Here is a 72,089-nt window from a genome sequence, read left to right as displayed (position 1 = left end):
ATACATCAAAAGGAACGTACACCATGACCAAGTGGGATTCATCCCAGGGATGCAAGGATGGCACAAGATTCGAAAATCCATCAACATCTTCCACCACATCAACAAAAAGAAAGACAGAAACCACATGATCATCTCCATAGATGCTGAAAAAGCATTTGATAAAATTCAACATCCATTCATGATAAAAACTCTCAACAAAATGGGTATAGAGGGCAAGTACCTCAACATAATAAAGGCCATATATGATAAACCCACAGCTAACATCATACTGAACAGCGAGAAGCTGAAAAATTTTCCTCTGAGATCGGGAACAAGACAGGGATGCCCACTATCCCCACTGTTATTCAACATAGTACTGAAGGTCCTAGCCACAGCAATCAGACAAAACAAAGAAATACAAGGACTCTAGATTGGTAAAGAAGAAGTTAAACTGTCACTATTTGCAGATGACATGATATTGTACATAAAAAACCCTATAGACTCCACTCTGAAACTACTAGAGCTAATATTGGAATTCAGCAAATGTGCAGGATACAAAATTAACACTCAGAAATCTGTGACTTTCCTATACACTAACAATAAACTAACAGAAAGAGAAATCAGGAAGACAATCCCCTTCACAATAGCATCAAAAAGAATAAAATACCTAGGAATAAACCTAACCAAGGAAGTGAAAGACCTATACCCTGAAAACTATAAGACACTCAAGAGAAATTAAAGAAGTCACTAACAAATGGAAACTCATCCCATGCTCTTGGCTAGGAAGAATTAATAAAATCAAAATGGCCATCCTGCCCAAAGCAATATACCAATTCGATGCAATCCCTATCAAATTACCAACAGCTTTCTTCAATGAACTGAAACAAATAGTTCAAAAATTCATATTTAAACACCAAAGACCCCGAATAGCTAAAGCAATCCTGAGAAGGAAGAATGAAGCAGGGCAGATATCACTCCTCAACTTCAAGTTCTACTACAAAGCCACAGTAATCAAGACAATTTGGTACTGGCACTAGAACATAGCCACAGACCAATGGAACCGAATAGAGATTCCAAACATTAACCCAAACATATATGGTCAATTAATATTCGATAAAGGGGACATGGATATACAATGGGGAAATGACAGTCTCTTCAACAGATGGAGCTGGCAAAACTGGACAGCTACATGTAAGAGAATGAAACTGGATCACTGTCTAACCCCATACACAAAAGTAAATTCAAAATGGATCAAAAACTTGAATGTAAGTCATGAAACCATAAAACTCTTAGAAAAAAACATAGGCAAAAATCTCTTAGACATAAACATGAGTGACCTCTTCTTGAACATATCTCCCTGGGCAAGGGAATCAAATGCAAAAATGAACAAATGAGAATATATCAAGCTGAAAAGCTTCTGTACAGCAAATGAAACCATCAATAGAACAAAAAGGTATCCTACAGTATGGGAGAATATATTTGATAATGACAGATCCGATAAAGGGTTGACATCCAAAATATATAAAGAGCTCACACACCTCAATGAACAAAAAGCAAATAATCCAATTAAAAAATGGGCAGAGGAGCTGAACAGACAGTTCTCTAAAGATATTCAGATGGCCAACAGACACATGAAAAGATGCTCCACATGGCTTGTCATCAGAGAAATGCAAATTAAACCCACAATGAGATATCACCTCACACCAGTAAGGATGACTACCATACGAAAGACAAACAACAACAAATGTTGGCGAAGTTGTGGAGAAAGGGAAACCCTCCTACACTGCTGGTGGGAATGTAAATTAGTTCAACCATTATGGAAAGCAGTATGGAGGTTCCTCAAAATGCTCAAAATAGAAATACCATTTGACCCAGGAATTCCACTTCTAGGAATTTACCCTAAGAATGCAGCACTCCAGTTTGAAAAAGACAGATGCACCCCTATGTTTATCGCTGCACTATTTACAATAGCCAAGATATGGAAGCAACCTAACTGTCCATCAGTAGATGAATGGATAAAGAAGATATGGTACATATACACAATGGAATATTATGCAGCCATAAGAAAAAAACAAATCCTACCATTCACAACAACATGGATGGAGCTAGAGGGTATTATGCTCGGTGAAGTTAGCCAGGCAGAGAAAGACAAGTACCAAATGATTTCACTCATATGTGGAGTATAAAAACAAAGAAAAACTGAAGGAACAAAACAGCAGCAGAATCACAGAACCTAAGAATGGACTAATAGTTACCAAAGGGAAAGGGACTGGGGAGGACGGGTGGGAAGGGAGGGATAAGGGAGGGAAAGAAAGGGGGCATTATGATTAGAATGTATAATGTTGGGGGAGCCACGAGGAGGGCTGTGCAACACAGAAAAGACAAGTAGTGATTTTACAGCATCTTACTATGTTGATGGACAGTGACTGTGAATGGGGATATGGGGGGGACTTGGTGAATGGGGGAGCCTAGTAAACATAATGTCCTTCATGTAATTGTAAGTTAATGATACCAAAATAAAAAATATATATATATATTTTTCTTCTCTCTTTACCTACTGCCTCATATTATATTTATTTAGCAATAGTAAAAATACCCCAGTCAATGAGCATTCCTTGCTTCCAGTCCATAGGCATTTTGTTTTAATTCCATAATTTACATGCAAATACACAAGTACTCATTTTCACTTTCTACACAGACAACACAAACTCTGTCACTATATTTTTAACATAAAGATTTTTGTAAAAACAGCAAAAAATAACCAAAAAAGCACTACCATGGACAATTTAATTTTATTGTCCATATAACTGGATTTTTAATTTTAAACACTTCTGGTGTCAGAACATACACACATGTATACATATATGTGTGCATATATATTATGAATATAATGTATTCTATCTACCTAATGTAAAGTAATTTATTCAATCTTGCTCCTGCAAATGGGACTTGGTTTATATATAATTCTATGAAAAATATTGTGACATAGGTAAAGTTATACATACCTCATTCATCACAGCCAGATGTATTTTTTAAATTAAATTTAGGATTAAGGACATTTGACTCTAAGTAAAGGCGATTTTGGCCTTCTTACGTAGCTGGAAGCCTGATAACATCTAACTATAATCACATATTATCATATTTAATATATTAGCACATGTCCAGAGTTCTCTCTGACATCCTTACAATATGAACCAGAATTTGAAACCAAGGGGTAACAAGAAAACTTGTATGATCTGTTAACATAATCGCATTGAACACAAAGAAATTGTTCACAATAGATTCCCCTAATTACAGTGAAAGGAAACAAATTTGCCTGAAAAGATAACTCAATTAAATGCTCCATTAGAATGTTAAAGTGTGTTTGTGTTAAAGTGACATTTGAAAATTCACAAGTGTAATGAGCCACAGACTCTAGATTTCATAGAGAACTGCGACCATTCATGTCCACCTTCTAAACCAAGGCAGGATCCCCCACTGACTGAGGGCAGAAGGGTTACCACCTTGGTAGGTCAGAAGTAATTTGCTTTACTTACATCAGGTATATGCAGGTAGGTTCTTCTTATGAAACCTCACCTGGATTAACAAGAAACATGGGTTTTGCAGCTCTTTTTTTATGTGTTTGTATTTTTGATGGTTATGGAGTTTCTCTTTGTTTTACAAAGCTAGAACACCCTCATACAAAATTAAATGAAATTAATGTATGTTTTAATTTTTGGAAAAGAGGTTGTAGTGATAATATGTTAAAATCATGAATGCATAGCTGTACCTCATGTGATGATCCTAATACTAAAGAACTAACTATCCTCCTGTGACGTCTACTGTTGAGGCAAATCTCTAAACACCTAAGAAATGGCCCATGATTGCCCATCAGGTCATCTCGAGTACATGATCTTTGTGTAACTAAGGGCTTCAGGACCCCTCTCTGCTCCCTGGTGGGTATTTGCAGGAGGCAGAGTCAGACTTGCTCACCTCATTCTGATTCCTTTCCATCCTCCCCTTTCCCTCAGGTGCCGCCCTGCCTCCAAGGATGCCAGGTCTCCTCAGCCTGCACCCTGTTTAGGCAGGAGCCAATTTTACCTTCTATGCATGGGAGCCGCTCTGGAGCAAAGACTCAAATCCATGTGCCCATTAAATCTGTGCATGGGTGGAAAAACATTGCTGAAAAATCAGATAATCTAAATAACCTACCCATATGTTCTTGTGTTCATGGACAGTGGCTTTGTTTAACTATGGGGGAAACACGCTTCAGGTAGACGTTAAAACATTATAGACAAACAAGTGATGAAAAAAAATCCATATCCGCATTGCTTTCCTGGTGTCACAGGTGCCAGTACACAATACTAATTAATCACTTGTCTACTTATAAACTCTTTCCTTCAGAGAATGGCTGTCCAGTTCTGAGGCCTGGGCTGTGATCACATGAGGCCTAAACATGACGCTGAGGCCAAGGAACATGAGGATTCCCATGTCTTCTTGTGCAGTAAAGAAAACAGCAGTGCCTCGGGCTTAAGGCATTTCTATTCTTTAAGCAAGGAAGCACTTTTTAGTAACATGAAGTATAATTATTTAGTGATAAATTCTATGAAATATGTGTTCTTTAGTAATTATACAAAAATATCTTGAAACCATGGATTTAAGGATCTGATAGAGATTTAAAAGTTAATAACAATATCCTGCAATTGTCTACAATCTGACAGTACATAGCCTTTGTGTTCAGAAAATTCTTTGAAGTCACGTACATATTTTATGATTTTAAATAAACACGTTAAATTTTGAAACAAAACATCGCTGCACACAGTACCCTTACCAAATTAAAAACACAATGAGCATTTCAGAGAAGTCTATAACCCTAACAAAAATAGATGTGTAATATGATAGTTTTCTGTGCTTTTAAAAATCTTTACAGTAGTGAAATCATTTAGTTTGTATCCTTTAGTCTGGATTCTCTTGCTCTGTGTCATGGATGTGAGATTCCTCCGTGCTGTTCCTTGTGGTGATAGTTCATTCATTCTCTGCTGTGTAGGAGCCCAATGAACAAACCCCACACATTATGGTCAGGTTCCAGTAATGCTACTGTGTATGTGATCACTTTTGTGGAAGCTTTGGGTACACATATTACTCATTTCTGTTGGGGATAATGAGGAAGGGGAATATATGCCAGCTCTCAGAGAGACTCTGACATGGTTTTTGAAAGATGAATGTCAGGTCTGACTCCTTCCTCAATGTTGAAAGCTATAATTGTTCCACATGCACCCCAATACATGATATAACTTTGTAAATATTTATCATTATAGATGCTGTCGTGTGAGTCATGGTGCAGCATGGAGGTTATAATTTTTATTTACCTGAAAACTAACAAAGTTGTACAATTATTTCTGTGAAGAGTCTATTAAAGTCTAAAAGCCAGTTGGGAGGAGTTGTGTTTAAAGTATTTGTTCTCCATCATATGCAATCTCTAGCTGTTTTCATTATTGCTGTTTCTGGTGAAATCTGTCAGAGACACAATGGAATTCTTTTGCATGAAGATGAAGCCACTCTCTTGTGTTGTTGTTTGGTTTTTATAAATCCTATAGTGAGGATAGGTATACACAAAGCATTAGATCATTGATATGGACAGACTGTGATGACTGGAAAGGACTTTAGGGATAACCTAGGGCGGGACCTCTTTTACGAAGAGGTGCTGGGGTCTGGCGAGTATCAGACAGGAAATGAAATGGAGTCACTCAGGTCCAGGGGTTATAACATGGAGCAAGGAGGCCATTAAGGATGGGGCCTTCCCCACACTCTGACCAGGTAGATCCCTGAAATTTTGATCTGGGACAAACCAGAAGTATTCCAAGGGCGGCCCAGGACATGTGCAACTTCCTGCAGTAACAAACATCTACCCGGTCATAGCCGAGCAACAGCTTCTCTTCAGCCAGTTTTAGTTTTCTGCCACCAGCTCCAGTCAAAATTCTTTGTAAATGACATGCGCAACATGCCCTTCTGTCTTTAAATCCCACTGACTACCTTACCTGAATGGGGCATAATTTGGGTTGCCACCTGATTCTTACTCCCAGAAATGCATTTTGAGACCACAGATAAATGCTTTTGTTTGATTTCAATTATGACTCTTTCCTCAGATGACAAGAGAGGGAGTGATTTCTTCAAAACCACAGGGATTCAGAGCTGCACTGGGTGCCTGGGTCATAGCGTTTTCCTGGAGAGGAGCTTCCAGAGAGATTTCACCTCACTGCCTGTGCGTCTTGCACAGGGCCTCCCACTGCTGGGTCGCTGAGCTTCGGCACTGCTGCAGCCTCACCGGTGTCGTCACGCACCCTACACCAGTATGCCTCCGCGTGTTCACTGCTCTGTGCATGCACCCAAATCTACCACCATAGCCATTTGTTTCTTTAGGGATTTCAGTACCAAGGCTGAAGGAAAGGTGTCCGGGCACGGAAACGTGCCTACTACCTCAACGACTGCACACAGCCACTGATAATATTATATCTGGACAGTAGTGTTTCCCAATAGTCCTGGTGGGTGTGTGAGAATGCTATGATGAGGACATGAAGCGAATGGCAGGGAATGGTGAGGATTAAAGTGGATGAGCAAGAATAGATCAAAGATCCTGATACAATATTTTCCCTGATTTTGTAGAATTCCATCACGGAAGAGTTAGTTCAGACCATATACATGATGTTCCTATTAATCAGTGAATCCTATGACACATACCAGTAAATTATTTTTCAACATCGAATGCAACATTCAGGGAGATTAAATTACAATTATTCAAACTGGTGTATTGTATCATTAGACTTACAATTATTGAGCTAAGGAACCTAGTTTACTCAGACCAAATTTCCTTCTCACTAGTTTGCACTTATTCGATGTGATTAAAGGAATCATTATGCATGTCAAATCAATCTTTACCAGGTATTACTGTCATATGTTACATGGAAGGAAGATGGCATGTTTATAACTTTGGAACACTGCAAACACAATGAGCCTCTGACTGTTTGGACTTAAACAAACTACAGTTTTTTCCAATATGTTCATGCACATAAGAATGATTACCAAGAAATATGCCTGAATTCAGAAAATATGGTACAGCTAGAAACCCTTCAAGCTGTTGATCCAAAGAAATATTTCTCATAGATTTTAATCCCACTACCATATTATCCCATTGTCTGTCATAGGTCATGCAAATGCCCCCTTGAAAACTAGAGCAGCCTCTTACGGTTTACTATCATTCTGAAATGCCTTCACAAAAGAACATTTGCAATCACTTAAGGGGTGAATTTCTAATGTGCAATGAAAATGCCATTGAAATGTGAGTTCGGGCATCAGTGTTTTTATTTATTCTTATTTATTTATTTACTATGGGTATATTTCTAGGTGTTATGATGGATCATTTATACAGGGATACTAGTGCATAGGAAGGATATATATACAAACATAATTTAAGGCACTCAAACCTTTCTGATTTAATAAACCCATTGCTCATGAAGAAATATTGTACCTTGGGAGAATAAGTTGAATTATCATCTCAGAAATGTGGGGAGTTCTGGCAGTGAAAGATCGCTGGGGCTTACCCGTGAATAAGGAAAGCAGGTAGAAAAAGACTCTCTTCGAAAACAGCAAAGTGGACATATGACCACACTTCATACATTGGGTGGAGGTTCAGATCAAAAGTCGCTGCTTCCTACGCTCAACTTAGGCACAGTGATACGTAATAGAAAGTATCTAGAAGATGTATTGGTGAGACTACAGGAACCTCTATCAAAGGGCCTGAACTTCAGATCTCAGAACCTTTAAATAACACTTTTGGCTGGAATAACTTGTTTCACACGGAACATAATTTAGTGCTGACCATGTTTTTCAGGGCGCCTTTCACATCCTTATTTCTCAAGCTATAGATCAGCGGATTCAGCATAGGGATGACAACAGTGTAGAAAAGAGATGCCACTTTGTCCGTGTCCATGGAGTAACTGGTACTGGGTCGGAAATACATGAACAGCAGTGTGCCGTGGAATATGGCCACAGCGGTTAAGTGGGAGGCACACGTAGAGAAGGCTTTGAGTCTGCCCTCTGCTGACTTCATTCTCAGGATGGTAGTTAGGATGAAGATGTAAGAGAGTAGAACAGTAATGTTGCTAGCCCCACAACAAAGGTACTAGAAATGAACAACAGTATCTCATTGATGGAGGTGTCTGAGGAAGAGAGGGCTAGCAAGGGTGGGATGTCACAGAAAAAGTGGTTGATGATGTTGGAGTTGCAGAATGGCAATCGAAATGTACAACAGGTGTGGATTGCTGAGTCGACCAACCCTGCCATATACACAAAGGCCACGAGCTGGATACAGAGTCTCCTGGGCATGGCCACTGTATAAAGAAGTGGGTTGCAAATGGCTGCGTAACGGTCATAAGCCATGATCGCCAACAGGAGACATTCCACATCTCCAAAGATCCCCCAAAAATACATCTGAATGGCACATAAAGTTTGTGGTATCCTCTTCTGCTCAGATAAGAAATCAGCCAGCATCTTGGGAGAGACAGTGGAGGAGTAGCAGACATCACAGAAGGACAGATTGCTCAGGAAATAGTACATGGGCGAGTGGAGTCTGGGGTCCACCTTGACCAGCAGGATCATCCCTAGATTGGCAACCATGGTTATGCCATAAACCAGCAGGAAGAGCACAAAGAGCCCCTGCTGTACGTCCTGTCTGCCAGAGAGGCCCCGGAATATGAAGTCAGTGACCCCAGTGCAGTTGTCAGCAGCCATCGCTCGCGTCCAGAAATCCCTGGCTGTGAAAGATGGAAAGGGAAGGGCTGGATTTATACCATCATACTATCTTAATAGTAAGACTGCTGCTCCTTTCAATTTTTCCAAATTAGGAAAATAGGTAATGCCAGGACTGTTCATGTAAACTGACTCACCTGCAACTGTATCCCAAGAAATTTTTATTGGTAAAATGATAACAAAACAATTACAGCAACTAATTGTATGGAATTGCATAGAGGTGTAGCATTCTCATCCAAATTAAATCATACTATTTCCACACCAATCTATTTAGTTTGGTTCTTCTGCCTGGTATTAAGATCTCATATTAAGAAATTGATGTCGTCAGAGTTGAGACAAAAATTTCACAATTAGTATGAACATAAAAATGTGTAAATGCTTGTTTTTAAAAAAATTTTAGTAGACATATTTTCATATCCTATGATAGAGACACACAATTCAGTAAAGGTGCAGGTAGTTAATCTACTTCCTTGCTTTTGCCTTATCATCCAAAATAGTGGAGCATGCAAAGCTATGGCAGGTTCATGGGTCCAACAAGCACCTTTCACTCTGAAACTCCTCAGCGTCTATCCAGCCTCAACAAACAAAATACAGAGATAGTCTGTAATTTGGTACCCAGTGCAGCACAGAGGTGGCGGTTGCTGGATAACAAGGTGGATGGGGCTCCATGAGTGATCTGCTAACCGTGCTCCCCTGTGGCAGGTGCTGTTGCTCAGGGGAGAATAGGAAGGATGTTTGGGACATAATCATACAGATGCTGCCAGCACGGGTAAGAGAGGCAAGCACAGGAGTATGGATGAGTGCGTGAGTCTCTCTGCCTGAATCTATAAGAAATCCACATGAACTAGTCACCAACAGTGCATGCATAGGACTCCTCATAAAAGTATTCTTATGTCCATAGGCTCATAACCTCAGAGAGATGGATGACTCAACTTTGCCCCCATCTTAATAATGTAGAAAATGTAATATCTATTATTGTTTTCTTTTAACCCTGTTTGTTATGAATATCTCTGTAATCTGCCTCCTTTGGCTCTGAAAGGGTTGCTGGTCCATGTTGGCAACTGAATTTTTATGTTCCACTGTTGTATTTTACCCAGACTAGCTATGTTCAACATAATACTGCCCATGACCTTCCCTATTCTGTGAGAATAAAAGGAAAGTGGAGTTGAGGGTAGATGAAGAACAGATAAAGAATATCTGAATAATAATCAAGTGATCAATGTACCAGTGTGCAAACTCATGGCTTAAATTACTTTAAATATCTGTTCTGTAGATTCATATTTAAAAAAAGCTTCCCTTAACAAATGGAAATATTTTTAAGAGTATTTAAAAGTGCAGGTAGCATAATGAAACCAGTAAAAAAACATCTAACCTTCTCCATAATCCATGTGTGCAAAGTATTGTAAGCCCTGCCATCTCTCTCTCTATATATATAAAATATAACAAAAAAAATTATTAAGTCATTCAAATAAAAGTGTGTCTAATAATCCATAATGTCCTTAAATTTTATAATATGCTTTATTCAGAAAAGAATAACAAACTAAGGAAATTAAAGTATAAATGGATAAAACAAGAAAAATATTAGTACCTGACACGGAACTACTGACTCTTTTGCTGTGCACAGTGCTGTCTGCAGAGGGCTCCGTCCTGCTCCTGACTGACCTACGTCATATAACCATGTCTGTGTCTGGTCCCTGGTTGTTGAACACTGTGTCTCTCAGGAATAAGCAACAGATATGTCATGTTGTTTATCATCTGCAATTTCAGGCAGGTAGGGTGACTGAGAAAGAAATACAGACCTTTTAAAAAATGTTTTTCTTCTCTCTCTACCTACTGCCTCATATTATATTTATTTAGCAATAGTAAAAACAACCCAGTCAATGAGCATTCCTTGCTTCCAGTCCATGCATCCTTATATAGGTATTTTGTTTTAATTCCATAATTTACACACAAACACACAAGTATGCACCCTCACATTCTACACAGACATACAACACAAACTGTCTGTCACTATATTCTTAACATAAAGATTTTTGTAAAATCAGCAAAAAGTAACCTAAATAGCACTACCATGGACAACTTAATTTTATTGTCCATATAATTGAATTTTTAATTTTAAACACTTCTGGTACCAGAACATACACACATATATACATATATGTGTACATTTGTATTATAAATGTAGGCAATGTATTCTTCTCTAATGTAAAGTAATTTATTCAATCTTGCTCCTGCAAATGGGACTTGGTTTATATATAATTATACGAAAAATATTTTGATATAGATAAAATTTTACATAACTCATTCACCATAGTCAGATGTATTTTTAAAATTAATTTTAAGATTAAGGACATTTGACTTTAAATAAAGGCGATTTTGGCTTTCTTACATAGCTGGATGCTTGATAGCATCTAACTATAATCACATATTATCATATTTAATGTATTAGCACATGTCCTGAGTTCTGACATCCTTACAGTATGAACCAGAATTTGAAACCAAGAGGTAACAAGAAAACTTGTAAAATCTGTTGTCATAATCGCATTGAACTCAAAGAAATTGTTCACAATAGATTCCCCTAATTACAGTGAAAGGAAACAAATTTGTCTGAAAAGATAACTCACTTAAATGCTCCATAAGTGTGTCTGTGTTAAAGTGACATTTGAAAATTCACAAGTGTAATGAGCCACAGACTCTAGATTTCATAGAGAACTGCGACCATTCATGTCCACCTTCTAAACCAAGGCAGGATCCCCCACTGACTGAGGGCGGAAGGGTTACCACCTTGGCAGGTCAGAAGTAATTTGTTTTATTTACATCAGGTATATGCAGGTAGGTTCTTCTTATGAAACCTCACCTGGATTAACAAGAAACATGGGTTTTGCAGCTCTTTTTTTATGTGTTTGTATTTTTGATGGTTATGGAGTTTCTCTTTGTTTTACAAAGCTAGAACACCCTCATACAAAATTAAATGAAATTAATGTATGTTTTAATTTTTGGAAAAGAGGTTGTAGTGATAATATGTTAAAATCATGAATGCATAGCTGTACCTCATGTGATGATCCTAATACTAAAGAACTAACTATTCTCCTGTGACATCTACTGTTGAGGCAAATCTCTAAACATCTAAGAAATGGCCCATGATTGCCCATCAGGTCATCTCAAGTACATGATCTTTGTGTACCTAAGGGCTTCAGGACCCCTCTCTGCTCCCTGGTGGATATTTTCAGGAGGCAGAGTCAGCCTTGCTCACCTCATTCTGATTCCTCTCCATCCTCCCTTTTCCCTCAGGTGCCTCCCTGCCTCCAGGGATGCCAGATCTCCTCAGCCTGCACCCTGTTTAGGCAGGAGCCGATTTTACCTTCTAAGTATGGCTGTCCCTGTAGAGCATGGATTCAAATCTTGCTGCACATTATGTCTGTGCATGGGTAGCAATATATTCTGAAAATTGAATATTCAGAATTATTTACCCAGAGGTTTGTGTGTTAACAGACAATAGTTTTGTTTAACTATGGAGGGAAACATTTAACATCGTTTTTAAGACATTATATATACAATAAATGAGAAAAAAATATGTATCTGCTTGGCTTTCCTGCTGTCCCTGGGGCCCCTGAACATAACACTACACAGGCAATAATCTACTTATTGTTTTAAGAACTCCTACCTTCAGAACACAGCTGTCTGGCCCTGAAGCGTGGGATATTATCACTTAAAACAACATGTGATATTGATATCAAGGAAAATGAGGTTTATAAAGTCTGCTTATGGCAGGAATCAAGAACAGCAGAGCCTCAGGGCTCAAACATTCCTGTTCTACAATCAAGGAAGCACTTTTTAGTAACATAAAGTTTTATCATTTAATGAAATATCCTATGAAATTTGTATGATTTATTGATTTTACAAAACATCTTGAAAACCTACTGATGTAAGAATCTGCAATAGTTTTAAAATGAATAATGTAATCCTGCAATTGTCTACAGTCTGATAATAAATAGTCTTTGAGTTTTTAGAAAATCCTTTGAAGGAGTATACATATATGCATGATTTAAAAAAAGCAAGTGAATGTTTGGAAGCACATCACCTAGTTCCCTGATCACATAACAGAGCACAATAAGCATCTCAGAGAGGTCTGTAAGCCCAAACGGAAATAGATGTCCCATGGGATAGTTTTGTGTGCTTTTAAAAATCTTTATAGAGGTGAAATCATTCAGTTTGTACCCTTCAGTCTGGATTCTGTCGCTCAGTGTGATGTGTGTGAGATTCCTCTGTGCTATTCCATGTGGTGATCGTTCCTTTATTCTCTGCTGTGTAGCAGCCTAATGAACAAATCCCACACGTTATTGTTAGGTTCCAGTAATGCTATGTGATCACTTCTGTAGAAGCTTGGGGTATACGTGCTGCTCATTTCTTTTGGGTATAAAACTAGGAATGGGAATTCATGCCAGCTATCGTAGATACTGTCACATAGTTTTTGAGGGATGAATGTTAATTCTGACTTCTACTTCAGTGATTAAAAGCTATAGTTGTTCTACATCCGCACAACACCTGATATTACTATTGTGCATATTCTTTATTTATCTACTCTTTAGGTGAGTCACAGTGTAGCACTGAGGTTTCATTTTTACTTACCTGTGCAATAATAAAGTTGTATAATGATTTCTGTGAAAAGTCTATTAAAGTCTGAAGAGTGAATGGGGGGAGCTGTGTTTAAAAGTATTGAATTTCATTAATACACTTTTCTCTATTTCCATTCTTCGACATACATTTATTGAACTTAAGATACCTCATTTATTGCCCTGAAATTTCCTTCTCATAGTTTGCACTCACTAGACCTGACTCAAAGGGCCAGTATGCGGCTCAAATTAATCTTGATATTACTATCATTTTATATCATTACATGACATTACTATCTTTCCCTGTGGAAAGAAGGGGGCATGCTTACACTTCTGAATTGTGTCCACCTACTGATCCTCTGAATGTTTGCACTTCAGTACATTTGAATTTTTTCTGAGATGTTGCTGCTCATGAGAAAGATTCACACAAGAATATGGGTGATTTGAGAAAACACAATACAGATAGAAATCCTACAAACTTCTTTTCTAAAGCATCACTCACAATCGGTTTTTTTTCCACCACAGTTTTTCCTCTTATCTGTCACAATGTCACACCAATTCCACCTGGAGAAGCAGAGGAGCCTTTTGGGGGGTTATTTCCATTCTGAAATGCCTTCACACAAGGATGTTTACAATTCTTTCCAGGACATGGAATTCTAATGGATCATGAAGAATGTCACTGAATCTTGTACGGTCCTTCAAATACGTTGACTTATCCGTGTTTTCTCCGCAAGCTGCTTCTATTGCCTTGGTATCAAAACCTTAAGCAGAGTCCGATGAGGCAAAGTCTACCAATGAAGCACCCAGATGAATGCTTTGTACTTCCTAAATAATCAGCATGAATGTCTTTATAAGTTCATTATTTAGTATCCACAACCATTTTAAGAATGATTAAATATACAAGGCACATATCATACCCTTATAATGTTATTGGGTAACTTGAATTTGATTGTTTTTTTGTTTGTGCACTAGGAAGCAGGATTGAAACAGTTCCTGAGCAGAGTGCTCACATCTCATATTGGAGGCAACTTTTTAATCACACAGTGAGAGGTAAAGTGATGCCTTGAGGATTGTATTATTCACAAACCACAGCAGAGGTATTTAACCAGGACTTAGAAGGGGGAAGAAGGGAAGAACCACACTGAGTGGAAGTGACTACGCTGAGCATTTCAGCACAAGGGTACACTTTTCCAGGATCCCCCACTGGGTTCTTTAGTCCTTCCTACTTTGGGCTTCATATCCTCTAAGAGGCATCTCCTGCCCATCTAGGACCTCAGTTCCAGACTCACTATCTAGGTGCCTTTCTTCTCCCCTCACTCCAGTGTCTCCATTCACCAGACAGACATGAACCTGAAATTCAAAGAATCTTTTCCTCTCCACTTAGGATTTAGATGTTTTGCCTGACCTTAGAATATCATTTCCTATATACTTCAACTGATATGTAGTGTATTATGAATTATCTGTAAGATTAGTGAATGAATGACTCTCATTTCCACATTTTAGGATCCATTAGTATAGGAACTACTGGATCCATTATGAAAAGCACAGCACCTAGAATTACAAGTGCATTCCAAGCATTAATAACTCTTAGAACAATTAAGTTAATACATAAAATGAACATCAAACAAATGAAAATTGGCATAAAAAGATAGAGATTGGAAAGTGTTCCCAAGATAGAGAACACCTTACTTAAATTGAAAACATGCAACAAATTATAGTATATTTAAGAAACTCCAAAATATTGGTATGACATAGACTTAGCACACTATTTATTGTATTCATTGAGGTATCTGAGACCCTTTGTAGTATAATAAATGATTTAAAAAACAAAAGGGTGTCTGTGTGAGTATATATATATATATAAATATATATATATATATATATATATGTATACATACATATACATAAATGTGTAGGAACCAAGGGCTGCCCCAAAATGTGCCACTTTGGCATATTGACTACTTGGAATTAAAAGGACTAAGAAAGCACAAGTAGAAGGGATTTGCTGACCCTCCTCTGCCCCCCTGGCCTTGAAACCAAGAAATAATTCTCCCAGGGGAAAGGTGCCCTCCCTGCACCAGGACACAGGGAGATATTCTTATCAGAAAAGACATTTCAAAGCCAAAGAAGTTGATGTAAACAAACCTTGTTACTTTTTACTAATACAGTAACCCAGTTCAAATGCTGCTGAGAATTCCTTACTAAACAAAGATCCTGAGCCTGTTTGTCCTGTGGAATCCTCACAGATTTGTGCTTCTTTGTCTATGATGCATAAAAGCTGTCTGCATCTGCCATCTGTTTGGGTCTCAATTTCATTGTTGGGATTCTATACATACATAATTAAACCTTTCCTTTTTTTTTTTTCTTTTCTATTGTTAACCTCATGTTAATTTGATTCTTTGACCAGCTAGAAGAAACTTGAAGGGTAGAGGAAAATTCTTCCTCCCCCAAATTACATTTTTAAATACTATATACCTATTTTCTTAAATCCAATCTTTTTTTTTTTTTAGTTTTTCCAGGGCCCCCTTCACATCCTGGTTCCGCAGGCTGTAAATCAGAGGGTTAAGCATGGGAATCACAAGCGTATAGAACAGTGAGGTCATTTTGTCTTGATCTAGGGAGTAGGCAGAGCTTGGCCTGAAATACATGAAGAGCATAGTTCCCTGAAAAATTGCAACAGCAGTTAAGTGGGAGGTGCAGGTGGAGAAAGCTTTGAGCCTCCCCTCAGCAGAGTGTATCTTCAAAACCGATAGGAATATGTAACAATAAGAGACAAGAACTCCTGAAATGGTGCTTAATTCGATGAAGCCAAATATGGTGAATATCATTAGCTCATTGAGCTGTGTATCTGAGCAAGACAGCAATAGGAGGGGTGGGACATCACAGAAGAAATGGTTAATCTCATTTGACCCACAGAAACATAAGCGGAATGCTAGTGTCGTGTGTATGAGAGCATCCGCCATCCCCACCATGTAAACCCCAGCCGTGAGCAGGGAGCACACTGTGCTGGACATGTTGACTGTGTAGAGCAAGGGGTTGCTAATGGCCTTGTACCGGTCAAAGGCCATCACCGCCAGCAGCAGACACTCAGAATCTACAAATATACAGAAGATTAAGAATTGCAAAGCACAGCCAACGATGGGAATTGATTTGTTTTTGGCAAATATGTCCACCAGCATCTTGGGTGCAACTGCTGTGGAATAGCAGAGGTCACAGAAGGAGAGGTGGCTGAGGAAAAAGTACATCGGCGTGTGCAGCTGGGAATCCATTCTAATTATAATGATCATTCCTAGATTTGCCAGAAGATCAATGATATAAACAATTAGAAACATGATGAATAGAGTCACCTTGACCTCAGTGTTATTAGTAATTCCCAAGAAAAAGAATTCAGTCAAGGAAGAGCAATTTCCCTTGTCCATTCTTCTTTGTTCTAAATGTTTCAAAAATGATCAAGAAAATGATAGATCAGGATTTGTTTCCTCTGGATACTCAAAATATATCTGTAAGACAAGACATGAAATTATTAAATTGCCTTCTTTACTTTCTGCAAATAGCTCAAGTGTTAAAGAGGCATTATTGTGTTATGAAAAACTAAAAATGCCTGGGATAGGAAATTGGTAAACTTTGATTTTAAATCTGTATGTCCTTCCTGAGATATGTTACCAGTCTTGGCTTGTTGCCCAATGCCAGATAGTAGATTTGAATAAACTGCAAGTTCATTCTAGATTCAAAACAACAGTTAAGGAGAAAAAGCCAGAAAACACTAGACAATATATGTTTGATAAAAAGGATCACATTTATTGCTTTATAAAAGAAAAGACGTTGAGTGTGTCACTGGCAGTGATATTGCATGTAAGTTAATTAGTGAAAGTTACTATGGTACCATTTTTGGTATATAGTGGCTTTAGTGTTCACTGAAACATGACACAGGACTTGCAGAACTGTTCTCTTACTCATATTAACTGGTTTGCCACAGAATTAGAGCCTATTTGTATGACTGACCTTTGCCAAAGGACAAATCCTTTGAAAGTCAAAGTGATAAAAAGCAGAAACGACAGATTATAGAGCATACATTTTCATATCTTTGAATTTTAAGTTGTCTTTTCCATTAGAATGAAAATAGGATGTGGATAAATAAATGTACCTGATATAATATGATTTTCAGCTTGTATTTATGTAACCACCATGTATATGTTTGTGTGTGTTTGTGTGCATGTTTTAATATATTTCAATATGGGTGATGAGTCTGCTTTTTATTTTTCTAGACTTAAATATTAAGATATGTGGTCCATATGCACATGGATTTCCGTATGTTGTTATTTTTAATGTGTTATCATTATTATTACTTGATAAAATTAGAACAGATCTTATAGTGACATGTATCATATTACTTGCAGAGTGATAAAAAAATTAATGGTTTACATATCAATCTTGATAATAATATAAGTAAATAAAATATTTAATATCCTTATACAAATGATAAATGAAGTCAGTCAAATTCATATAGGTCTAACCAAAAACATCAGTTTGGCCATTAAATTGCAGAATTTATTTAATAAAGTGAGCAGGTATAAAATTATTCACTTACAAAATCCTCAATACTCGACTGCTCATTTTTCCAAAATTTTAAGGGATTTTTCTTCCCTATAGTCTTTAAATTTAGCCAGTTAGAAACTTACCTGAAATGAGCAAGTCTTTGTCTTTATCTCTGGTGCATGAAAAGCAGGCAGGTTGCATTTTATTTCTACCTCGTGACTGCTGGGACTTTAGTCTCTGAAGACTCTGCCTTTAGTTTTCGGTTATGAGAACATGATTAATTCCATTTCTGGCTCTGTATTTCTCCCCTGTGAATGTTACAACTTTAGCAAAGGCTGACCTTCTAACTCTTCACTCTTCTCACCAGTTTGATCTATGTCAGAACTTGACCAGAATTTATTTTAGTGCTATGCTTTAGAACTACCATGAATCTATAGCCTCCTCCAGTAAAACAAGATACCTGATGAAGTTCAAAAAAATCCTCTCCTTAATGACCTTGTACCTTTTTCATTGTTCATCCTGTTTGTAAACAGAGGAAAACTGACTTAAATTGTTGGGATTTAAAATTTAACACTAACATTAACTTGAAAATGAGCACAGGTAGCTCCCCAAAATACTTTGTAACTACTAACAGATGGCAGTTGCTCTTCCTTCTCCCTGTTTTCTGAGTCTCAGGGTCAGAGACAACACAGGATTTTGCAGAACCCAAGTCGTCCTTTCCCTGAATACTGAGGAGGAAATAATAAAAGAAACAAAAAGGAAATTGGTGCAAGAATGCCTGCTTAGGTCCTTGCAAGCTGCTCCTTATGTGTCTGTGGTCACAAACAACACAGAAGCTCTCCCACAATTCCCCCTTTAAAAGCCCTGAGCCACTTGTGCTCCGGAGGATGGTGGCTATTTCAGCCGTGAACCTGCCACTCCCTCATTTGCTGGCAAAATAATAAACTATTTCTTATCTTTCCTCACAACCTTGTCACTGTGTTTTGTGATTTGACTTTGGTGACAAGGACTGGGTTTGAGTAACATACTGAAATTGGGGCTTTCTAATTAAAAGGCAAAGCAGTCATTTCCTGCCCCTGTTAATCACTGTGTTAAAATGCATTACCAAACTCCCTGCTGTCTTTTCTATGACAAAGAAATCGCAAGTTGTTTTGCAGCACCCTTGTGATGCCGGGGTTCTTGTTCCAGGAGTTTGCAAACAGTCAAGATAGAAGAGCGAGTGAGGGGCTTTTATTCAGAGATAAAGTTAGAGGACAGAGTGCCTGGCTCTAGCCAGGGGGACAAGAGAGCCCTGGGGTGGTGGTTGTCTAGGGGTTTTATAGGCTGTTTAGAGACAAAGGGATAGGGATGTACACCTGCTAAGTGGTCCCAGAATGTTTATCTTTGAAGAGACATTAAGTTTCTAATTAGTCTTCCTGGTTATTTACAAGAACTTTACTGCTCTGATTTCCTTCCAGGATAGCAGCTTCCTGGTCTGGGAACATATCAATCAAGACTGCCTGCTTTGCTCCCAAGGTGGGCTGAGTTATTGTCTGTTTGTTAAAGAGTATGTTAAGAAAGTTACATTTTAACAAATTGGGTTTTTAAATGCAATCTTACTTTCAATGGAATCCTTCCTGTTTGTTTTGGACTTGCTTGTTGAACTGCCCATGTGGCAAATCACTTGATTAGGGCTGGAGGAAGAAAAGCAAACCTGGGGAAAGTCAGAAAAACAAGCTGGGCCCCCCAGCAGGCCAGAGCAAATCCCACAGTGGTTTATCTTGCTTTGTTTATTCCAAGGGCCCTCACCCTACTCTAAGCCCATGGTCCCTGTCTCACTTTGATAGAATCAGGACCTGAGTACCACCTTTCAAATAAGCCCACCCCATCTCAGAGAGACCTAGGTTTCATCTTACTTAGGCTACAAGCATTATCCAGAGGATATGTCAGCAAGCCACAAGCCCACTTTCCCCTGACCCTTCCCCTCAAAGAGCCTGCCAAAAAACCTGGCCGTAAAAAGCCTCTTGGCCTGTAAGAGACACCTTCTTTGTTCTGCTGGCCAGAATAGAGGGCTCCCTCTCAATAGAGGGGTCCCTCTCAATACACCTGCTTGGACTGTTGAGTTCACATCTCTTTCACCCTTAGATCCAGCTTCACTCAGAGCAGATGGACCCAGATGGTCCAGCCCACTGACCCTCCCCTGAGCCTGCACAGAAACAATCTGAAGTGACCTTAACTTACTACATTCATTACCCTACTAAAACCTCAACCTCTGGGTGGTTTAGCTGCCATTTTTTGAACACCCAGTGTGAGTAATAACCTGTTCACATGCTCCCAGGTGCAAAAGAAAAGTCCTGCCCCAACTCTGTAAATCTCACCAGTCTCTGCTAAATATGCATAAGCCTCTGCTGAATATGCATAAACCTTCTATAAAGAATCTGTACTCCACTTAAGGTCAGGGAGACAGATTGGAGCCAGGCTCTTATCTCCTTTTCCAGCAATCTTACAATTGCTTCTCAAATGCATATGTGCAAATGGACCCAACTTGGTTCCAAAACACAGTTTCTTCCATTTCTGAACCACCTACTTCACCTCCCCCTTAGTCCTCGCCTGATTCATTTCCCTGAAGTATACGTCAACCACCTTCACATTTTTTTGACTGTGTAATGGTGGATAACTTTTCCTTTTTCCCTTCTAAATTCTTTGCCTGGCCTAATGATTAAACTGATATGACAGACTAACAGGAGAAAAACAAATTTAGTAGTGTATGCAGGGAAGCACCTTAAAAAATATGAGACTCAAACAAGTGACTGAAGCAGGCAGCTTTTAAACCTTTTAGACAAGGAAACAATACATTGATGACAAATTGACGAGACAAAGGAATTTGGACTTGGGGTAGTAAATTTGTGAAGTAACCAGGTTTATTTTGTCAGAGAAAAAAATCCAAAAGGCTAAGAATACACGTTCCTGGACTTAAAGCTTGGGTTATCTAAAGCAAAGGCGTAATTTGTAGTCTGTAGGGCAACCATTGTACTTTGACTAATGATCAGAAAAATACTCAGTACTGCTGATTTTGGTATGTATTAATCTGTACTATGGAACAATTCACATCATGACTTGTATCCTTTGTTAGGAAGCATATATAACCTTGTAAGAAAGCTCTCTTCTCCTGAGGACTTCCTTCTTCCACAGGAATGTGTTTCCTGGACCGCTGTCCTAAACCTGGGTCTCAAATAAAAGCCTAATAACTCTTTTCTGGAGTTCTACCTTAGGATTTTCTTTCTTCGACATTTCATACAGCCATCTGGGTTCTCAATTCCCTGTTTCTTGTGATGAGTGTGCCTTATACCCTCCTGGTGCAGGGAGGGAACCTTTCACATGGGAGATTTACTTCCTATGTTTAGTTAAGCAAAGTGGGGTCAGGCAGGGTCAGGCTGTCCTTCTGTCCTCCTGTTTCTTAAGTAACTTTAATTCAAAATAATTATTATGCCAAAATGGCATATTTTGGGGTGGCATATTCTGCCCTCTTTCAACAGTATAATATCCACTTTATCTCATACATTCTTTATTGAATTAGGTACTTTATCTATTTATATATGTGTCTTTCTACATTCCTGCAATCCTTAGCATAGGAAGTGCATGAATAATGACTCAGTAAATGTGTTATTTTCCTGTTGTTAGACTGGTGGGTGTTCAACAAAGAGTAGAAATAAAAACCTTTGAAGGTTGTTTCTACTAATGTACTTCATATTTACAAGGACAATCTCATTTTAAAAAGTGTGTTGGGGTAATGCTTTAAAAAAAAGACATTCTGTGTATTTCCAAAATAAGTTTTGTGTGCTATTGTTTTTGGTAGTACTTTGAGAATTGGGAGGTAGTGGAAGTGTGAATTGTGCATCTCCCCCCATAACCTCCTTCTTGCATCTTGGTCAACAATGTTGGTCCCTGATTTCACCGGACACCTTCACTGGGGCAGAAAGTTAAAACCTGTCCCCATTATTCTGCCTCATAAAACATCTCTATGCCCCCTTCTACCAATATGCTGTTTAAACACCTCTTCACTCGGCCCTAGAATTGTGATGCTGAAGTATGGAATTAAATATTGACCATTGTGGAGACCTTTCCCAAACAGTTGATATGTTTCTTATGTCATTCAAATTATGTCCATACACATTGTCATGTATTACAAATATTACCTTCAGTTTTTAACACCCATATTGTACAGATCCTGAACTTGAGACCCAGAAATAATCAGTAAACTTCTGGAGTTTCATGTGCATTCAGTTTTGCGTGACTGAGCTTTCTTTTAAGAGTTTCCTGATTACAGTGTAATGGACTTCAGAGCATTATGCTAAGTGACAAAAGTCAAACAGAGAAAGACAAATACTGTGTGATATGGCTCACACGTCTAACCTAAAAGGGCCAAACTCATAGAAACAGAGTGTAGACTGGTGGTTACAAGGGGCTAGAGGGTGGGGCAACTGGGGAGGTGTTGGCCAAAGGGTAAAAATGTGCAATTATAAGGTAAGTTCTGGAGATTTAATGTGCAACATTGCAATTATAATTAAAATACTGTATTATACATTTTAAAGTTGCCAAGTGACTAGATCTTAAATGTTCTCACCACAAAAAAGGGATAATAATTATGTGATGTGATGCAGGTGATACCGTGGTAGTCATATTCCAGTAGATAAATATACCAAATAAATACTGAGTTGCACAATTCCAGGGAGCACAGAGAATAAGTAAAATGGTGCCCCTGAAGATGAGCAACGTGGCAGCCCTGAGAGATACTCTCTGTGTTGGATGTATTTGGAGATTTTTCACATGTGAATCATTTCAGGACACTGACAAGCAAGCATTTCTATATGTTCATTAAATTCTACTCCTGATCATAACATACAAAAATGTATTCCTGCTTACTTTCTACCTTATTGCAGTTAATTCATGCTTTATCAAAAAAAAAGCATTAAATGCAAAATTTATGTCTATACAATAATTTATGTGATGGTAAGCATCAGCCAGTGCATGTATAAATGTGCTCCAGGTGATTTATTTCTTCTGAAGCCTAAGAATGAGGCAAAGACAGAGCCTTCTTTCAGGGTCCTATTAAACTAGACCACACCTTAGGCTAACACCATTAAAATAAAGTATTTGACTTGGAGTAAAGGGCACCTTGGTTATACATTTCAATGGCTTCCCCTTTTTATTGTTTGTGTGATGACGGCAATACAAATACTTAATTTTTTGCTATGTTGAGGTCAAACTCTAAGAAATTGTATTAGTTTACCACCGATCAAACAGAAGGCGTTGAGGTATTTGTGTTACCCAGGCTTTACTCCCATTCTTTACTTCTCTGGTACGTATTTGAAGGAATGGGATTTGTCCTCAGTCACTTTGTTCTGATTCCTTTCCAATTTGATTTTCCTGCCAGGCACTTCTCTGTCTTCAGGGATGACAAAGCTCTTCGGGATGGGCTTTCTAAGCAGGATTGCCTCTGCAGAGCATTTAGTATAACTTTTCTCCACCACTCTCCCTTGAAACCTGAGCCTTAGTGGCTAAGTTATTATTAAAAATTGGATCATTAACCTCCTTAAGGGATTTCTATTTAATTGAACTTGGCTTTCTTACATGATGGAAGAAAATGACTTAGTGGAATTTAAGACATCAGAGACAAGTGAGAAAAAACATCAGTGTCTACATGATTTCTCTGGTGACACTATGATTCTATACATAATACTATCTAGGCAACTGTCTACTGATAAACTCCTTCTTCTGGAAAGTTGTATGGCCCTGAACGTGGGCCATTCTGAGTAAGTTCAGTACATGATAATGGCATCAAGGAACGCCAGGTTCACCAGGTCTCCTGGCTGCTGAAAACAATATCGAGAGTGTTCATTGTATGAACAAAACATCTTTACTTTTTAAACAATTATTATTCATTGGAATTACTTACTGATAGTTATTCATTGAAATATTATACACAAGTTATATCACTTATTTCACAAAAATATACTGGACTTTATTGTATAAATCCTGAATCACTAATCTCTTACCCCCAAAAGGTAAATACTGTCTTGACTTTCATCATGATAGATTAGCTTGGTTTAGCTCTTGTTTTGGACCATACATAAGGTGAAGCCTAGAGCAAATAGTGCTCTATTCAGTGATATATGTGTGCAGCTCATTCATGTTGTCACATGCAATTTCAGTGCATTCTTATTGCTAAATAATACTCTTTGTAAAAATATCATTATTTATCTATTTTAATGTTGATAGGCAGTTGAGATTTTCCTTTTTCTGTTGCCAGTACTGTTAGTGTGAACATTGTAGTACATCTTTGGATAGAGACATAATCTCACTTATCTTGCATATAAAACCAGGCATTGAAAATGTGTGGGCATGCAGGTATGTATAAAATGTAGATTTAGTAAATATCATCACACAGATTTCCAAAGAATTATGTTGAGCCACACTGCTACCATCAGGTTTTCAGTGTGTGGGTGTTCTGGCTGTTCTACCTCCTTACCAATACTTAATGTTGTCTGTCACTTTAATTTCAGCCATTATATAGAGTATGTGATTTCCTTGGTGATTAAGCTGAATATGCAGTTTTATGAAGTGTCTCTTAAAGTGAAAATGCAGAACCGCAGGATAGCTAAACAGATCCTGTGTATTGGTGTTGGGGCTCCTGCATTCCATGCTATCTGTCATTATCTGTCACCATTACCATCCCCATTTTGGGTCAGGTTAACCCAGTGTTATCATTTAGTCCTTTGATATAATACATACATCTCTGGCTACCTGTTATTCTTTTTTAATATCCCCATAGATAGAAGGAGGTTTGTGCATTGAAAGAATCAAATCAATATGGATACAGAATGCGGTAGCTGGAATGTACAATGCAGATTATCCAGTACAAACCCCTCTTTTGACACAATGGAAATAGACCCAAAGAGGAAAAATGACTTATAGAAGGTAAGAGTTTCAGTGAGTTGGAAGTAGATTCAGACCCAATTTTGTTGTTCCTTTTCCAATTCATAGCACATTTCTAGAGAGGATTATCAAGTTAGGTTTAATTTGCTGCCCCTTAAGAAAGAGCCACACACTTACGGAAGCAGTGAGAATCATTTCCACCATTTGTTCCGGGCAGTTTGGAGTTAATTGCTTGTGTCATACTGCGTGTGGTATCATGGGCTACCTTATGTTAAGGGATAACAGTGCCTGGGCAGAAATAAGGAACTGAGATGAATGAGCTGACCCATCACATTGACTCATCACACAGACACTGAGGATGTCTTACTTGGACAGTAATGTTTGCCACCTATTAGTGGTGGGTATACTATGAGACACATGTGAGTCATGGATATACAGAGTGAAGGAAACAGTTAGGATTGAGTTACAAAGGGTAAAATATTTTGATATTAGCTTTCCCTGACTTGCTATGGACAGTAATACCTCGCATGTCATTGGCCCAAGCCCCTAGCTGAATCATGAATTCCCCAGTGTTTCCATTAATTCATCCTCCGTTTTCACAAATTTAGGCAATAGGATCTCACAAATGCTACAACTTAGTTGATTCTATTTTTCAGACATATTTTACTGAGCTTAAAAATACTTCATGTAATAGACTTAACATTTCCTTCTCTTTAGCTCACACTTTAGAATTTGATTTGCCATAGGAGCTAGGATGCAGATCAGTCTGATTTTCCATGCATTACAGTCATCTTATGAGAGAGCAATGTGCCAACTAGATGATAAATTTTATACCTCTGATACTGGCATTCATTTTTCTTGGACTTTAGTCTCATTCAGTCCCAATCTTACCACACTGCTGTTCAAGATAGTACCTAATTCAGAGGTAAAACTCCAAAAGAGCATGGGTTAATTGGGGAGATATTAGGACTAAAGGAATCATTCCCCATTGTTTTTTTTCCCCCACCTCTACACTTCCCCCCATCACATCTCAGAATTCCAGAAAGAATATCACCCTTGACAGCAGAGGAGACTTGTCCTACTTGGGCTCTGCTGTCAATCTGAAATGTTTTCACTCAAACACATTTTACAGTGGCACCTAGATAGTCTTAGGTATTGAATGACTTTTTAGCTGGTGTTATTGTAGCAAACATTTAAGAACTGAATTTTATGTGGTCCTTCAAATACATGTCCTTGTCCCTGTTTACTAAACAAGCCACTTCACTGATTTGATCATTTGTAAACTAGAACAGAACCAATGTGTTAAATATCTTGTAAACACCCAGATCAAAGCTCTTTGGTTAAATTATTTTCCAAATAATTTATTTGTATGTCTTTAAGTTTCCATTTCCTTTAGCATCCATAGCTACTTTATGTACTTAAAGAAGATACCAAAAACTACATTTAAGGCATATACTAGACCCCCTATATACATTGCTTCCCATGAATAAACACTAAATAAAAATTACTTTTGGGGGGAATATCCTTCTTTCTTTACCAAGATGCTATCCTGCACTTGGGCAAATAGTGTACAACTACATAGTCCTTAAGCTCATTGCAGTTAGCTACCCTACATTGAAGATCATGATTTAGGATACCGTCACAGATTCAGCAGTGTTCTGAGGTTGGGTGTGTGTGAACCAGGTTTAGAGAGCACAGGAGGGGAGAAAAGGCCCCTGGAAGAAGTGACAGTGTGAACTGTGGCACTGTATCATAGCCACACTGGTTTTCTTTAAACTGGATGGTAATGGCAGGGTCCTGTCCACCTGAGGGCCTCTCTGATTGCTGATTCATCTGCATAGAATGCTTTCTCTACCCACTTACATCTCTCAGTTAATTTTGACTTATTTTGTGGTACCAGATTGTTTCTATCTTCAGGAAGCACTTTTTAACTTCTGTTTTCTTTTGGGAGGCAAATTAATGCCCAGAGGCAGGGTTTGTTTTTGCTGGCAATTTATTTGACATAGGTTCACTGTGAGAATTTCACAGACCAATAGTATATAAGAAAATGCCTCTTAGTAAGCCAATAAAGAGACAACATAGTCCAACCAATGACTGATGTCCTCACATTATTTTCTGGGCAATGGGACATGTAAGGAATAAAATCTAAATTGAGTTCAAGTATGTGTTGGCACTTGGGAGAGAAGGCTTACCCAATCTAAAGATAGTGTCCAGGTGTCAGAGCAAAAGGAAATGTCCCCTGTTGCTAGAACACCTAGTGTTGACAGACAAAGTGATCTTTGTGGACTGTGGCATGACTTTTGCTGTTGCCAATAAGAGATTCGCCTTTACCACGGAGGGAGCTGATTTCCCCATGGTCTCTGGAGAGCTATTTCTGATCAGCACTGTGAATTCTTGCCCAGACCAAACAATTTCAGATAGTCCTCAAAAATTCTCAGTATTTATAACCAGAAGTCCCTTGTCTTGGTTGCTTGTTCATGTGTTTTTACTGATAAAGTGCAAGTGGGTCCCTCAGAAGCTGAGTTACTGAGTCCTTATCAGTGAGAACAGATGAGATGACACCCCAGCATAAGGTCCTTCATTCTTACATTAAAACAACTTTACTCTAAGCCACATTTTCTTTTTTTTCATAGACAAATGAAAGTGAAATTGTTGCTGGGCAGTCCTGTCTGGTAAAGGGGTGTCTCTCCCTGTATACTAAGTGAAACCTCAACCTGGACTGGGGAGAGAGGGCCCTTGACTCTGACTGGGAAAGAATTCTTGAACAGGTCAAACAAGTGCAGCAAGGAAAAAATTCTTTAATGTGAAAGTAATAGTGAGGGTCTGTATCACAGAGTACCAGGAAGAGGCTTTTGTTTGTGCAGCCATACTGGTGGTGGAGAGCAAGGAAGAACAGAGGCAGAAAAGGGAAGTCCATTGAACTACTGCTCAGCATAGGGCGAATCCCTTGCCAACTTTAAAGCTAGGGCCCCCTGGCATCCAGTGTCCAGTTGGATCTGCCCATCTTGGGAACGATGACCCTGCCACCCCAGGACTGCGGGAGCTGAGGGGCACCGGATGGAGTGAGTGACATGTAGGCTGCTCAAGGATGTTGTAATACAGCCGCAGCCCCTCCAGGTCTCCCAGGCAAGGGGAACGTGCAAGCCTGCTGCTCCTACTCCAGGGTTTCTGCAGCCACTTCCTCACTTATCTGAAACCCAACAGCACAGGGAAAAGGCCTGCACTGAAGACTAGAAAACTGAATGAAATAGCAAAGTGTATAAATACATCATTGTTTATTACAAATAATTTGAATATTATTGAAATAAAATGGTTTCATTAAATGATAATATGCATTGCTATTAAAACTGCAGGCTTACCATGAAATGAAAATCACATTGAAGTGAACCAGGTAGTTAGAAAACACTCAATAGTGCTTAGCAAACTAAATCACTACTCAGATGAAAGATTGAATAAACAAAATTTGGCAAACTAAGAGCCTAAAACCTTTGAAAACTTTCCAGGTTCCTTATAACAATAAGACACAAAAAGTCCAGAAAGAGTAATCAGTTCACGGAGACCAAAAATGATGGATATCATTAGCTCATTGATACGTGTATCTGAACAAGAGAGCAATAGGAGAGGTGGGGCATCGCAGAAGAAATGGTTAATCTCGTTTGACCCACAGAAACATAAGCGGAATATTAATATAGTATTTACTGAAGCATCCATAATTCCCACCATGTAAACCCCAGCCGTGAGCAGGGAGCACACTGTGCTGGACATGTTGACTGTGTAGAGCAAGGGGTTGCTAATGGCCTTGTACCAGTCAAAGGCCATCACCGCCAGCAGCAGACACTCAGAATCTGCAAAGGTACAGAAGATCAAGAATTGCAGAGCACAGCCACAGAAGGAAATGGACTTGTTCTTGGCAATGAAGCCTACTAGCATCCTGGGTCCAACTGCCATAGAATAGCAGAAGTCACTGAAGGAAAGATGACTGAGGAAAAAATACATTGGCATGTGCAGCCTGGAATCCATTCTAATTAAGATGATCATCCCAAGGTTTGCCACAAGAATAATGAAATAAACAATTAGAAACGTGGTAAAGAGTGTCACTTTGATTCCAGGGTTAGTGCTAATTCCCAAGAGAAGGAATTCTTTCAATGAGGAACAATTTACCCCCTCCATTCTCCTTTTTCTTCTAAAATGCTATAGAAATGATCAAGAAATGGTAGATCAAAGTTTCAACTCTTCATGACACTCAGAAAAATACAACCTGCAAGTCAGAAAGGATTTATTTCAGTACATGATATTCTTGTTCTTCAAAAAATAGCCCAAACAAGTTTCACTGTTACGTTATTGACAAAAGTTAGTGTCTGGGATAGGATTTACAGAAAGTTTGGCTCTGGATTTAGACCACCCATCAGGTATGTGGTTGCGTCCATCTTCACTGCCTAATCTCAGCAGTCAATCATGAACTGACAGCTCATCACAGGTCAAATATACTATGAAAGTCACACATAAATTAAGGAAAGCTGGAGTATATAGCCTTTCATTTGAAACATAAATATCCAGTTGAGCACAATAATGATTGGACTTGCTGATTTCCTCAAGAATCATGATTCATTTAAGACTGTGTGTTAAATTCAGACACAATGAACGTATCTCTAATTTTAAGATAATGAACAATATGACGTTACTGTTCTTGGTCTCTATTGTTTTTAGTATTTATTGAGACACGAGACATATTTGAGTAAAATTTACTCTAGAAACATTTTACTGCTTTGCCACATTATTATTACTTACATGTAGGAGTGGTCTGGTGTCAAAAAGCGTGTCTCTTTACCAGGAAAATGAAATGCTAAAAACAGAGGAAAAATAGAATTTAACACATACATTTTCATTTTCATGGAGTTTACACCTGAGTTGTTCATTAGAAATAGAGATGGGAAGAATAATAATAAATATGTTTTAGATACATAAGCTTCTGTTGGTGTTTGCTGGGTCATGCATACACCTATGTCTTTCTGTTGATATATGAGAGTTGAAACATGAGTGATCGCCTGGTTTTTTAAAAGCTGAAGTAAATACAGTATGTGTTTCATATGGGGTTGATTTTACACAGACTAGTATGTGTATTATGATATCTCAATTACTGGTAAATGAAATAGAAAAAAACATCTTAAATTTGCATATCCCCTTTCACAGTGATGAAAATACCCAATGTTTTTCTGCTTAGTTGTGATTAAGATATAAGTAAGTAAAACTGTTCATTAGCTGATCAACGTGAGTCTGATTCACCCAGCTTTTAAGAAATATCATTTCATTGCCATTCAATTGCAGACTTTTAACCAAAGGAAGTAAGTCAAAAATATGTTTTCCAAACATACAGTTTAGAAAATATTTCTAAATATAGTTTTCTAAATATTTGATTCTTCAATTTTTCAAATGTAAGGTTTTTTTCTTCATTCTTTAAATTTAGAGACTCAGAAACCTACCTGTGATGAGCAAGTCTTTCCGTGCTTGCCTCCGGTAGCTGACAATATAGACAGATGACATTTTATTTGTACTTAGTGTCATTTGGGACTTAAGCCTCTAAAGCCTCTGCCCTCACACTTCTGTATTATGCAAACATGTGATTAATTAGATATCTTGTACTGTTTTTTCCCCCATGAATATTGCAATAGTTTCAGGAAAGGCTGAACTTTAAATTCTCATACTTGGACCAAATTGACTATTGCCAGGAAGGTAAAATAATTTTTATAGTATGAGTCATTGCTACTCTGAGTCTATACCATCTTCCTCCTGTCAAATCAGAGACCTAATGAAACTTAAAGAGATAATCTTTTTAATTTTTTATCCATGAATGATCATTTATCCTGCTAAATTTATTAAAGCAATAGATTGATTTAATACAATGATTATTTTATCTCGTTATTTATCCTTTATTATTTTTATACTGAATCTTTTGTTTTTGAAACAAACTCCTCCACCTCCCCACTTACAAATATAACAATTCCTCATCAGTCATACTGAATACTTTTTTTTCATTAATCACATGCCATCTATTCACATGTCATCCAACTGGATTTCAGTCTGGTTGATTAATGATTAATTAATTCAGTCACATCTTCAGGCTCCACGTCTAATTTGAATTATTTTGCTATTTCCGCATATGCAGTGACTTCCTGCCCTGAAGTCTTGAAAGTGACTTTGAAGCTTCAAAGTCATCCACGAGGTATGACACAACTTCTTCCCAACTCCTACTAATGTTAATATTTTGACCTCATCTCATAAATCATGAATGTCTTAATGGCATCTAGAATGGTGAATCTCTTCCAGAAGGTTTTTTATTTTCTGGTCATTATTACCAAAATGTGATGAAGAGACATGAAGTGCGCAATGCTTTTGGAAAAATGGCTCCATTTGACTTGTTCAAAAGAATGCAAAATCTGTGAAGTGCAATAAAATGAAGTGTAAATCACACGAGGTATGCCTGTATATATGGGTATGTTTCCACATATGTATTTCATTAAAGAATTATTTCCCAGTTTTAATGAGCTTTAATTGACACATAACATTGTACACGTATCCTTTAGTGTTCAAAAGTTTGTGCTATGCCACTTTGCTCTTAGCAAAAACCTACATTTGCACCTGTTTGTGCTAACCAAAAGAAATTCAACAGGACTTTATCTTTTATGAAAAAGGTAAGAAACAAAAATATCATTCAGAGCTTGTTTGTTTTGTAGCGAGCCGTTACACAGGCAGTAACCCCTGCACAGCAAGAGTGGCACCACCAAGCTCCTTCCCCACTCAGGAGAGGCTGAGAGATGGGCTTCTCTGCCAGCTTTATCTGCTCTGAGCCCCGGTGTGATAGTGGCAGTTAGTGCTGGCTTCCCTTATAACTGCTTTTCTTTGTTTGCTCTAGTCCTGTAGGTCTTTGGATGAAAGCTCCACTGGTCTTCAGACCTCGGAGATTGGGAGGCCAGTCCCTTTGGTGGGAGTCTTAGAAATTGGGGCACTGTTATGGGGTCCAAACCTCTCATTCCTGTGGAAGAGCTGGGAGCTGGGGATCCCTTCCCAGCTGCATGTCTCTTTGCTGGGGTTGGAGGCGAGGGTGAGCAAAATTGTGTCTGAGCCTTTCCTACTCATTTCATTGTGGATTATTTTCTCATTGCTCAATGTATAGAAGTTGCTCAGCTAGTTGCTTGATTTCTTTCAGTGATAATTGCACCATGTGTAGCTGTTCATTTGGTGTGTCTGTGGGAGGAGGGGAGTGCAGGGACTCCCATATCCCCAGATTTAAAGAATGTCCCTTGACCCTGACAATATTGAATTTGGAAAAAATAATTTGCTGTGAGTCACTGGGGGTGTGTAAGAAGGATGTCACATAGAATAACTAAGAAGGGAAGGGAATGATGAGGAATGAATCAGGCTAGAATACATCAAACCCTTTCTATGTCATGTTCCCTGTTTAGGTAGAATACCAAGAGAGTTACAGGCCATCTGTCCAAGCTGCTATTTGAGTCAAGTGTCCCAAAAAATATTCCCCATAATGTCTTATTATATCTTGCAAATTCAGAGTGAAGAGGCCCAATTTAATTGAATAAATCAATTCTATTTCTAGAATTCCATTTATAGGGCTTAAAATTTTCTTCTCTTTAGTTCACACTGACTAGAACTGATAAAACATCCAATATATGAATTAAATAAGTCTTTAGATTATATATGTAGTATATGGCTGTCCTAAAGGAGAGATGGGTTAATCAGATTATATGTTTACAACTTCTAATTTTTTTATTTAAATAATTATTTTTTATTGAAGGGTAGTTGACGCACAGTATTACATTACATTAGTTTCAAGTGTACAACACAGTGATAAAACATTTATATACATAATTCTAGGTTCCAGCTATCACCCTACCAAGCTGTTAAAATATCTTGACTATATTCCTTATGCTATACATTACATCCCAGTTACTTATTTATTTTACCATTGGAAGTCTGTCCTTTTTTATTTTTTGTTTTATTTATTTATTTATTTATTTATTTATTTTTGGTGAGGGAATCTCTCATATTTATTGATCAAATGGTTGTTAACGACAATAAAATTCTGTATAGGGGAGTCAATGCTCAATGCACAATCATTAATACACCCCAAGCCTAATTTTCGTCAGTCTCCAATATTCTGAGGCATAACAAACAAGTTCTTACATGTAGAACAAATTCTTACATAATGAATAAGTTACATAGTGAACAGTACAAGGGCAGTCATCACAGAAACTTTCGGTTTTGCTCATGCATTATGAACTATAAACAGTCAGTTCAAATATAAATACTCATTTGGTTTTTATACTTGATTTATATGTGGATACCACATTTCTCTCTTTATTATTATTATTTTTAATAAAATGCTGAAGTGGTAGGTAGATACAAGATAAAGGTACAAAACATAGTTTAGTGTTGTAAGAGAGCAAATGTAGATGATCAGGTGTGTGCCTGTAGACTATGTGTTAATCCAAGCTAGACAAGGGCAATAAAACATCCACGGATGCAGAAGATTTCTCTCAGAACAGGGGGGGTGAGGTTCTAAGCCTCACCTCTGTTGATCCCCAATTTCTCACCTGATGGCCCCCCTGCGACTGTGCCTGTCTTAAGTTGTTCCTCCCTTGAGGAATCTTACCCGTCTCTGGCTAACCAGTCATCTTCCGGGGCCATACAGGGAAATGTAAAGTTGGTAAGTGAGAGAGAAGCCTTATTGTTTGAAAAGGTTAGCTTTTTACTTCTTTGCATATTTATGCCCTGTGGCTTCTATGCCCAGCATTTGTCTTGAGGTATCTTTACCACTTGGAAGAATTATGATACTCGGTAAATTTGATATGAGGCACGAATTCTATTTAAGGGTTGTAATTAGGAAGGAAGAAGAAAAGCTATAGAAGTAGCAGGCGGAAGAAAACATGGGAAGATTGATTATTTCTTTGACATATCTTCTTGTAGAGTAACTTCAGCATGTATAGGTTTTAAACTACTAATTAAATTGCGCACACACATTAACATAATAGGAGTATAGTTACATAACCAAAGCATACCTGTAATAAACAGCCATCTCCAGTGAAACCAAGAAAACCAGTTAGGCACCTTAGGCATTTGTGAAAACTTATCTATGATATGGTGGATATTGTCCAACTGAACTTGAACAGTCTGAGAGAAATCAGACAAATTAAAACAACCCATTCCTGGGGAATGTTCACATCCCTTATGTTCTTTTAACAGTAAATTGTCTGTAGTTGTAAGACTTTGGAGCGCTACAATTTGCACTTCTCCTAATTCTTGGTTGAGTTCCAACAGTATAGGTCCAGTCAAATTTGTTGTTTTGCTGTATGCACAGGCCAGCTTAGATATCTCCTTCCTCATTCCCATGGCAGGTCCAGGAACTGGTGGGATGAGTGCATCTACAGCTGTAGCAGTGCGTGGATCGTTGTTGGGGTTTTTTGATGATCATCTTCTGGCATGAGTCTTCCAGAGAGTGCTGATGTTGGAAGTTCTCTTTCATATCGTATCTTAGTTCATTTTCGGGGTAGCACAATTAGGCTTTGATCTTCTGTACAGACGCAAACAGACCCTTTGCCTACACTTTTATATGCCCTTTATACCCTTGTGTAGAACTCATTGGAGGTTACCACACAGGAACTGCCCCTTTTTTTTTTTTTTTTTTTGGTATCACTAATCTACACTTACATGAGGAATATTATGTTTACTAGGTTCTCCCCTATACCAGGTCTCCCCTATAAACCCCTTTACAGTCACTGTCCATCAGCATAGCAAAATGTTGTAGAATCACTACTTGCCTTCTCTGTGTTGTACAGCCCTCCCTTTTCTCCTACCCCCCCATGCATGTTAATCTTAATACCCCCCTACTTCTCCCCGCCCTTATCCCTCCCTACCCACCCATCCTCCCCAGTCCCTTTCCCTTTGGTACCTGTTAGTCCATTCTTGAGTTCTGTGATTCTGCTGCTGTTTTGTTCCTTCAGTTTTTCCTTTGTTCTTATATTCCACAGATGAGTGAAATCATTTGGTATTTCTCTTTCTCCGCTTGGCTTGTTTCACTGAGCATAATACCCTCCAGCTCCATCCATGTTGCTGCAAAAGATTGGATTTGCCCTTTTCTTATGGCTGAGTAGTATTCCATTGTGTATATGTACCACATCTTCTTTATCCATTCATCTATCGATGGACATTTAGGTTGCTTCCAATTCTTGGCTATTGTAAATAGTGCTGCGATAAACATAGGGGTTCATTGATCTTTCTCAAACTTGATTGCTGCATTCTTAGGGTAAATTCCTAGGAGTGCAATTCCTGGGTCAAATGGTAAGTCTGTTTTGAGCATTTTGATGTACCTCCATACTGCTTTCCACAGTGGTTGAACTAACTTACATTCCCACCAGCAGGGTAGGAGGGTTCTCCTTTCTCCACAGCATCGCAAACATTTGTTGTTGTTTGTCTTTTGGATGGCAGCCATCCTTACTGGTGTGAGGTGATACCTCATTGTAGTTTTAATTTGCATTTCTCTGATAATTAGCGATGTGGAGCATCTTTTCATGTGTCTGTTGGCCATCTGTATTTCTTTTTTGGAGAACTGTCTGTTCAGTTCCTCTGCCCATTTTTTAATTGGGTTATTTGTTTTTTGTTTGTTGAGGCGTGTGAGCTCCTTATATATTCTGGACGTCAAGCCTTTATCGGATGTGTCATTTTCAAATATATTCTCCCATACTGTAGGGATCCTTTTTGTTCTATTGATGGTGTCTTTTGCTGTACAGAAGCTTTTCAGCTTAATATAGTCCCACTTACTCATTTTTGCTGTTGTTTTCCTTGCCCGGGGAGATATGTTCAAGAAGAGGTCACTCATGTTTATGTCTAAGAGGTTTTTGCCTATGTTTTCTTCCAAGAGTTTAATGGTTTCCTGGCTTACATTCAGGTCTTTGATCCATTTTGAGTTTACTTTTGTATATGGGGTTAGACAATGGTCCAGTTTCATTCTCCTACATGTAGCTGTCCAGTTTTGCCAGCACCACCTGTTGAAGAGACTGTCATTTCGCCATTGTATGTCCATGGCTCCTTTATCAAATATAAATTCACCATATATGTCTGGGTTAATGTCTGGATTCTCTAGTCTGTTCCATTGGTCTCTGGCTCTGCTCTTGTGCCAGTACCAAACTGTCTTGATTACTATGGCTTTATAGTAGAACTTGAAGTTGGGGAGTGAGATCCCCCCTACTTTATTCTTCTTTCTCAGGATTGCTTTGGCTATTCGGGGTCTTTGGTGTTTCCATATGAATTTTTGAATTATTTGTTCCTCTTCATTGAAGAATGTTGCTGGTAGTTTCATAGGGATTGCATCAAATCTGTATATTGCTTTGGGCATGATGGCCATTTTGATGATATTAATTCTTCCTAGCCACGAGCATGGGATGAGTTTCCATCTGTTAGTGTCCCCTTTAATTTCTCTTAAGAGTGACTTGTAGTTTTCAGAGTATAAGTCTTTCACTTCTTTGGTTAGGTTTATTCCTAGGTATTTTATTTTTTTTGGTGCTATTGTGAATGGAGTTGTTTTCCTGATTTCTCTTTCTGTTGGTTCATTGTTAGTATATAGGAAAGCCACAGATTTCTGTGTGTTGATTTTGTATCCTGCAACTTTGCTGTATTCCGATATCAGTTCTAGTAGTTTTGGGGTGGAGTCTTTAGGGTTTTTTATGTACAGTATCATGTCATCTGCAAACAGTGACAGTTTAACTTCTTCTTTACCAATCTGGATTCCTTGTATTTCTTTATTTTGTCTAATTGCCGTGGCTAGGACCTCCAGTACTATGTTAAATAACAGTGGAGAGAGTGGGCATCCCTGTCTAGTTCCCGATCTCAGAGGAAATGCTTTCAGCTTCTTGCTGTTCAATATAATGTTGGCTGTGGGTTTATCATAGATGGCCTTTATTATGTTGAGGTACTTGCCCTCTATTCCCATTTTGCTGACAGTTTTTAACATGAATGGATGTTGAACTTTGTCAAATGCTTTTTCAGCATCTATGGAGATGATCATGTGGTTTTTGTCTTTGTTTTTGTTGATGTGGTGGATGATGTTGATGGACTTTCGAATGTTGTACCATCCTTGCATCCCTGGGATGAATCCCACTTGGTCATGGTGTATGATCCTTTTGATGTATTTTTGAATTCGGTTTGCTAATATTTTGTTGAGTATTTCTGCATCTACGTTCATCAGGGATATTGGTCTGTAGTTTTCTTTTTTGGTGGTGTCTTTGCCTGGTTTTGGTGTTAGGGTGATGTTAGCTTCATAGAATGAGTTTGGGAGTATCCCCTCCTCTTCTATTTCTTGGAAAACTTTAAGGAGAATGGGTATTATGTCTTCCCTGTATATCTGATAAAATTCCGAGGTAAATCTATCTGGCCCGTGGGTTTTGTTCTTCGGTAGTTTTTTGATTACCGCTTCAATTTCGTTCCTGGTAATTGGTCTGTTGAAATTTTCTGTTTCTTTTTGGGTCAGTCTTGGAAGGTTGTATTTTTCTAGGAAGTTGTCCATTTCTCCTAGGTTTCCCAGCTTGTTAGCATATAGGTTTTCATAGTCGTCTCTAATAATTCTTTGTATTTCTGCGGGGTCCGTCATGATTTTTCCTTTCTTGTTTCTGATACTGTTGATTTGTGTTGACTCTCTTTTCCTCTTAATAAGTCTGGCTAGAGGCTTATCTATTTTGTTTATTTTCTCGAAGAACCAGCTCTTGGTTTCATTGATTTTTGCTATTGTTTTATTCTTCTCAATTTTATTTGTTTCTTCTCTGATCTTTATTATGTCCCTCCTTCTGCTGACCTTAGGCCTCATTTGTTCTTCTTTTTCCAATTTCGATAGTTGTGACATTAGACCGTTCATTTGGGATTGCTCTTCCTTTTTTAAATATGCTTGGATTGTTATATACTTTCCTCTTAAGACTGCTTTTGCTGTGTCCCACAGAAGTTGGGGCTTAGTGTTGTTGTTGTCATTTGTTTCCATATATTGCTGGATCTCCATTTTGATTTGGTCATTGATCCATTGATTATTTAGGAGCGTGTTGTTAAGCCTCCATGTGTTTGTGAGCCTCTTTGCTTTCTTTGTACAGTTTATTTCTAGTTTTATGCCTTTGTGGTCTGAAAAGTTGGTTGGTAGGATTTCAATCTTTTGGAATTTTCTGAGGCTCTTTTTGTGGCCTAGTATGTGGTCTATTCTGGAGAATGTTCCATGTGCACTTGAGAAGAATGTGTATCCTGTTGCTTTTGGATGTAGAGTTCTGTAGATATATATTAGGTCCATCTGTTCTAGTGTGTTGTTCAGTGCTTCCGTGTCCTTACTTATTTTCTGCCCGGTGGATCTATCCTTTGGGGTGAGTGGTGTGTTGAAGTCTCCTAGAATGAATGCATTGCAGTCTATATCCCCCTTTAGTTCTGTTAGTATTTGTTTCACATATGCTGGTGCTCCTGTGTTGGGTGCATATATATTTAGAATGGTTATATCCTCTTGTTTGACTGAGCCCTTTATCATTATGTAGTGTCCTTCTTTATCTCTTGTTACTTTCTTTGTTTTGAAGTCTATTTTGTCTGATATTAGTACTGCCACCCCTGCTTTCTTCTCACTGTTGTTTGCTTGAAATATGTTTTTCCATCCCTTGACTTTTAGTCTGTACATGTCTTTGGGTTTGAGGTGAGTTTCTTGTAAGCAGCATATAGATGGGTCTTGCTTTTTTATCCATTCTGTTACTCTGTGTCTTTTGATTGGTGCATTCAACCCATTAACATTTAGGGTGACTATTGAAAGATATGTACTTATTGCCATTGCAGGCTTTAAATTCGTGGTTACCAAAGGTTCAAGGTTAGCCTCTTTAGTATCTTACTGCCTAACTTAGCTCGCTTATTGAGCTGTTATATACACTGTCTGGAGATTCTTTTCTTCTCTCCCTTTTTGTTCCTCCTCCTCGATTCTTCATATGTTGGGTGTTTTGTGCTGTGCTCTTTCTAGGAGTGCTCCCATCTAGAGCAGTCCCTGTAAGATGTTCTGTAGAGGTGGTTTGTGGAAAGCAAATTCCCTCAGCTTTTGTTTGTCTGGAAATTGTTTAATCTCACCATCATATTTGAATGATAGTCGTGCTGGATACAGTATCCTTGGTTCAAGGCCCTTCTGTTTCATTGTATTAAATATATCATGCCATTCTCTTCTGGCCTGTAGGGTTTCTGTTGAGAAATCTGACGTTAGCCTGATGGGTTTCCCTTTATAGGTGACCTTTTTCTCTCTAGCTGCCTTTAAAACTCTTTCCTTGTCCTTGATCTTTGCCATTTTAATTATTATGTGTCTTGGTGTTGTCCTTCTTGGATCCTTTCTGTTGAGGGTTCTGTGTATTTCCGTGGTCTGTTCGATTACTTCCTCCCCCAGTGTGGGGAAGTTTTCAGCAATTATTTCTTCTAAGATACTTTCCATCTCTTTTCCTCTCTCTTCTTCTTCTGGGCCCCCTATAATACGGATATTGTTCCTTTTGGATTGGTCACACAGTTCTCTTAATATTGTTTCATTCCTGGAGATCCTTTTGTCTCTCTCTCTGTCAGCTTCTATGGGTTCCTGTTCTCTGATTTCAATTCCATCAATGGCCTCTTGCATTCTATCCATTCTGCTTATAAACCCTTCCAGAGTTTGTTTCATTTCTGCGATCTCCTTTCTGGCATCTGTGATCTCCCTCCGGACTTCATCCCATTTCTCTTGCGTATTTCTCTGCATCTCTGTCAGCATGTTAATGATTCTTAGTTTGAATTCTTTTTCAGGAAGACTGGTTAGGTCTGTCTCCTTCTCTGGTGTTGTCTCTGTGATCTTTGTCTGCCTGTAGCTTTGCCTTTTCATGGTGGTAGGAATAGTTTGCAGAGCTGGGACGAGTGACGGCTGGAAGGACTTCCTTTCTTGTTGGTTTGTGGCCCTCCTCTCCTGGGAGAACAGCGACCTCTAGTGGCTTGTGCTGCGCAGCTGCGCGCAGACAGGGTTTCTGCTTCCTGCCCGGCTGCTATGGAGTTAATCTCCACTGTTGCTGTGGGCATGGCCTGGCTCTGGCAGCTACTCCAAAATGGTGGAGTCGCGTTGGAGCAGGAGCTGCTGGGAGGCTATTTATCTCTGTAAGGGGCCTCCCTGCTCCCTTCAGCCCAGGGGTTAGGGTGCCCATAGATCCCCGGATTCCCTACCTCTGGATTAAGTGACCCGCCCTGCCCCTTTAATTCTTCCAAAAAGCACCCGCTAAAACAAAACAACGACCACCAAAAAAAAAAAAAGAAAAAAAAATTAAAAAAAAAAAAAAAAAAGTTTTTAATTAAAAAAAAAAAAAAGGTGGTCGTTCGTTTTTCTTTATTCTCCGGTGCCAGCCTCAGGCCTCTTCTCACCGGTCTTTCTGCTCTGTTTCCGTAGTATTGGGGTCCCTATCCCTTTAAGACTTCCAAAAAGCGCTCACCAAACAAAACAGCAAAAAAGCAAAAAAAAAAAAATTGTCGCGCACTTTTCTTATGTCCTCCGACACCCGGCCTCCAGTGCCCGCTCACTGTTCTTGCTGCCCTGTTTTCCTAGTATCGAGGGCCCTGCACTCTGGCCTGGGTTGCTGGGGCTGGGTGTTCGGCAGCCCTGGGCTCCGTCTCCCTCCCGCTCTGCCTGCTCTTCTCCCGCCGGGAGCTGGGGGGAGGGGCGCTCGGGTCCCGCGGGGCCGGGGCTTGTATCTTACCCCCTTCACGAGGCGCTGGGTTCTCTCAGGTGCGGATGTGGTCTGGATGTTGTCCTGTGTCCTCTGGTCTTTATTCTAGGAAGGGTTGTCTTTGTTGTATTTTCATAGATATATGTTGTTTTGGGAGGAGATTTCCGCTGCTCTACTCACGCCGCCATCTTCCGCCCCTCCTACATCTTCTAATTTTAAACAGCAATCCACTGACACTCTATTTTTCTTGGACAATATATTTCAAACAATGTTTTCTACCACACTGCTGCTCATAAGTAACAGTTCCAAAAGAGTGTGTGTTATTTGAGGAAATACAGTACAGATGGAAACCCTTAAATACTCTTACTGGGGCCCAGGGCAGGACTTCCCCAAATGTGCCACTTTGGCATATTGATGATTTTGAGTTCAAAGTTATTTAAGAAACAGCCATAAAAGAGGAACACCCTGACACCTACCACTTTTGTCCCGAGAAAGCAGGAAATAAATCTCCCCTGTGAAAGCTACTGACCTCACACCAGGAGGCAAAGAGACATCCTTATCATCTGAGATGAAATGCAGAGCCCAGAGCCTAAACAAATAAACTTTACTTTTTATTAATCTATTACCCAGCCCAAAGTCTGCTTAGAATTCCTTATGAATTGAAGCTCCCAAACATAAATTTTCTTTGTCCCGTTCTTCAGATTTATTCTTCTTTGTCTGAGATGTATAAAAACTGCCTCCCTGATCATTTTTTTCAGTCTCAAGTTCATTATTGGAGCTCTGTACACACATAATTAAACTTTGTTTTCTTTTTCTCCTGTTAGTCTGTCTTATGTCAGTCTGGTTCTTAAACTAGCTAGGAAAGACTTGAAGAGTATAGAAATTTTTTTCATTCTGCAACACTTTCAGTAAAAAAGAAAAATTCTTCATAACGTTTTTTTTTCCAACATGATACACTGACAGATCACAGTGCTCCACAAATGTGCCTTTGAAGATCTTGGAGCTGTACTTCCATTCTGAAATGTTTTCACACAAAGGTATTTATAAATGGCAGCTAGAAAATATAAGAAATTCAATTGTTCTTAACTTCTACAATTCTAATCGATAATTAGGAGTGTCCTTGAGTCTTATGACATTTCCACATTATCTAAACAAACTGATTCAATAACTTAATCATTAAAACTAGAGCAGAGACAGATGAGAAACAAATGTGAACAACATACACAGGTGAATGCTCTTTACTTCTAATGCAATTAATGTGTAGTTCTTGATAGATCTAATCTCATAGTATCTACACCATTTTATGCACTTTCTTAAAATTTATTAAACATTATATATATATATATATATATTCAGTACACATTACTTACATGCATATAATTATGTTAATACCTGAAAATAGACATTCAAAAATGTTACCTAGTGTTTTTCATTTGTTATTTATTCAGTTGTTTTCCCACTCTATGTCCCAGACAGTGTGGGGTGCTTTGGATAACAGGGATGGAATGTCTAGTCCTTGACAAAGAATGCTCATAATATCATATTAGAAGTAATAATTTAATAAATAGGTACCATATGGTTAACAATGACATTATCGTGATTGGACTTCAGAAAAAATAGTCACTTTATTAAGGTTCAGACAGCTCTTGTGTCATCCAATGTCTTATAAAAACAGCAACCATGCTATGTGTGTGTCTGTGTAAACAACTATTTAAAACCACCTTCTAGTTTTCAGTTTTTTCAAGGCCTCCTTCACATCCTTGTTCCGCAGGCTGTAAATCAGTGGGTTAAGCATGGGAATCACAAGGGTGTAAAACAGTGAGGTCATTTTGTCTTGATCTAGGGAGTAGGAAGAACTTGGCCTGAAATACATGAAGAGCAGGGTTCCCTGGAAAATCGCAACAGCAGTTAAGTGGGAGGTGCAGGTGGAGAAAGCTTTGAGCCTCCCCTCAGCAGAGTGGATCTTCAAGACGGATAGGATTATGTAACAATAAGAGATAAGAACTCCTGAAATGGAGCTCAGTTCAATTAAACCAAATATGGTGAATATCATTAACTCATTGACCTGTGTATCTGAGCAAGACAGCAATAAAAGAGGTGGAGCATCACAGAAGAAATGGTTAATCTCATTTGACCCACAGAAACATAAGCAGAATGTTACTGTTGTGTACATCAGAGCATCTGCCATTGCCACCATGTAAACCCCAGCTGTGAGGAGGGAGCACACTGTGCTGGACATGTTGACCATATAGAGCAAGGGGTTGCTAATGGCCTTGTACCGATCAAAGGCCATCGCTGTGAGCAATATTGATTCAGAATCTACAAAGATACAGAAGATCAAGAATTGCAGAGCACAGCCAATGATGGGAATCGTTTTGTTCTTGGCAAATATGTCCACCAGCATCTTGGGCCCAACTGCTGTGGAATAGCAGAGGTCACAGAAGGAGAGGTGGCTGAGGAAAAAGTACATTGGTGTGTGCATCCAGGAATCCATTCTAATTAAAATGATCATTCCAAGATTTGCCAAAAGGTTAATAAGATAAACAACAAGAAATGCTGTAAATAGGGCCCCTTTCATCCCAGGGTTATTGGTAATTCCCAAGAAAATAAATTCAGTCACAGAGGAGCAATTATCTCTATCCGTGCTTCTTTCTTCTCACCTAAACTGTTGAGAAAATGATCAAGAAAATGACAGATGCATGCTTAATGATTCCAGACATTCATAAAATATCTGTAAGGCAGCAGCACACAAATTCTTTCTGCAATTTTCTTTTTATACTCAGAATATTACTTAGTCAATAATCACTCTTTAAAGAGGTATATAAAGACAGTAATAAAAATGAGCTGTGACAGGCAGTTGAGAAACAGATCTAAATCTAGATGTCAGTCATGAGGTATGTGACTTTCAAAAGTTCTTCTGTAAGCCTTACCTTCCTTATCTCAGGGAGTAAAATTGGATGAATTTATCTTTCTTTGTATATTCAAAATAGTATGGAAAATACACCAATATGAGAAATGCTAGGCTGTAAGATATAAGACAAAACATTTTCTATGCTTGAAAATACTCACATGAACACAAAAAATAATTACAATTGTTATGTTCCTCAAAGGCATGATTGGTTTAAAATAATTACAATTGTTTATTTCTAGAAACAATGAGAACATTGCTAACAATAATGGAAAAAATGTATTACTGGTCTTGGTTTATGTTCTTGTTAGTAGCGGGTGAGATATGAAATATGGATTATTTACCTTCACTCTAGAAATATAATATTGCTTTACCCCAATACTCATTACCCATTTGTGGAGTGGTCTGGTACCAAGGAAGGAGTCCCTTGGCCAAAGAAACAGTGATAATGAGAAACTATGGATCTAACACATACATTTGCATCTTTTTTAATTTTAAGTGTCTTTTTACTAAAAATGGATGTGGTATGAAGGACAATAAATGCTTCTGAGATGTATAGGCTTCTCTCTCTTGCATGAGTCTTTATGAGTGTGTCATGGGTTTGCATATGTATGTGTTTCAGTTGATATATGAGAAATGGAATGTGGGGTGCAGATATACATTTTTTAGACCTAAGTAAATATTGCATGTGATTTACATAGTTATTTGCACATGAAATGTATAATATAGTACCACATCTACTTTTGGAATAAAATTTTCAAAACTCTTAAATTCATGTATGTCCTTGTAAGTGATAGGAGTAAAGGCTTTTCAGTGAATCTAGATTTTAAAAGTAGTTTAATATGGTATTTTTTGGATACTAATAATTATAGTATGTTTCAGTTCTGACAAGAAAATTTCACTGTGGCAACTAAACAGAGGGTAATACTAAATTGACTAAGCAACATAAAGTATGCATTTAAAATCTCTCATTTTGTGCCAAAAAGATGTTTTCCTTTGTATTCTGTAATTTAGGATACTCGGGAACCTACCTGAGATGAGGAGGTTTCAGTAGCTGAACAATAGGCTAGGGGTGTTTTATTTTAACAGCTGACATTTGGGACTTAAATCTCTGACATTACTGCCCTTGGGCTTTGGTGTTATGCAAGCATGTCATCAATTATGTTTTTGGCTCTGTATGTTCTCCTGTGAAAAGAGCACTAACTTTTGTAAAGATGAGCTTTAATGCCCGACTATCATCTCCTGATAGCTCTGTTGAGAAAAAAATGCTCATTATTTTTATGATTGTTTCACAATTACCTCTTTCTCTGGTCAAAGCAGAAATAATAAAACTTCAATAGAATTCTACTTATCGGATCCAGTGCCTTTCCATTGTTCATTTTGTATCTCCCATCTTTAAAAGATTCTCCTTCATCACTATATTTATGGCTGTTAACTAATCTTCAATGGTCTTTTCTTCTGTTTTTGGAAAGTAATAAAAATATTACAAAATTCATCCTATTAGCATGTACACTTCTTTGGTTTTTAATATATTTACAAAACTGCACAGCATCACCACTAATTCCAGGACACTTTCCATCAATCCAACAAGGAACCCTTATCTATTAGTGGTTGCTTCTCCTTCCCAACTTTTGGCAACTACTTCTCTACTTTCTGATTCTGTTCGCCTATTCTGGACTTCTCATATAAACTGAATCATACAATTTTTGGGGGAGTATGTCAGGCTTCTTTCATTCAGCATTATGTTTACAGGTTTCATCCTTATTGAAAGTGTGAGAATTTGGTATCATTTTATGGCTGAAAGGTAAAATCATTTTTAGATATAACACAGTTTGTTGATCCATTCATCAGCTGTTGAACATTTGGGTTGTTTATACTTTTTGCCTATGATGAATAATGATGAGATAAATATTCTGTTAATGTTCCTTTCAAGGCATTTTCATCACTAAGCATTTTCTTACTTTCATCCCCACATCACATGCTATTCACATACATTTCATTGATTTTATAACTCTATCACATTCTCTATACTTAGTACATTTTTAAAAATTATGTTTACTTTAGTCTTATAAGAATTTCTCTACTACACTTACAGCTTCAGGAACAAGGTCATTGTTTATTTTTGTATTCCCTGAAGTCCCTAGAATAAGGATTTGAAGAGATAATTGCTTTCTAAGTATTTATTGTTAAGTATTTCAGACTACCAAAAGTGGAAGGTGGTGTACAAAGAATAGCAAAATACCAGGTTTTGTTTTTTTCTGGTAAGATAACTCATATTTGCAAATATGAATCATTTAAACATGTTTGTATGGGTAATAGTTTAAAAGCAGAATTCTACTTTCTCTCTAAAAATAATTTTAGGATGAGATTATCCTCACTAGTTCTTTGCAACTTGAGGAATACTGAAAATTATACTTTTCTATCCTCACTAAATCTTTCCCAAGAGATAGCAATGGGATTCTCCATACTTTTTGAACCTTAGTCTATACCACCTTGGGATCTGGTATGATCTGACTACTTCCAAAGGTCCCAGAGTTCACACTGCTTTTACAATGACTTGACTGAATGAATGATTGAAATGTCTGTCACTCTCCTTTCTATACGTGTGCTATTCAAATATTGCTTCATTCAATGACTTTGCTAAGTATATACACAGCAAAAACAAAAGCCTAATTCATTTAACAATGTGGAATATGAAATTTATTCTACAATGGGCTGTTGGCAGGTTGGGTAGATTAAAGATGGCTGTATACAACTTCCCACATTTTCCTTAGAGACACAGTGCCTGTTTGTCCTTCCTTTGAATTTTTGCTGTGCTTTAACTGCTTTGAACATAAATTGGCAGAAATATTATATGTCACTTCTGAATCCAGCATTTATGAAGACAGTCTCTAAAAGCCATGAGTTGCTACATAAGTCTAACTAAACTTCTGGATAAAACATGTGACAGGCTTTGAGACTATATGGAAAGGTAAGGGGACACAGCTGATTTAATATTTAGGTCACTGTCATCCTTGTGTCGGTTATAGGAGACTGTACAGCCTAGCCTATCATCCACCTCAATACCATGGGTCTCAGTCAGCATGAGGAAGAGCAGAATATAGTCCAGTGGTCATTATTTTAAACCATGTAATTTTAGGATAGTGTTTACATGTAAAAAGATAACAGAATACAATCAGAGATATTTTCTTTCAGGAGTCATTTATTATTACTATTATGTACTACTGTATAATATAGATATGACAATTGGGTAGGTAGGTAGGTAGGTAGGTAGACAGATAAACTGAAGAAAATATTTACAAACCATATAGCTGACAAAGAATGTGTAGCCAGAACATACGAACAATTCTCATCAATAATAAGAAAACACATAACCCAATAAAAAGTGTGAACTATTTCAACAAAGAATATATGTAAATGGAAATTAATGCATAATAATATGCTCATCAACGTATTAAATTGCACCTAAGAAAATGTTTTTGATTGTGGTTTTTGCTTTCCTGACATCTCTGCTTCTCACCACCTTATTATACAATACACATTTTTATTAATGTGAGGTATTATATAATTATGCAGAATTAACATTTATGTAGTGCTTAATGTGGTATAGGCACTATTCTAAACATTTACTCAGTTAATTATCTAATAATCAATGATGTGGATACTATGTTCTCCCTATTCTACAGAGAGGTAACTGAGGCATTGAGAAAGTATATAAGTTGTTCAAAGTGCCACTCTCTAATGGGGTACAGAGGTGGCATGTGAACCAAGGGATCTGGCTTCTTTTCTCATCCATTAATCTAGCCTTGTGAATGAGATATGCTACAAATGAACACACACACACACACACACACACATTTCTGAGTTATTTACTATATCCTTTAAGACAACTGATACAACATCAAGCTAGTAATCATTGAAGAGTAGTATGACTATTATTTAGCAACAATGTTGAAAGTTTTTAATGTTTTCCTATATCATGGGGTTATGAAATGCATTTGGCCGTGTGAAAAGAAAGTGTTTGATAAAATCCCTTGTGGGAGAAGTGTGCTTGCTGGTAAGGTTGTTGCATTTTCCCAATCAGAGTTTGCGATCGGAGATTTGGGTGAAACCTGGAATGCTGTATCTCATGAGGAATCTACCTTTGATCTCACAGCTTTCTTAGCCGCGTCTTTTACATCTTTATTTCTCAAACCATAAATCAATGCGTTCAACTCTGGGATGACAGCATTGTAGAACACTGAGATGATTTTATTAGTGTTGGGAGAATACAGATAGCTGGGGCATGAATAAATGAAGAGAAGAGTCCCTTAATAGATCGCCACAGAGGTCAGGTGAGAGGCACATGCAAAGAAGGTTTTCTTCCTCCTGGTGGAAGAGCGGATCTTTAAGACTGAGAGAAGAATGAAAACATACTAAATGATGATAATGAAACAGATAATTTCCACTGAGCTGCCATATGTGGAGAGTAGCCACTTATTAATTGTGTGTCTGTGCAGGACAGCTTAAGCAGGGAAGGTAGGTCGCAGAAAAAAATTTTACTGACATTTTTACCCGTATTTCAGAATAAATGCAAAGGATGTGTCAACCAGAGAACTCATGTTGCCTCCAATGTATGACAAGACAATCACCCATATGCAGATCCCCTGAGACATCACAACCACATAGAGTAAAGGGTTACAGATGGCGACATAGCGGTCATACTCCATGGCAGCCAAGATAAAGGACTCTGTATCTGAAAAAGTACAGAAAAAATAAAACTGCTGGGACAGCCATGATAGGAAATAGATTTGTTCTCTAAGAGGATATTAACCAACATTTTGGTGCAATTATTGAGGAATAACAAAAGTCTACAAAGGAGAGGTTGCTAAGGAAGAAATACATGGGGGTTTGAAGGTGTGAATCAGTCGTGATTAACAACATCAATCCAATGTTCCCCATTAAAATCATACCATACTGTGTCAGAAAAACAAGGAACAGGACAATCTGCCATTCAGGGTGAGTAGGAAACCCTAACAGAAAAAACTCAGGCACCAAAGTATAGTTGCCTTCTATAAATTCCATATTCCGTATTGCTTCCTTTCTATGAGAATTCTAACATCTTAAAATGTTCTATTGATGGAAAGAGAAAAATAATTAGATACAATTACAAGGTTATTTTGTCTCAACAAACAAAGAAGCAATCAATTAAAGAATCCAAGCCTAAACTCCCTTTCAAATACAAACTCCAATAAATATATCTTATAGTTTAGTATCTATCAGAATTCATGGTTCTACTTTTATTCTATTTGCTTGTTTAATGACTTTCTTCCATTGGAGACTTGGCTCTCTGCTCAGAAATTATGTCTGATTTTCCTTATCTTTTTGTACCCCAAATATAGCAATATTAGCTGGCTCAGAGGATTCAAGGAAGCAGTGAATTTGAGTGGGCTGATGATGACATGAAGAAAAGAAATACATGTATATATATTTTTAAATAAATTGACTTATAGAGTATGTCTTAGAATGATAATTGTACAGCAATTTGCTCTTTCTGTCCAGTATTTAATAACTAGTAGAGCAGTTCATATACACTTGACAGAATGTATAGAGTGGTAAAAATGAAACTTTATAAGAAAGAGTAGCACAAGATACATTACTTTGTGGTACAATAATGACTGAGAAATGTTTTTCAACTATTTAGGCATAGATCAGTGGTTCTGCTCTTCATTCCACAAAAGTCTATTTTTGCATCATTACAGCCAGTCTAGTAACCACAGAAGCTTTACCAAGGAGGAAGCTGTTTTCCAATTACTTAAATGAATAATTTCACCACTAGAACCGAGGACTTTTATATGCCATCTCATGTCATCAGGAACCTGATAACTGAAGTATTCCAAACATGCTCATTTACAAGGGACATTTAGGAATAATTAGCAGGTTATTGCCATTGTGAACTGTATTTTTCTAAAAGCACATTGATAATTATAATAGAAATTCTGTTAGTATTAACTTGAATAAGCAATTTTCACTCTCAGTAATACTGAGGTTTTATTTAATGATATCTAGAGTCCCACAAAGAACCCCTTTTATTGTGGATGCTTTTAATATAGTTGTTCAAATATTTTCATCTGTAACTGTCACAATTGAATATTTTCAAAACCACATGGAAGCTTAAAAAATGTTACCCATTATTACCATAACCGAGTGAAAAAGTGGCATCCCCTACATCATATTGTATCTGTCTCCTTTGCTGCCTTAATCTTTGGACTGAAAAGCTTCTGGTTTGCCCTGTAACCTTGCACATAGTCTTGTTAATCATCAAAAGGAATTTTGCTCATGCAAGCAGCCTCTTACCCAGAACTCAGCTCCCCTGAGGAGATAACAGGGCACAGAAATGCTGACTGATTGCCAAGGACTCATATGAACATTGTCACCAGACACATGTCAACAAAATGGCTGAGTCAGTTAACCACCGGAGAACAAAGCCTGTTTTGTAGGAGGGAGAAACAGAGAGAGGAAAGAGGAGGGAATATAAATCCCAACTTTGGGTCCACCTCCAGCTTTGCCGGCATCATCCTTGCCCTGCACCCCCTCCGGCCCCTCCCATTGCAAGGCCACCATAGAAAACACTGCTTCCACCAGCATCTGACCCTCACAAGTGACTGGGGAGCAGGAGCATCCCCAGGAAAGACAGAAGCCTCCCAGGTGGTATAAAGGGAGGAATATTCAGATGCTGAATGAAGGGGCCCATGGGACCCCTTGGATTTAAGAAACACTATTCAGATTTCTCCACAAGGGCTCCAAGGACATTTGGCAGTGGGGAATTAACTGATTAACTTTTTAGGGGATGGAGTGTCAGTGTGGGCAGCGGCACATCCCACCTGAGCAGAAAAGGCCTCTGAAGTGGTTCAAGCCCTTCTGCAAAGCAAACACTTTAAAATGCAAAAATTAGTTTCATTAAAAATTTAATTGCAAAAAGCAGACCCAGAGGGAAAATTTTGCATTCTTTTTTTTTTTGATGTCATGAAACTTACCATGTCCTTGGAATGTGACATGGCCTCTCTATCACCTGAGACTGAAGGAAAAAAAAATAGAAAAATGCCTTTTAAAAATACAAATGTCTGTAGATGCACCCTTGTCTGAATATCTAGCCCACAGTTTGCTTCTTAAGGACAAATATGCAAACTGATACATTTTTTGTGTTATTGAAAGGTGAGCACAGTGGATGTTTCTGTAAAACTTGGTGTCAACATGTGCTTCCTGAGAAGATGGAAAGACTTGAAGATGAGCATCTATCTTATGAAAGAGAATATCAAGGAGATGGTGAGAACCAACCCAGTGAGTAAATACAAATTCTCATCATCAACGAATTACTCTTCTATAAATAGTAGCTGTCATTTTCACTACAACAATGATATTGAAGGCTTAGTTGTAATTAGTTATTTTATATGATTTTATGTTAATGTAATTAATTGTATTTTACATTTTATCATAGTATAGGTTTTACATTCCTTTCATAGCATTAGATGAATTTGTTAATGATTCCTCTATCTGTAGAAACTTGGAATCTTGTTAAAATTTACATTCAATGCGAAGATCCACTTTTAAATCAAGATTGAAAAATTGGCAACTTCAGCTTATTTTTAAAAGCAAGAATTTCACAAGTTAAATTCACTATGAATGTTCTACTGTTGAAAAAAATCTTTGTTATAGGAAACTCAAATCTGAATTCATTTTTCCCCTTTTTTTGCAGTGTGGACCTTCAAACTATAGGTCGAGGTAGGGCTTTCCAGAGTTTGGGGCAGTTTTGTAGCAGTGGAATGTCGAAACTGGAGATGTGAGGAACCTCAAACAAATGGTAGATTTCTTATCCAGGGTATTTTCTGAATTCAAAGCTTCAGCATGTAACAGATGAAAAGCATGAAAAATTTTGGAATATCAAAGTGAAATTTTCCCCATTTGCTTAGTTCTTTGCATATAAAGACCCTCTATAAATTTGATTTCTGTGAATAAGAAAAGTATAAAATCCTACAGTAATTTGTCACTTGGTAGTGACAATCATACACCGCATTTCTCCAAGAACCTAGGCATATACAGCATCTAAGAACACAGGTATGGTCTCTGGAAGAGGGCTTCCCCAGGGCTCAGAAACACTTGCAGAACTTTTGGTAATTGCACAGGATTAGAGTCCCCAGACTGGAGACGTGCGGGGCCTCAGACACACAGTGATCTTTCTTTCATGACATTTGACAAATTATAAAGTTGCTTGGGGTGGAAGATTAAAGATATAAACTAGAAACCTCTGAAACATAAGAGTGGAAGCATTTGCCTTCTCTTCTTGCTGATGAGACAAAGAGTCCAGGTTCTTAAGCGAAATCTCCGGGATCACCTCACCCTACCGTTAGGCAGGAAAATAAATATGAGCAGGATGGAGAGAGAATTAAGTCCAGTGAAGCCCACTAAAAGGGACTCAAAGAGTTAACCCACTAAAACTAGAGAGCCAGAAAGGACTCACAGGGTTACTGAATTAATCAGTTGAAGCTTCAAGGACCAGAGTAACTTGGAATGTCCAGATATTTCCCAGATAAAGAAAAGTATCCCAGCTCAGCCCATGTCTTCATTGTGTCAAGTAGATCATGCCATTGTAAGATCTACTTTAGTCTGCTAAAAGGCCCAGCTTATTCTTTAACTTAACCTATATGCTGTTTTTTCCCTCCTCTTCCTCCAGCCCCCAATCTGGTAATTTTGTAACCTGGGCAGGAGACAAGCATCATGATTAATTTTCCAAGCAAGACCAGATACAACAGCATAGTAAGAACAGGAAAGATTCCATCTCAAAGCTACGATTGCATTTTAAAACCCAGGAAGTTAGGAAGTAAGATTCCTAACATATTCTTTAGCAAACAGACAATAACTCAGCCCACCGTGGGGGCAGGGCAGGCGGTCTTGATTGATATGTCCCCAGAGGGAAGCTGCTATGCTGGTGAGGAACCAGATCAGTAAATTTCTCATGTTAATTATGCAGAATTACCTAGAGAACTGATAATAGAAGAGAAGAGACGTGATATCTCTCACCAAAATAAACATCCTGAGACCACTTGATAAGTCCACACCCCTAGCCCTTTGTCATATTCCTGAAAAATCCTTGAAAGAGGGAACCCCCAATCTTTCAGGGCACCTCCTCTTTGATAACACCCACACTTTCTCTCTCTTTAAGTGCATAACTTTAAATAAAACTTTTACTCTACTTCACTACTGTGTCTCTGCCCTTCAATTCTTCATTGCAGCAGGGCAAGAACCAAAGAAAATAAACAACCACCCTCTAACAGAGGTACATTGCATCTTGCCAAACCAAAATTCAGTTTCTCATTGAATTGAGCTTATCAGCCTTAATTTCATTAGAGGAATGATTGGACCTTCTTTAGTGGGAGATTTCACCTGAAACATCTTTCTTTACTGTCCCTATATGGCATGTAACAGATTCCTAAACATGAGAACTGGCAAGACCTTATGATCAATAAACAATGCAAGACGTGCTAAAAGTAAATGCATATCGAATCACAAATTGGATTTGGCAAGTAAGGACTTTAAAATAACTATAATATCGTAAAAGAAAATCAATTTCAAAAAAAGCAAAATGACAAAAGAGTGGGAAAATTCACCAGGGAATTAGAATCCACAGAAAAGAATAAAACTGAGAACTATGACATCTAAGTTAAGCAATTTATTGAATGGATTTAACTTGAATGGCATATTGAATATTAGAAAATGGAACAGGTTTGGCAGTGACCAGGGTAGGAAGAGTTTAATGTAAGGATCTTTTCCTTACAATTTGTAACCGATGTGGCATAGAGAGTGTGATATAATGAGTTATAAGAAATGAATATTTGGTCATTCAAAATATATTTCTCAGGTATATTTGGTCTGTATTCACAATTCCTCAAAACACTTGAGAGTCATAAAGTTGAAAAGGGTGAGGGCTGGTGGCCCAACTGTCAGCTCCCAGCCCCCAGTCCAGGGAGTGGAGAGGGTGGAGTGGCTGGATGGTGAATCAGCCAATGGCCAAATTAGTCAATCATGACTATGCAAGAAGCCCTCACAAAATACACAAGGCAAGAGCGTTTTTCTCTCTCTCACTCTTAAATCCTGCGGTTCTGTCAGAGAGATCTGCTGTGTCTGGGGACACAGAATGTGTCCAAGTGCCACTGAGCAAGGCCCCAAGCTCCAGGAAGCTTCTTTATTTGGTACTTTTCTGTATGTATCTCTCCATCTAGTTGTTAACTTGTATCCTTTATGGTATCTTTTATTAAACCAGTACTAAGTTATTACTGTGAGGCCTGTGAGCTGCTCTAGCAGATTAATTAAACCTGAGGGGAAGGTCACTGTAACCCACAGTCAGTAGCTGGCTGGTCAGAAGCACAGGTAACAGCCTGGGGCTTGTGGCTGGTGTCTGGAGTTGGGGGTGGAGGGCAGTCTTGTAGGACAGAGCCCTTAACCTGGGGAATCTGTTGTTGTTTCCAGACAGATAGCATCAGAATTTAGTTGAATTCTCGGACACCTTGCTGGTGTTCAAGAATTGCTTGGAATAGTTTGCTGGGATTGCTCCCTCCGATAGGCACACTTGTCAGAATTGGGTCCTGGAACCTTAAAGGAGAATGTCACCAGAAAAATATATGTGTCTGTCAATCAGATATCTAGAATAGCCACCTCGAGCCAGCCTTAAGAAATCAGACTCTACCAGCAAATGCTCTTCCACACTGGGCACAGCTTGAGAATGAATGCAATGCACTCAAGGGTTCCTTTAGCCACAGAATCTACACAGCTCTTACATCTTCCACACACCAGATGGCACTAAAGACAATCAATCAGAAAATCTCTAAATCCTGAAGACTCCCCTAATCTTCCAGTGGTTTTAGAGATCTTTGGTGTAATTGTTATTTTGCTATTGCTGTAATTGTTATTTCACTAAACTAGACAACATTCATTTTCTTACTCTGTATAAGTGCTTTTTCAGATTTGTTTTCTATTAAGAAACTGCCATTACTTTAGTTAGTTCTCTCTTCTCTGCACATGATCATCTGACCCTCAAATCCCTGTAAGCCATTGTCACATAAATCCTAATTATATACTTCTCCACCCTTGTATCAATACTGCAATAAAATGGATGAATTTTATGGTCCATTTAAAGTACAATTGAATTAAAATTGAACCCATGTTCTAGAACAAGTGTCAAATTAGCAAAGGCTAGTGGTAATTTTATCATGAATCAGTCCTGAAGAAACAGTCAAAGCAAAGGAAAAATGTAGTCAACATGAACTAGCAAGTATCTTGAAAGAAGGGAGATTCTTCTTACAGGAATATGTCAGGCTAAGATAGACTAGCGCTCCTACTGGTAACAAAAAGTGGAATATTTTAAAATCTATTTTAAATCTACACAAAAGCATTAAAGAACTGATAATACAGTCCATTTTTACCACACCAAGCACTGGGGGAAAAAAAATCCTCATCACTTTACTATGTATAAATAATAGAAGTATTTAGAATCCATTGGAAAATTAATCTAAATAAAGCTGCAACCAGTTGCAGATGAAGCTGATTGATATGATTGACTCAGCCCCTGTCCCACAGTTACTCAGAGGAGAGTTCATTATATTAAATAATTTTGCTCAGTAAAGGACACCATTAAGAGATTTAAAAGATACAGCATAGACTAGGATAAAAGATTTTCACAACACATATTTAATAAAATACTTGTTTCTAGAATATACAGAAACTCAAGAAAACAACCCAATTTAAAAAATTGGCAAAGAGTTTCAACAGACATTTCACCAAAGAAGGTACAGAGATGGCAAATGAGGCCACGAAGATGCTCACATCACCTTTGATTAGGGAAATGAAAATTAAAACCAGATGAGATATCACTGAACACCTATTAGAATGACAAAAATGAAAACAAAAATAAAACACAACAACACCACTAATACCTGATGCTGGTACAGTTTCAGAATAGATAAGATGCTCATTATGTCTGGTAGGAAAGCAAAATGGGACAGCTACTCTGGAAAAGGAGCTGGTAGCTTATTATAAAGCCAGTTATACATTTATTTTATATATATATATATATATACATATATATATATATATATACCTAGCAGTCCCAATCCTGGATATTTATGATAGAGAAAGGACAACTTGTGTTTTGCACAACAATCTATAAACAAATATTCAGGGCAGTTTTGTTTTAAACAGCCTCAAAGTGGAAACAACCCAAATATCCTTCATGTAGGGAATGGATGAACAAACTCCAGTGCATTATACATTGGAATACTACTCAGCAATATAAATAAACAATCTATATTAGTGGACATAACAATGAAGGGTAAATACCAAATTCTTTATGCCAAGTGAAAGAAGTCAGACTGAAGAGGCCTTGCTGTATGATTCTATTTATATAACATTCTGGAAGAGGCAAAACTATACAGGCAGAGGACATGTTTCCTGGTGATAAAGTTGCTGGGAGATGCTAAATGCAAAAAGGAAATGGCTGAGAATTTTGGAAAGCCATGGAACTGTTCTGTATCTTGATGGTGTTTGTGATTACACAGCTCTATGGATTTCTCAAATCTCATAGAGCCTGCATTAAAAGAGGGAATTTCACCCTGTAAGTTTAAAATGTACTGTATGTAGATTAGCAATACATTTTAAAACACCATCAATGAAGGCATCACTGTGATAATTCTCTATGGCCATTCCCAGGATCCAGTATAAAGAGTATGATTTATCCTCATTTAATAACCAATCTCCTGGCAACTCCATGTAAGAAACTCTTTTACAAAGGGCAGCCTGCATATTTAAAAATAATCTCAGTGAGACATTAGAAGGAGGTCTCTGTTGCTCTCCAGGACTGTCTGATTTGTCGTGGACATTCTCACAAAGTGGTCAGAGCCCATAGGAAGGGATGCACAGACAACGGTGGATGATGGAACAAAATACATGTGGTTTGTTATGTCACAAATGTGACCAAGATATTTGCACAATACTGTCAAAATTGTCTTATATTTCAGATACAACAAACTGAAGTCTGTCAAGGATGATTCATTCTTCTCTATGAGGCTGTTTATAAATGGTCAGCAGACTTTATTTTAATGGTGAAATATTGGTTATAAGAATGTATGACTGTATGAATGTTCAAGGAAAGCTAGATTGAAACATAACCATGAATCAGCACTGATAATGGAACTGTTAATCATAAGCTCTTGAAATAGTTTTCTGTACCTTGGGATACAATCTCAAATCATGGTGAAGGGGGTCAAATTCTTTAAAGCCAGCTTATAAAGAATATCTGAAAAGTCTGAAGATTTAACAATGCTTAATTCCAAAATCATACAAGGGTAACAACAAAGTTGATGACAAAGTGAAATATTTTTAAAATGGAGGATTTGTGAAGAAACTGCTTTCAAATCATCACATTTCTAGTGTACAATGTAATTATGAGGAACACACAACAGAACCATGCACATCTTGTCTTTGAATTATCAATGGGTCATTCTAAGACCTTACTTTCTATGTCCTCCTTGCTACCTGGAATGTATTAAATTCTTGCAAAGTGCTGATGAAATGCATTTGCATCCATAACTGTCCAGATCTGCAGTTCATACATACATCAGATAAAGTTGTGTTAAATTCATGAAAACCAAACCAGTCTTTGAACATCCAAAGTGTGTCTTCCTTGACAATCCATTTAATGTGGACCTCTTCCAGGGAAGCAGAGAGAAAGGAATCTAAAAAGAAATGTGAACAGATTTGTCACAACTTTAATTCTTATTACTAAAATTTACTGCACCTTTGGAAAGGAGTGATACTTTGAGACAGTCAGCTATGTATAGAAGGTGTTAGGAATTGCAATTCAGAAAACAAGACCACATACTATTTTACAGCTTCAAGTCACTGTGTTAAAATGTTTTATGTATCTTCCAAGGAAAATATTTCTCAAATGTCATAAAATTCTTTGATTAAATAAGCTTTTGTGAATTATAATCACTACTGCATTCTTAAGGGTAATTATTGGTCTTTACTTCAAGAAATGAATGGACCCCTCAATGGCAGTCATGGATGAGTAAAATAATTATTAATCTCAGATGACCATTTTTGTAAACTATGTTGTAAATTTCTTGGCATCCATTGTATTAGCTGGTAATGAATATCACATAAATAATCATATGTCCAGAAATTGATTGCTCTGGATGTCTTACTGTCAATCAATAGGTTGGGAAGATAGGTGCAGAGACATAAAAGAAAAAAATGCAAAGGTCTCAAGGATTTAATAAAAGTATAAAGGAAGTCATAATCCTACACTTGTTAATTGGTCCTGAGTTCATAATAATATAAATGTCAATTAAAAATTTATTTAAATATTAAAGAAGATTAATTCTGTCTTATAGTCCCTGTTAGATGATGAAAGATTTGAATAGCATGGTTTTGAAAAACAAAACATGATACATTAGTGAAAGGAAAATAATTCTAATGTGTAAACAAGTATGTTTTTCTTCACTAGGTAATTGGTATTATGGATACAGCTTTCTTCAAAAATAGCACTATAATGATTATCTCCATGAATCTGAGTATAAAACAAAACGGAGCTAGTGATTTCGTTAAGTATTATACCTAAATACAGCCAACACTTCAATTTTTGACATTTTAAGCTTTTCTAAATGCTTCTCCATGTTAGATGGATATCTGAGCCTTATAATAATCTTGAGAGTTCAAAGGAAAGGTGTGTTCTCACTATCTTACTAATTGTGAGCTGTTAAAGACAAGACAGCAGGTCTAAAACAGAGTTGTTTGCACTAATTGCCTCCTCAATGAACTCAAGCTTAATTTACTTACAGTGTGGCCTTCTCAGATACGGAATCTTAAGCCAGTCAGGAATCATCTGACTAGCATCACTCAGGCAATCTGCCTGATTAACTCCTGCCATTCCCTATACAGGAACTTTGCAATCCAGCTCTTGCCTGGTATAAACTGCCCAAACCTTGGCTATTACAACTTCTTTGTTCCTCTCCCTTGTGTCTATAAAATCTCTTGCCTTGTACAGCTCTTTGGTGCTCCTGTCTTTGCATGTTATCCAATTCATGACTTGCTGAATCAAACCAGTAAGATCTTAAATATTCATGCAGCTGAATTTTTGTTCTTTAAGACAATATGTGAAAAAAGCAGCTAAATGACTTGCTCAAGATGCTAGTAAGAGAAGAGTAAGATCAATTACCTGAACTCTGGGGACAGCACCGTTCCCATGACACTGTGATTCCTACTTTACTAAATTTCAGAAACAAAAACTACCACCACTTTTATCTCCACCAAATCATCTTTATCATCACTGTCATTTCACCATGATCTTCACTATCGACCATGTATAAAATTCTTATAACATATAAACATTAAATGAGAAGGGATATCTTTATAGATAGATGTAAACATTTATTATTTTATTTATAAATTATTTACAGTCTAATTTAATCCATGGAAAATATGCATATTTAAGTAAATAAATAATATTTATATATAGATATAAATATATAAGCAATATTTATATCTAATGTAACATTTATATAAAATATATAACTAATAAAAGTTATGAAATGTGTATTATATAAAAAAGAAATGTTTTTATATTTATGAATATGAAATATGACTTTAAAAATAAAAATCATAAAATAATATTTGTATATATTTATGTCTATCAATATACAAATACGCATGTTCCATACATTTAAATAAATGTTTATAAACATGTATGTATGCATTTTTTCCATGAATTAAATACATAAATAAATAAATGTAGTATGTAATGTTGGATGATTGAGGATATAAATAGTTGATGAAGTAAAATATAACCATCTATAGAATAGGAGGTAACATTGTCTTACATGCATGTGTATTAATTCTGAGTAAAATTAGAGATGGCAGAACTCAACTGCTGGCAGAAGTACTCAGAGATGGATGCACTAAATAATCTCTTACTGTGGGTGGCAGACTTGAGAATCTGGACCCGGGAGGGTAGGCATTAATGGTTCTGTTGATGCTGCTCACTTTCCTTGATAAAATCAGTTCAAAAGTCTAATAATTCCAAACACTAGGAAGGCTTCCAGGCATGAGAGAGCAGGCACACTAATGCAATGCAGCTGTGTGGACTTTGGGTGGTCCTGAAAACAGCCCCTAACACCTTTCTTCACTGTTAATATCATGGACATTTTCTTTTAAAATTAATTAATTGGCATAGGAGTAGCTGTTTGGAGTGCAGTTATAAAAAGAAGAAATAACTCAAAGCAAGCTACTCTGGGGCCGCAGTTGCCAAGTGGAATATAGAAATATGTGCCAAGTAAACTGGCTGAGACAGGTAAGCGTGTCCTGTTATATCATGTGCTCTGGCAGGAAGCTATTAGGAAGAGAACTAAGTGCATGAGAACTTTACTTTGGTATTATGATCATAATCCACATGGGTTCACCTTGAGTTAAATAAATATGCTCCCAGTGTTTCTTGAAGCTCAAAAATCTCTGGGTTTTGCTAGGAGTCTGGATCATACATAGGAATATTTGGCAGCTCATTAATTTTAGTCAGCCACCCAAACGAGGTTTTGTTATTTGATTGCTATTGGCTAGTCTCCATGCTATTGAATCAAAGGATCCTAATAAATACAAGTGTGCAAAGTTAGCAAACTATTTAGGGAAATATACTTAACCCTTAAACCACTCTGGTTTGAACTGCATGGATAATATGTGAATTTTTTTCAATAAATATATTGGAAAAATTTTGGAGATTTTTGACAATTTGAGCAAACTCCCAGATGAACTGTTCTTTAGAAATATCAAAAACAATTACGAAATGATTATGTGCAATACCATATTATGAATAACTACCATGTTATATGCCACAAAATTTTTAAAATGATTTTATCATTAGTCGATACTCTACCATAGAGTAATCATATTGCTGCTTCTCTTTTACCAGTGCATGAATCATTATACCTGTAAATAAATATGTGCTTCTTTTTCACATTACCTTCTCATTTTTGATGTCTAGTGTTACTGATACATATAACATCTTCAGTGTTTTGTATCACATAAGACAATACTGAAGTAAGTACTGGCTATTCATCTTGTAAACAGAAGATGTAAATTTACATTATTGATAAATGCAGTCTAGTACTGAAAATGCATTTTTTTTTTCCTTATGTTTTTCTTAATAATATTTTCTTTTCTCTAGCTTATGTTGTTGTAAGAATACAGTTTCTAATGCATATAATACACAAGTTTGTGTGAGTCAATTGCTTATGTTTATCATCAGTAAGGCTTCCCATCAAGAGTAGACTATTAGAGGTTAAGTTTTGAGGAATCAAACTTATACATAGACTTTCAACTGCTTGGGGGTCAGGGCCTCTAATTCCCCTGTTGTTCAAGAGCTAATGGAGTCTTGTATACTTTCCAGTATATTTAAGCTGAAAGTCTTCACACCCTGGATTCTAATTTTAGTTTTTATATGGAATATGGGAGGCATACTACTATTTCATTCATGAGGCATACTACTATTTTATTTTTTAGACACGGAGCACTGAAGATAGATTAATTTGCCTAGGACATATCCAATCACAGTACTAGCAGGTAGGTATTTAAAAGTATCTACAAGTATATCATAAGCAATAAGTGGGTAACTTCTTCAAGGAGAATGTAGAGATTTGAAAAGTTTCTCTGATAAACTTGTTACAAGCAGTTAAAACATTTACAATGAAAGTCATCGCACTATTTTTTAAGTATTAATTTTCTCAGTGCAGCAATCACATCCTTGTTCCTAAGGGTGTATATCACGGGGCTAAATATTGGAGTCACTATGGTGCAGAAAAGAGAGAGCTGTTTGTCAATTCCTGCAGAATGATTGGTTTGGGGCCTTATATAGGTAATAATGGCAGATCCAAAGAACAAAAGCACAACCAGCAGGTGGGAAGAACACGTGGAGAAAGCCTTGGCCCGTCCTCGGGCTGCGGGCAACTGCAGAATGGCGGAAATGATTTTGCTGTAAGAGGCGAGTATCAACACGAAAGGGGCTGCGACAAACAGTATGGCTACTGCATAGACCGAAATCTCATGTACTGAAGTGTCTCCACACGCTAGATTGAGAATGGGACGGACGTCACAGAAGAAGTGGTTAATCTGGTTAGAATTACAGAAACGCAGAGAGAAAATCTGGCAGGTCTGTCCTATCTGCACTGGGATTCCACCGATCCAGGAGCCAACAGCCATTCGGACACAGACGTTGCGCCTCATGACTAGGGGATAGTGCAGAGGGCGACAGATGGCCACGTAGCGGTCATAGGCCATCACGGTCAGCAGGAAACACTCCGTGGCTGCCAGCAGCAGGAAGAAGCACATTTGGGCCGCACAGGCCAGCACAGAAATGCTTCTATCCTGGGTCCAGAGATTCAGCAGGATCCTAGGGAGAGTGACGGACACATAACCGATTTCCAAGAAGGAAAGATTTGCCAGGAAAAAATACATGGGTTTCTGTAGTGCAGGGTCAAGTCTGGTTATTATTATTAAAAGGCTATTTCCAATTAGGATAATAATGTAAATGATGGAGAACAGCCCAAATAGTAGGCCTTGGAGGTTTGGAAGGTCAGAAAATCCCAGGAGTACAAATTGCATCACTGTAGAAACATTGTCCCCATCTTTCATCCCTGCAGAGCTCATCTGTGGAAATGATGCAATCAGAAGCACAAATTCATTCACCTTCTGTGGTTTTGGTTTTCTGATGCACAAGCAGGATGCCTTGCCATTCTTCCAACTATCTATGAAAACAAAACTTATAACTACCAGGTGTTCTAAAGTATAGTGAAATGTATTTTTTATTACTATTAAAGGTATCTAAATGGAAACAATGTTCATAGCATTTTTTTTTCTGCTGTGGATTATCATATTTCTTTACTTCTGAAGATAAGATAGATGATTGTAATTTTGCTACTCATCTGGACACTCAAAAATGCAAAATCTGAATTTATGTTCAATTATAACAATGATTCCATTCTTTCAGCTGCCATGTTTTTCTCTTCACCTCTCAATTCTGTGTTCTATTATTACCAATTCAAAATTAACTTCATTGCACAAGTAAATATTTTGTAAGCCACCTCAAATTGCTTTAGGGGTGGATGGTTTTTCTGTTGTATTCCCAAAGTATTGTTTAACTTTCACCTTCTGCATACTTAGGCTATCTCACTATAAAACAAAATTGATGAGCTGACTACTATGTATTATGGGATCTTATTTAAAGTTTAAAATCGTGTATTACAATGTAAGATCTATGGAATCAGCAGACATAATTTATCAAATTTTGTATTGGAGAGAAAAGAAACTCTAAGATGGACTTCCAGTCCAGAAAAGTTTGAGGCTAGGGGCAGGCTCATCTAGCATTCATGATCAGGGAAGCAATTCTAACTCGACTGTGCCCCTGTCACTCACTAATCATATGCAAGAGACATCAACCCAAGTCATCTCTGAGAGGTTAAATCACCCACATCCTCACTAATTGCTATAAGTCTACTGACCCAGTCAATCCATTCAGACTTTCCCTTGTATACATGGGTGTGTGTGCTTACTCTCATGAGTGTGTTGGGGTATGATGCTCATGATTCTTATATCCTTTTCTTATTGCTGTAACTAGATTATAAGCTTCTTCTGATATTCTGTACATCTTTCCATGAAATGCATAGTGTATTTGTTCCTCAAAGTGCAATTTTCTAACTTCTTGAAAAAACAAGTTAATCAAATTGGTTGTTTCTCTGGAATAGTCCCCAAGGTGTAGGTACGTGCTCCTACCAAAATGCAGGCCTCCCCCACAACCTGGTGTAGATTAAGCATGTCTTCTCAGGGCATGTGTGTGTGTGTGTGTGTGTGTGTGTGTGTGTGTGTGTGTGTGTGTGTGTGTGTGTAGGAATTATGCTCTTTACATTCACTCTTGGAGAAGTAGCAAATGAGTTCATTATCTCAGTATGTTGCAGATAACTTTCCTATTATATGTTAACTCATTTGAAAGCTAGTAGAGACTAACTCACTGTAAAGAAGAGACACATCAAAACCATATCCTAAGGGTGTTAAGTGTGGCCAGTGGTCAAAAGTTCAGCTACAAAATTGTAGACACAAATGGGGCAGGAGAAGGTGTCCATGCAAAAGTTGGACATTCAGAGGATTCAGAGAAAAGGAAAGTTACATAATATCTTATTTTACCATTGGCAGTATTCCAGGCTACATGGTAAAGTACGCGTTTTCATTATTATGCAATTCTCCCAATGAAAATTTAACTATCGGGAATGTAAAAATTCTTTAGCTGAGACTCTAAGATGGTCCAAAAGTAGAAACTGGTAGGTGACATAACTAAGATATCATTTCATGTGTATATGACTACACAACCCTGCCTTTTTTCAATATACCATCCTACACACTTTTTAAATACATTTTATTCACTTATTTTATTCAATGTAGGGTCTAATAATTGGACAATTACTAAAATTGTGTGTTGAGCGAATCACCACATCTTTCCAGACTAGCAAGCATCATGCAGCCACATCTGGTGCGCTAACCATTGCCCTCAGAACTGCTATCCTTTCTCTTCTCTTTATTGCATCTGCCCTTTGTTAAGCTCGTCTATCATCCTCTGATACACTCTCTGCTCTGCTTATTCCTTAAAGGGCAAGTGGGGTAGCACACTCGAAAAGAAAACTGAAATCAAGCTGTCACAAAGTTAAGAAGAATAAAAAGCAAGAACAACAGAATTTGCAATCATGAATACAATGTTCAAAAGAAACTGAAGTCTTTTTCTTTGGATGTAACATTTTTTTTTTCAAATGGAGCAACGCATTTTTTACTATTAAGTAGAATTATCAATATAAAACCATTTGTAAAGAAATATTATAATTATTCAAATTCGATCCAAACTGTACTTCCATACATGTCATCAAAAAAAAAAAAAAAAAAAACTTCAAATTCCGCCGCCTGGCTGCTGCTCTCAATGATGCCTGGAAAGCTTGAAGTGCTTCCGCTTCTACCACAGAGGAAGAAAACCGTTATATAACTCAGCTAAGTGCAGCCATCATTGTTTTCATTCAAATATTTCGTGTTTCTTTTTCCGGTCTTCCCACTGAAACAATGATTTTCTTTATATGGAGTTTGGGATACCACTTCCACCATCTATTTTCCGGGTGTATACAGTGCTGTGTTCAAAGGGAGTTTATAAAATCAAATCGAAGACAGGACGTCATAATCAGAAATCGGTGATGCATTCAGAAGCCTTTAGAAGTCTTTTTCTCTTCAGAAGTCTCTAAAGATAAAAATGGACACCTGCCAATATATCTAGAATTTTCAGATTCATTTACCATGGGACTTTCTCTTAAGAAACAAGGAATCCCTTTGGTATCAGTGGTATGCAAACCCATTTCAGTGAAGCCGCCTCGCTACGTTGCTCCTTAGTTATACATAAATTACTGAGATATGGTCCCTAGAATAAACACATGCAAACTACTTAAACTTATGCTTAACACATAGTAATAACTTAGGAAATATTAGCACTTAAGAGGATGATAATGTTGGCAGTGGTGATGATGATGATGTCAGCAGTCTGTGGTGCATTGTTCCCTTATATTACAAAGTGCTCTACACTTTGATGTTATAGTGGGAGTGAGAAGAGTAAAAAGGCTGTCTGCATCAGTCAACCCCTTGAAATTAAACAATGGCAATAATAACAACAAAGGATTCCTTTTTAAATTTTCTGTGAATGAGTATTCCTTGTTGCTAAATAAATGCACAATATACATGTAAAACTAAATTTTGTGTTGGACAAAATAATTCATGCTTACCTGTTTGGATTAAGGTCAAATATACTGCCAACCTGTATTGATTGAGTTAAAAGACAGAAAAAAATGACAACTTCTTTTCTTTTTTGGTGGTTATGTACTTTACCTTTATTTGAAACAGAGGTCATTCACCTTGTAAGACATGTTCTCTTGTCATCACAAACAGTGCTGTTTAAATAGAAAACATGCTTTACCTTCGGGAGTCACTCCTTTCCCCTGTCCCTTTCCAATGGAACTAAACCATTCTTCCTGCCACTCAAGGTGTTTGGTACAATGAAAAATATTCTGGCCACTCCATTCCTCTAAATTCCCTACCTGTCTTACTTTTTGTGATTATTAAAAAATATAAGCATTGTGAAACCAGAAACTTATAACTACATATTACTGAAGATTAAGTAAGATGTTCTCATAAAGATGCAATTGAACAGTGTCTTAAAGAGAAGTTTCTTTCTCAGTCAGTAAAAAGTCTGAAGGAGAGTTTAGGGCTTTGGGGGCAGTTACGTCATCTCTGATAGATAACTTCCACCTTCACGTCCATGTTTACCAGGCAGAATTCAGCATCTCCTGGGCTATAGAAAGGGGAAGAGGAAGGAGCGGAGCACTCACTGATTCCTTTTTAGAAGCACAAACTGGAAACTTCATGCATAACCCCTCATGTCAAATTCAGTCACCAGCCCGCCCCAAGCTGGAAGAGAAGCTAGGAAATGTATCTAGTGGTTCAGCCATGTGACCAGCTACAACGCCCTGTATCTGTCATTATCTCCCCTCAACTGTCAAAACCTAGAATCCAAGTAGCTCCTGTGTTGTTTTCCAGCCAAGGATGTCCTCAGGGTCACTGTGGCTCCTTTCAGGGTTATGAGTGTGATTTAATAGAATAAGTTTCTGTGACAGTCCCTACAAACAAACAAACATAAACGCACCTTCACACAATTTAACGGATGAGAATATTAGGTCTAACTACAGGAAGCAGGAATACGTTTACACTTGTATAAAAATTGATGAGTTGGGAGACCAAAAAACAGATACTGGAAACATCATGGCCCATGCATTGCAAGGTCTCACTATTCAAGGTTTATATATTTATTCACCATATTTGTATTATATTATATTGTGATTTATTTTATTTTAATTCTGGTCATTAAACCATAATAGCATAATCTCCTTTTGCTTTAGTTTGCATTTTAATAATGGTTAATGACAGCAAGCATCTTTCATGATTATTTGACTTTTATATAACTCTATTGAAAAATATTCATGCAGGTTTTCCTACATATGTTGATTAAGTTGTTTCTCACCTTTCAACTGAGTTTGGGGATTTCTTTGTATTTTATATAAATTTTCATTTTTGGATATGTGATACCAAACTCTTTCACCAGTTCACTTGTATTTTAATTATCTGAGCAATGCCAATCTTGGAGCAAAATAATTTCATTTTGATGAAATCCTACTTATAAATATTTTCTTTTAAAGATTGTGGTTTGGTAACACATTTAAGGTCTCTAGCTTAATGCCAGGTCACAAAGATTTTCTTTTATGATTTCTTCTAATAATTCTATGATTTAGGATTTTACCTTTAAATCAATGACACTTTTGAGTTACATTTTGTATAAGGGATGACTTTTAGATTTAGATATTTTAGATGGCTGGTCATTTGTTACAGTGCCATTTGTTAAAAAGAACACCTTTTCTCCAAAAAAAGCATCTGCACCTTTGTTAAAACTCAATTGCCCAGGCTTCTATATAGTAACTCAAATTCACAAAAATCAAAAGAGAGCATTGGTAAAAGTAATTACATAGATAATTATGCTGCAGTACAAATATGTGCTTTTCTATTTTCCTACTTAAAAGTTTTAAAGCAGTAGGCAAACATTTAAAATAGTATCTTAAAATAATGATTAAAAACTGCATTTATTGTATGTCATGAATGTTCTTAAAGAAAAAAATGTTTCTAAGGGACAGCACGAACAACTTTTGCCAACCAATTCGGCAACTTAGACAACTGGAGACACTTCTAGAAAGGCACAACACCATAAACCATACACAAACACAAGTATATCTCCAAAAACAATAATAATTAAAATCATTGGATTAGTAATTAAAAAATCTCTATACATTAGATAGCTACTCTTGCACATTTTATCAAATATATAAAAATATGATAATAATAATAACAATCCTTCACAAACTCTTCCAAAATAAGGAAAAGGAAGTAACAAATGTCAAATCATTTTATGGGCAAATCTTATCTACTAGCAAAACCAGACAAAAACTAATAAGAATAGAAAACTCCTATGCCTCAACACCAAACAGACAAATAACTCAATTAAAAAATGGATGGAGGACCCAGACAAACATTTCTCCAAATGAGGCATACAGATGGCCAACAGATACATGAAAAGATACTCAGCATCATTAATCATCATGAAAATAAAAACCAAAACCACAATGAGATATCATGCCACACCAGTTAGAATGGCTACTATCCAAAAGACAAGAAATAACAAGTGTTGGCAAGGATATGGAGAAACGGGAACCCTCCTACATTGTATTATTTACAGTAGGCATAATTAGAAACACCTCAAATGCCAATTAACTGATGGATAGAAATACAAAATGTTGTATATGTATATGGACATATTACAATGTAACGTTTAAAATATTATGATATGATTAGAGTCACTGCTGAGTGTCCAAATGCCAGCAGCAGAGACAAACACTGACACTCATGATACACGAATAAATGCACACACACACACACACACACACACACACACTCACACACTGAAAGATTTCCTTTTAAAAATTGGCTATGAGATTGTAGTGGCTGGTAAATTTAAGGTCTGTGGAAATGGTCAGACTTTAAAAACTGTCAGGAATAAGCTGTCTTGAGGCAGAATTTCTTCCTAGGGAATCCTTATTTTGCTCACAAGGTCTTCTAACAGATTGGATGAAACCCACATTATCAAGGATGAGCTTCCTTACTTAAGTTGATTGACTTTAAATGTTAACCACATCTTCAAAATACCTTCAGAACAATGCCTAGCCTGTTGCTTGGCTGAAATCTGGACACTAGATCCCGGGCATGCTGGCATAAGATACCACTGTCAGAGTCCATCTCCTGTCAAGTTGACAATGATATAAATCTCCACAACCCAGATTTACTTTCCAAATGCAGACAATAACAGAGACTTCATAAAACAAAGACTTAAATTTTAAAAAGTGGAATTATTTCCATTTAACATGATACAGGTATTCTACATGTAACTGAAAACATGTTTACTCTGTTGCCAGAGAAAGAAAAACCATGTGTTCACTGTAGTTCTTGGTGTTTTGATCTGTTCATGAATAAATGAAGAACTACTCATAACTATTATGGTTCTTGTATCTGCAACTAGTCATCCCAGGCTTCTAGTGAGCCTTTGGACTCAGGATAGAAGCATTTCTTTTTTTGGCCGCACCACTTCAATGTGCTTCTTCCTTGTTCAGGGAACACAGCTATTTCTTCTGGCTTTGATGGCCTGTGACCACCACGTGTCCTCCAGCACCTCTGCACAATCCCCTAGTCAGGAACCACAAGGTGTGAGTCCATTTAGCTGCTGGTGCCTGGCTCAGGGGACTTCCTGTCCAGACAGGGCAGACTCATCAGGCGATCTTGCTGCCCTTTGGTGCTTCCAACCAAATCAACCACTTCTCCTGTGACAGCCCCAGTGATCAAGCTGGCCCGTGTTTGTGTAGGTGCTGTATTCTCTGTCATGTTTCCTTTCCTACTGATACTGTCCTTATGTCAAGATCCTTTCCATCATCCTGAAGTTGCCCTTAGCCATAGGTCTGTCCAAAGCCTTCACCACCTGTTCTTCCCATCTCATTATTCTTTGTCTCTGTTATGATCACGTATTTAAGGCCCAAGTCTATCCATTCTGCAGGAACTGACAAAATGACCTCTCTTTTCTAAGCTGTAAGGACTCTAATGTTTAAACTCATGACATACAGCCTTAGAGACAAGGATATGATTGTGGTACTAAGAAAATTATTAGTAAAACAGTGTCAAGATCTTAAAGGTCACTTTTAACACATCTGTGTCATAACCACCTGTAACTTTGAGGGAAATACATTTTCCCAACCTGGGGCAAAATATCTTTGAAACCAAAATTAGTGAAAGGGAGAAATAAAGTGGGAGAAAGCCCTTTCTTGCTTACTAGCAGTCCTCTGCTTCAGCTCGCCCTTGTGTCTCATGACAAGGCATCAGAAAAGGGACCCCACCCAACCTCTGTGGTCCACATATGCCCTCACTCCTCCTTGGAATTACCTATAGATATGCAGATGGACTTCTTCTCTCTACCCCTTGGAAACTCCTATTGGTACAGGGATGCACTAAGGCCAGGCAAGACATTCTGGAAGTATTGCAATTTTACCCACATCACCACAAAAATATACTGCATTCCTTTCTTACCCATGATGGGCTGTGTAATCATTCATGTTTATTATGTAAATGTTCTCAAGGATAGTGCATTTTGGTTATTGGTCTGAAGTCACTCAGTGGTTGCTTCTTTAACAAGAAAATCAATTTTTTTTTTTAGATAGCTAATATTTATTGACAACTGATTTTTTTTTTTGTAGATAATTATTTTTTATTGAAGGGTAGTTGAAACACAGTATTACATTGGTTTCAGGTGTACAACACAGTGATTCAACATTTTTATGCATGGTAATTCTAGCTACCAGCTATCACCATACAAAGTTGTTACAATATTTTGACTATATTCCTTATGCTATACATTACATCCTGGTTACTTACTTATTTTAAAATTAGAAGTCTGTATTTTTTTTTTGAGAGGGCATCTCTCATATTTATTGATCAAATGGTTGTTAACAACAATAAATTCTGTATAGGGAAGTCAATGCTCAATGCACAATCATTAATACACCCCAAGCCTAATTTTCGTCAGTCTCCAATCTTCTGAAGAATAACGAACAAATTCTTACATGTAGAACAAATTCTTACATAGTGAATAAGTTACATGGTGAACAGTACAAGGGCAGTCATCACAGAAACTTTTGGTTTTGCTCATGCATTATGAACTATAAACAATCAGTTCAAATATGAATATTCATTTGATTTTTTATACTTGATTTATATGTGGATACCACATTTCTCTCTTTATTATTATTATTTTTAAGAAAATGCTGAAGTGGTAGGTAGATACAAGATAAAGGTACAAAACATAGTTTAGTGTTGTAAGAGAGCATATGTAGATGATCAGGTGTGTGCCTGTAGACTATGTGTTAATCCAAGCTAGACCAGGGCAATAAAACATCGACGGATGCAGAAGATTTCTCTCAGACCAGGGGGGGTGAGGTTCTAAGCCTCACCTCTGTTGATCCCTAATTTCTAACCTGATGGGCTCCCTGCGACTTTGCCTGTTTTAGGTTGTTCCTCCTTTGAGGGATCTAACCCGTCTCTGGCTAACCAGTCATCTTCCGGGGCCATACAGGGAAATGTAAAGTTGGTAAGTGAGAGAGAAGCCTTATTGCTTGAAAAGGTTAGTTTTTTATTTCTTTGCATATTTATGCCCTGTGGCTTCTATGCCCAGCATTTGTCTTGAGGTATCTTTACTACTTGGAAGAATTATGATACTCGGTAAATTCGATATGAGGCACGAATTCTATTTAAGGGTTGTAATTAGGAAGGAAGAAGAAAAGCTATAGAAGTAGAAGGTGGAAGAAAACATGGGAAGATTGATTATTTCTTTGACATATCTTCTTGTAGAGTAACTTAAGCATGTATAGGTTTTAAGGTACTACTCAAATTGCACCCACACATTACCTAGTAGGAGTATAGTTACATAACCAAAGCATATCTGTAATTACCAGCCATCTCCAGTGAAACCAAGAAAACCAGTTAGGCACCTTAGGCATTTGTGAAAACTTATCTATGATATGGTGGATATTGTCCAACTGAACTTGAAGAGTCTGAGAGAAATCAGACAAATTAAAACAACAACCCATTCCTGGGGACTGTTCACATCCCATATGTTCTTTTAACAGTAGATAGTCTGTAGTTGTAAGATTTTGGAGCGCTACAATTTGCACTTCTCCTAATTCTTGGTTGAGTTCCAACAGCATAGATCCAGTCAAACTTGTTGTTTTACTGTATTCATAGGCCAGCTTAGATATCGCCTTCTTCATTTCCATGGCAAGTCCAGGAACTGGTGGGTTGAGTGCATCAACAGCTGTAGCAGCGCGTGGATCTTTGTTGGGGTTTTTTGATGATCATCTTCTGGTATGAGTCTTCCAGAGAGTGCAGATGTTGGAAGTTCTTCTTCATATCGTATCTTAGTTCATTTTCTGGGTAGCCAAATTAGGATCTGATCCTCTGTATAAATACAAACAGACACTTTGCCCGCTCTTTGTTATGCCCTTTATACCATCGTGTAGAACTCATTGGAGGTTACCACACAGGAACTGCTTTTTTTTTTCTTTTTTTCTTTTTTTTGTTATCATTAATCTACACATACATGATGAATATTATGTTTATTGTCTTTCCCCTATACCAGGTCCCCCATATAAACACCTTTACAGTCACTGTCCATCAACACAGCAAAATGTTGTAGAATCACTACTTGTCTTCTCTGTGTTGTACAGCCCTCCCATTTCTCCCACCACCCCCATGCATGCTAATCTTAATACCCCCCTTCTTCTTACCCATCTTTATCCCTCCCTACCCACCCATCCTCCCCAGTCCCTT

The 72,089-nt window shown here is 37.6% G+C and overlaps 4 protein-coding genes and 2 pseudogenes across 4 annotated transcripts; all 6 read right to left on the bottom strand.

Annotated features, from left to right (window-relative positions):
• Positions 1-7,807: 7,807 nt before the first annotated feature.
• Positions 7,808-8,745, bottom strand: LOC118908031 (olfactory receptor 1009-like; annotated as a pseudogene).
• Positions 8,746-15,703: 6,958 nt separating this feature from the next.
• LOC130684854 (olfactory receptor 5W2-like) lies at positions 15,704-16,813 on the bottom strand. Its single transcript, XM_057507096.1, has one exon. The coding sequence runs from the start codon at positions 16,793-16,795 to the stop codon at positions 15,860-15,862; it is 936 nt and encodes a 311-aa protein (XP_057363079.1). The 5' UTR covers positions 16,796-16,813; the 3' UTR covers positions 15,704-15,859.
• Positions 16,814-28,298: 11,485 nt separating this feature from the next.
• Positions 28,299-28,997, bottom strand: LOC118908029 (olfactory receptor-like protein OLF2). The gene has a single exon (XM_036877092.2). It carries the CDS (start codon positions 28,995-28,997, stop codon positions 28,299-28,301), a length of 699 nt encoding a protein of 232 aa, XP_036732987.2.
• Positions 28,998-42,272: 13,275 nt separating this feature from the next.
• Positions 42,273-43,862, bottom strand: LOC118908065 (olfactory receptor 5W2-like). Its single transcript, XM_036877129.2, has 2 exons — positions 43,844-43,862; positions 42,273-43,213 (listed from the first exon to the last, which is right to left on the bottom strand). Exons 1-2 carry the CDS (start codon positions 43,860-43,862, stop codon positions 42,273-42,275), a joined length of 960 nt encoding a protein of 319 aa, XP_036733024.2.
• A 3,734-nt stretch (positions 43,863-47,596) lies between these two features.
• Positions 47,597-48,533, bottom strand: LOC130684845 (olfactory receptor 5I1-like; annotated as a pseudogene).
• A 12,714-nt stretch (positions 48,534-61,247) lies between these two features.
• Positions 61,248-62,177, bottom strand: LOC130684847 (olfactory receptor 10AG1-like). The gene has a single exon (XM_057507090.1). It carries the CDS (start codon positions 62,175-62,177, stop codon positions 61,248-61,250), a length of 930 nt encoding a protein of 309 aa, XP_057363073.1.
• Positions 62,178-72,089: the final 9,912 nt, after the last annotated feature.

Source organism: Manis pentadactyla, chromosome 9, assembly GCF_030020395.1.
Source record: "Manis pentadactyla isolate mManPen7 chromosome 9, mManPen7.hap1, whole genome shotgun sequence".
Taxonomy (NCBI): Eukaryota; Metazoa; Chordata; class Mammalia; order Pholidota; family Manidae; genus Manis; species Manis pentadactyla.
The sequence above is the reverse complement of the archived record's forward strand: the minus strand, read 5'-3'. Positions and strand labels throughout refer to the sequence as shown.

Excerpts from the sequence above, each read along its gene's own strand:
- LOC130684854 (XM_057507096.1), bottom strand. The coding sequence starts at position 16,795 with ATGGACAAGGGAAATTGCTCTTCCTTGACTGAATTCTTTTTCTTGGGA.
- LOC118908029 (XM_036877092.2), bottom strand. The coding sequence starts at position 28,997 with ATGGAGGGGGTAAATTGTTCCTCATTGAAAGAATTCCTTCTCTTGGGA.
- LOC130684847 (XM_057507090.1), bottom strand. The coding sequence starts at position 62,177 with ATGAAAGATGGGGACAATGTTTCTACAGTGATGCAATTTGTACTCCTG.